Consider the following 72,089-nt stretch of genomic DNA (forward strand, 5'->3'; position numbering starts at 1 on the left):
CAAGGATTCTCTTGTTCTGCTTTTTGCCATATTGCAGGCTTTCTTCATTGATTTTTTGCTGTAGCCTCTCGCTGTTAATTTGTTGTTTAACTCGATTGCCCTGGTTTAAAAAAATCTTATCTTCTGAACAATTACGTCTAGTCCTTAGATATTCTCCCTTAGGGATACCCATTATGACTGGCTGAGGATGTGAGCTTGTTGCATGTAGTATGTTAATCGAGGCGTTTGCTTACCTGTAAATGTCAGAAGTCAAACGTCCATCTTCTGTAATTGATATTGATAAATCAAGAAAAGTAATGGTTTTTTGACTCATCTCCATAGTTAATTTCAAATTGAATTGATTGAAGTTCAGGAGAGCAATGAATTCCTGGAACAGTTCCTTTTCTCCTTCCCAAATGATAAATAGATCGTCTATAAACCTGAGCCAAACTAGGATGTACTGTGTGTATTGTTCATTTGCTTCTGTAAAAAGTTGTTCTTTCACCCACCAACCCATGTATATGTTTGCAAATATTTTTTTTTAAATTAGAATAATATTTCACCTCAATCTTGGAACTAATTTGTTTTACTTAAAACTAATAAAAGTTATATTTTATGAACTTATATTGATATGATTTGTGCACCATGTGACTATCTTTTTTCTTTCTATATTGGACATTTACACAAGGCCAGTGACTGTCACCTGTTCTTGTTCTATACAAGGAGATTATATAATGTGACAAGAATCACATAGACTGGGTAAAATCCATTAGCATCTTTATTTCTCACCACAGGAAGGTATACAGGTTATGGCAGTTTCACAGGCAAGATGTTACACAGTCTTCCAAACAGCAATATTTTCTTCAGTGGACTCGCAGGTCCAGGATCCCTAACACTAAGCTGGCCGACTATCTCACCATCAGGCTCAGTTTCCCCAGTGTCTCTGCAGTTCTTAATCCAGCCTCACACAGGTGTCTGTAATCAGCTGTCTTCTAGATTCTGATTGAGGCAACACCTGAACTGGACATTACACATTCCTAATGCCTTTGCTCTGCCAAACCTGGGAGATATTCCACATTTACCGCATGTGAACTTATGCTGACCCTGTCACTATATATATATATATATATATATGTATATATATATATATATATATATATATATGTTTTTCTGATTCTGCCTCTTCACTACCACTATGAGTTGGAGTACCGCAAGGCTCAGTCTTAGGTCATCTGCTTTTTTCAATCTATACCACCTCTCTAGGCAAACTAATCAGCTATTTTGGATTTCAGTATCTTCTGTATGTGGATGATACTCAAATCTACATATCCTGCTCAGATTTGCCACCATCTGTATTGGTCCGTGTCACTAAAGGTCTTTCTGCCATTTCATCTTGGATGTCATCTCACCACCTCAAACTTAATATATCCAAAACAGAATTAATTATATTTCCACCGGCCAATAGTAGTTAACAACCTGATATCTCTATCACTGTTGATAACTCGACAATCCACCCCACCCCTCAAGCTCGCTGCCTAGGTATCATCCTTGACTCAGAACTGTCCCTTGTTCCCCACATTCAATCTGTCTCAACATCTACATCTAAAAAACATATCCAAAATTTGTCCATATCTTACACAAGATACTGCAAAAACTCTAATCCATTCACTCATTATTTCTCGCATTGACTATTGCAATAGTTTCTTTACTGTTCTTCCCAAAAACAGACTCTCACCACTACAATCCATTATGAATGCAGCTGCGAGGCTGATCTTCCTCGCCTAATGTTTATCTGCTGCTCCGCTCTGTCAGTCCCTCCATTGGTTAACAATTTTCTACCGTATTCAATACAAAATACTTTTACTTACATGTAAGGCTATTAACCATACCACACCAACATACATTTCTTCACTCATCTCAAAACATCTCCTAACCCGACCTCTCTGCTCAGCACAAGTTCTGCATCTCTCATCCACATGCATTACCTGGAGCAAATTATTTCACTGTTACAACTTTTTTTGGGCTGCACCCACTCTGTGAAATGCCCTCCCACGCACAATAAGATTTTCCTCTAGTCTCCAAACCTTCAAACGTTCCATGAAAACTCACCTCTTCAGACAAGCTTATCAAATTCCAGAACCGCCACAACCTTCATAGCTTCCATAACCTCACATATATTCTTTCTTTCACATCCTCCTGACCTTTGGCCAAAGTTCCTGTGTGACTGGATCATACAGCCCACCAAGACCTGTACAATCTGGCTGGACCAAAATGCAATATATAGCACCTTTCCTTGTGTATCAATGTCTTTTTCCCTATAGATTGCAAGCCTGCGAGCAGGGCCCTCTTACCTCTATGTCTGTCTGTTATTACCCAGTTTTGTTCTGTTAATGGGGGTCATTCAGACCCGCTCGCGAGCAGCAGTACACTCGCAAGCGGGTCGATGTTCCCCACTGCGCATGCGCACGATGGAGGGAGCTCCGTCGTGCGCATGCGCGAGACCCGGGGAGCGACGGGCTTTCCATCGCTCCGGGTCTCGCACCAAAGGGGGCGTGCTGTCGATGTTGATTGACAGCACGCCCCCTTTGGTGGGCGTGCCGGGGGCGTGCCTGCCAGACGGAGGTGTTCCCATGGGAACGCCTACCGTCTGAAGCCGGCCCCACTGACATCACTAGTGATGTCATTGGGAGTGATTTTGGCTCTGATAGAGCCAAAATCACTCCAGGGCTTGTGGCAGCGAGACCCTACCGCAGGGTCTCCGTCGCAAGTCCGATGGTCGTGATGGTCTAGACCATCGCGACCATCTTTTTGGCCGCTCGCATATGCTGTGGGTGGTCACCCACAGCTATACGAGCGGCCAGGAGGCCGCTCCATTTTCATGGAAGAGGGCCCTGATTCAGAGCGAGCGCTCTGGTCAGAGCGTCCGGCTCTGAATCAGGCCCTATGTTTCCATTTGTGAATCGCAACAGAATATGTTGCACTATATAAGAAACTGTTAATAAAAAAAATGAAATCCAAGAAGAGAACTCATTTTCCTCAGAAGTTCTCCTGTTTATACAGAACTGGTACAATGCCTCCACACACCGGAGAGAATGGACAGGGCTTGCACAATGTCTGGCACTCTGCAGACCGCTCTATGACAGGGTTGTGGTCATGCACAACCAGGGGGAACATGGAACAAGCTGGGAAACCTCTTGACAATTTCATATGGATGCATAAGATAAAGTGATCTCAGGAAGTACACTGCTAATTACTCAGCTAAATAAATAATCCTGGTGAACTTCCAAGGAAACATTAGTCACAATAGTGTATGTAACTAATTCTCCCAAACACTGATAATGTATAATTGCACCCACATGTTATTTTATAACCAACATCACTCCCACAGTCTGTAAGGACTTCTGTCTCTTGTTGTGTGTGTGTGTATATACAGTATATATATATATATATATATATATATATATATATATACAGTCAGGTCCATAAATATTGGGACATTGAAAGAATTTTCATATTTCGGCCTCTATTCACCACCACAATGATTTTGAAATGAAACAAACAAAATGTGATTTAACTGCAGACTTTCAGATTTAATTTGAGGGTAAATACATCAAATCAGGTGAACGGTGTAGGAATTACAACGGTTTCTAAATGTGCCTCCCACTTTTTAAGGGGCCAAAAGTAATGGGACAAACTAAACAATCCTAAATCTAACTTTCACTTTTTAATACTTTATTGCAAATCCTTTGCAGGAAATTATAGCCTGAAGTCTGGAATGCATAGACATCACCAGACGCTGGGTTTCATCCCTGGTGATGCTCTGCCAGGCCTCTACTGCAAATGTCTTCAGTTCCTGCTTGTTCTTGGGGCATTTTCCCTTCAGTTTTGTCTTCATCAAGTGAAATGCATGTTCAATCGGATTCAGGTTAGGGGATTGACTTGGCCATTGCATAGCATTCCACTTTCTAGCCTTAAAAAACTCTTTGGTTGCTTTTGCAGTATGCTTCGGGTCATTGTCCATCTGCACTGTGAAGCGCCGTCTAATGAGTTCTGAAGCATTTGACTGAATATGAGCATATAATATTGCCCAAAACACTTCAGAATTCATTCTGCTGCTTTTGCCAGCAGTCACATCATCAATAAATACAAAGGAACCAGTTCCATTGGCAGCCATACATGCCCACGCCATGACGCTACCACCACCATGCTTCACTGATGAGGTGGTATGTTTAGGATCAGTTCCTTTCCTTCTCTTCTCTTCCCATCACTCTGGTACAAGTTGATCTTTGTCTCATCTGTCCATAGGATGTTGTTCCAGAACTGTAATGGCTTTTTTAGATGTTGTTTGGCAAACTCTAATCTGGTCTTCTTGTTTTTGTGGCTCACCAATTGTTTACATCTTGTGGTGAACCTTCTATATTCACTCTTGTGAAGTCTTCTCTTGATTGTTGACTTTGACACATATACATCTACCTCCTGGAGAGTGTTCTTGATTTGGCCAACGTTGTGAAGGGGTTTTTCTTCACCAGGGAAATAATTATTTTGTCATCCACCACAGTTGTTTTCCGTAGTCTTCCGGGTTTTTTGGTGTTGCTGAGCTCTCCGGTGTGTTCTTTCTTTTTAAGCATGTTCCAAACAGTTGATTTGGCCACCACTAATGTTTTTGCTATCTCTCTGATGGGTTTGTTTTGATTTTTCAGCCTAATGATGGCTTGCTTCACTGATAGTGACAGCTCTTTGGATCTCATATTGAGAGTGACAGCAACTGATTCCAAATGCAAATGTCTCACCTAGAATCAACTCCAGACCTTTTACCTGCTTAATTGATAGTGAAATAACGAGGGAATAGCCCACACCTGTCCATGAAATAGCTTATGAGTTGATAGTCCCATTACTTTTGGCCCCTTAAAAAGTGGGAGGCACATATTGAAACTGTTGTAATTCCTACACCGTTCACCCGATTTGGATGTAATTATCCTCAAATTAAATCTGAAAGTCTGCAGTTAAAGCACATCTTGTTTGTTTCATTTCAAAACCATTGTGGTGGAGAATAGAGGCCAAAATCTGAAAATTCTGTCAATGTCCCAATATTTATGCACCTGACTGTATAATATATATATATATATATATATTTTTTTTTTTTATTATTGTTATTATTATTATTATTTATTTATTTATAATATAACTATATCTCATATGTATTTTGCCTAGGCGAAAACTCCATAGGCAAAAACAGGCGAAAAAGTGCAAAATCCATATTTTGGGGTACAAATGTGGGTACTTGATTCAGAACCCTTTGGACACCACCCCTAATGACTAATAAAGCAAAAAAAAAACTTAACACCCCAAAAAATGACTTGTCATTTTTGGGGTGAATATTTAAAAGGTGTTGGAAAATGGGGTGTGGTATTTTGGGGGCTATTAGGGTGACACAGGTGTTTTTAAGATTGCAGGAAGCTGCAGCAGGTGTATTTTTGAGATTTTTTAAATCTTAATTTTAGAGACACCAAAATATACTAGAACCCATTTACATGTACCCCAAATTTAACTGCGGTACTTAATTTTTCTCAAAAAACATTGTATTATATAATTTTTTCACACTTATGCAAACATGCACATAACAGCCCATTGACTCATTTTAAGATCACTAAATACTTTTATTAGGGCTATTAATACTCTTCTATATTGATTTCCAGGGTCAGTGACGCTTTTGTGGGGGTACAGACTGATTTCCCCAAAATATGCTGTACTTTTCGCTAGTTTCGTTATTATATACATTCGCCTATCTGCGTTTTCACCTATTTTGGAATTGAATAGGGAGAAAAGCGGGGGCGTGCATGGCGAAAACATTCCGTCCAAATAGGCGAATGAGGCGAAACGACCTCGGCTTTTTGCCTCTAACTCAATTTGGCCCTGTGTTTGAAAAATGACAGTTAGGAGCTGATTGGATGGCACTTTATCTCTCACCAAAACAGAAAAAAGCACCAACTAATGCAATGCAGGCGCTGATATGAGTATGTTGTCCAAGCAGCTACTAAAAGCGGGATAGTCACTCCCTACCAATACATATACACACAATAAACAAAAAGTAGCACTAGAATTGTTAGAACATAAAAATTATAAAAACAAGGTATAGCAATCGTCTAGACATCAAAAATATACAATTTATTCATATACATAAATAATTGTGCCAAAGAATTAAAAATACAGAAAATTACTTTCTGTTCAGTAGAATGGACTGATCTCACCAACAACTATGAATCCATACTTTGCTTGAGTATGCCCAGCTCCTGAAGGAAAAACACTTGGGAGGCCAAAATAAACAGCATAGGACAGTCCACTGTATATAGATGGTAATATTCACAATTGGAGGGATGTCCCTTTTAGATGCTGATCATCCGGTAATAGTCTGGGTCCTCAAAAGATACAGTGTTCATATGTGGTAATGTCCCAAATTGTAGTATGCCGGCTTACTCCCAGTGTGCTGGTCCTTTAAGGCTCCATATGATTAGGATTGTGCAATAGTCCTTTAAGGTTCCTCCAAAGTGTAGTATAGAAAAATTGGGGTGATAATCCTTGGTGGCCTTAACGCGTTTCCCTGACCTAAAGTGTAGCTTTTTCAAAGGTATGCCCCATATGTCCCCAGAAAGGGTTTTTATACCCATCTTAAAATGGCTACTAATTAGCACCTGATGGCAATTGTGTATCCAGATTTGCTATACCAAGGCAACAGTGGCGTAACTATAAATTTTGCTCCCCCATGCCAAAAAAGTTTCAGGCGCTCCCCTCCCGCCCAACTCCCCCCCTGCCCAAAGATCAAACACACCCAAAGACGACGTTTAAGGTGTGTGGTTACATGATACAGCAACGTGCCTTACACATTATGACGCACTAAGTAATGCCACTTACAACACAGTGTGCCACACCGGAATGCCTCTTACAACACATTATGCCACACAGCAATGCCCCTTACACATGCCACCCTGTAATAGTGCCCCTTATGCAATGCCCCCTGTAGTAGTGCCCATTATGCAGGGCCCCCTGTAATTGTGCCCATATGCAGTGCCCCTTGTAGTTGTGCCCCTTCAAGTAGTGCCCCCTGTAGTTGTGCCCCTTCTGATAGTGCCCCCTGTAGTTGTGCCCATTTTAGTAGTGCCCCCTGTAGTTGTGCCCAGTAGTTGCCCCCTGTAGTGAGCCCCCTGTAGTTGCCCCCAGTAGTGAGTCCCCTGTGGTTGCCCCCAGTGGTGAGCCCCCAGTAGTTGCCCCAGTAGTGAGCCCCCTGTAGTTGCAACCAGTAGTCAGCCCACTGTAGTTGCACCTAGTTGATCCCAATAGTGAGCCCCCTGTAGTTGCCCCTAGTGAGCCCCCTGTAGTTGCCCCCAGTAGTGAGCCCCCTGTAGTTGCCCCCAGTAGTGAACCCCCTGTAGTTGCCCCCAGTAGTTAGCCCTCTGTAGTTGCTCTCCCCCCCCCGGGCACACAAACACACAAAAAAACAAAAGAAAACAAAAAACACAAACACTTACCTTTATACCCGCTCCAGTGCTGCTGCCGCCCATACCCCGGCGTCCGCTCCTCGGCACTATGGGAGTGACGTCATGACGTCACTCCCATAGTGCCCTGCAGGACCCGGAAGTCGGAGGGAGCTCCGTCCTCCGGCTGCCGCCGGGGGTTTCAATAGGAGCCGGGTGCCCGCTGGTAACACACTCAGCGGGCGCCCGGCAGATGGAGGGAGTCACGGGAGTTTCTCCACTGAGTGGCGTAACTACTGCCCCCGTCGCCCCCAAGCTATCCAGCGCCTCCAAGCCACCGCGGGGGCTGCGGGGGCAGTAGTTACGCCACTGCAAGGCAATATAATACAATAAACATACTCACATTTATTACTAAAACATTATTTAAAATAATAGGAGGCAGACCTATTCAGAAAGTATCTACTTCTTATTTAAACAAAGAAACTTCCAATAATTCAGTGTTTGGTCACATGACCTATCATTAAAATCAGTACTGGAACTGTACTTTAGAAACATCAGATCCTCACTGTATAGTATGTCTCCATCTAAGATGAAGATATAGACACCATAAGCAGTGTCGGACTGGGACATGAAGGGCCCATCGGGGGAATACAGTGGTAGGGGCCCATGCTTAAAGGGTGTGGTCATCCAACAGAGGGGGTGTGGCCAGCCACCACAGATGCTTGGCTAACCAATGGGCAAATTTTGGTGTAGTTTCTATAGAAGAGAACCAAGTCCCCATGCTGATCAGAGTTCCTGGTAACTGAGTATCTAATAGAGTAACAATCTATAATTTGAGATCTGGAATCTGACACCTAGAGGAGGGGTGGGCCCACAGGCAGTGGGGCCCACCGGGGATTTCCCCTGTTCCCCTGTGTGCCAGTCCAACCCTGACCATAAGACAGACACATCTTGTCTGTTGTAGCTCTGATGACACTGTACTGCGGGGGACATCGGTGTGTCGTTTTTCATATGTAAATAAATAAAATAAGAGTTAATTATAGATCTGGATAATGTAGAACGATAATGGAGATAAATGTAAATTATATGTGCTGTATCACCATATGAAAAACGACACACCGATGTAATATGTATGTTAGTTAAATCAAATATGCTAAACTTTAAATTAAACATCAGTATTGAAACTCTAGCTTTAGTTAAATATATATGTGACCTTCTGGTATTTTGAATCATTATATTTATCACGGAACTAACTATAAGAATAATTAACATGACTACATTTCCCAAGAGTCTTGCAACAGCACCAGATGACTTTTCTGACTGTTGATTGGACAGACCCCGGTCACGTGACGTGATCGGAGCCGTGATTGATATTAAAATAAACAAATTAAAGTACAATGTAGGGATGGGCAGAACGATTCACTGCACTGAGTTGAGCAACATGGCTCAACTCAGTGAAGTGTCTCGGGACACGGCTCTTTAGAGCTGTAGGAAGCAGAGGTGCCAGCGACTCTGAGTGAGTCGCTGACAGCTCTGGCCCACGCAGCCCAGCACTACAGCTCAAGGTTCTGCACTGACTCTACTGAGTTTAGTGCACTCCCCCAAGCCCTGGCAGCAGGGCCGTATTAAGGGGGGGCAACAGGGGCGATCGTCCCTGAGCCCCCACACCTGAAAGGTCCCCACACCCATTGGGGTTAATGTGAACCAGAGGAGACGGAACCAGTTCCGCCTCCTCCGGCCAACCTAACTCCGGCGCCGCGTGGAGGCTCTATTTGCCAGACTCCCACTGATTGTAACCAGCAGGCACCCGGCTCCCTCCCCACAGTGTCAGCTGGAGCCGGAGACTGGAGCTCATTTGTGAGCTCCGGCTTCCGGCTCACGCAGTGCACTATGGGAGAGACGTCATGACGTGTCTCCCATAGTGCAGAGGAGCAGACGGGTGAAATGGACGTGGACGGCAGCGGGAGCGGGGCTTAAGGTAAGTATTAGCTGGTTTTTTTTTTCAAGTGCAATTGGCTTTTCTACTGGGGGCATTACTCGGGGGGGATTACTACTGGGGACATTACTCGGGGGGGATTACTACTGGGGGCATTACTCGGGGGGGATTACTACTGGGGGCATTACTAAAGGGGCATTAATATTGGGGCCTCTACTCTCGGGGGCTTTACTACTTGAAGGCGGGGCATTACTACTGGGGCACTACTACTGGGGCCTCTACAACAGGGGGCATTACTACTGGGGGCACAACTACAGGGGTATTACTACTGAGGGAATTTATACAGGGGCATTACTACTGGGGGACATTACTATTGGGGGCACAACTACAGGGGTATTACTACTGGGGGTAGCTATACAGGGGGCATTACTATTGGGGACACAACCACAGGGGGCATTACTACAGGATGCATAACTACAGGGGGCACTACTAATGGGAGTATTGCATAGGGGGCACTGCATAAGGGGCACCACTCCTGGGGGCACTGCATAAAGGGCACCACTACTGTGGGCTTTGCATTGAGCACTCCCACTGTGGGCACTGACACTACTGGGGTCCCCATTGCGCATACCCCCAGTTTGTCACATTTAATAGGGGCCCCCACATGTTTGTTGTCCAGGGGCCCCCATAGTCCTTAATCCGGCCCTGCCTGGCAGTAGCAGCGAGACTCAGCGAGTCGCTGACAGCTCCCGCAGCCCAGCTCAAGGTTCTGCACTGATTCTCCTGAGTCAGTGCACTGCCCCAAGCCCTGGCAGTAGCTGCGCGACTCAGAGTGAGTTGCTGACAGCTCCGCCCCCTACACTGCTAATCTGACACAGTGCAGAAGTATAAATCAGGTCGGATCAGCAGTGTAGGGGGCGGAGCTGCCATTCACTAGCTCCCACTGACAGAGAGGCTAGGGGAGGTGACAGAGGCTAGGGGAGGTGACAGAGAGGCTAGGGGAGGTGACAGAGAGACTAGGGGAGGTGACAGAGAGGCTAGGGGAGGTGACAGAGAGGCTAGGGAGGTGACAGAGAGACTAGGGGAGGTGACAGAGAGGCTAGGGAGGTGACAGAGAGGCTAGGGGAGGTGACAGAGAGGCTAGGGGAGGTGACAGAGAGACTAGGGGAGGTGACAGAGGCTAGGGGAGGTGACAGAGAGGCTAGGGGAGGTGGGTGTCTTGACTCACCAAACACTGAGTGACTCGAATCATTCGAACATCTGAATGATTCGAGTCAGTGTGTTGAGACACTCACTCACTAGCCATCTCTAGTACAGTGCCATCTGAGCGACAACAGACAAGATGTGTCTGTCTTATGGTGTCTATATCTTCATCTTAGATGGAGACATACTATACAGCGAGGATCTTCTGTTTGTAAAGTACAGTTCCAGTACTGATTTTAATGATAGGTCATGTGTTTAAATAAGAAGTAGATACTTTCTGAATAGGTCTGCTCCTATTATTTTAAATAATGTTTTAGTAATAAATGTGAGTAGGTTTATTGTATTATATTGCCTTGGTATAGCAAATCTGGATACACAATTGCCATCAGGTGCTAATTAGTAGCCATTTTAAGATGGGTATAAAAACCCTTTCAGGGGACATATGGGGCATACCTTTGAAAAAGCTGCAATTTGGGTCAGGGAAACGCGTTAGTGCCACCAAGGATTATCACCCCAATTTTTCTATACTACACATTGGAGGAACCTTAAAGGACTATTGCACAATCCTAATCATATTGCAGACCCTCCAACATGACCCCTTCCATCAGGTACACCATGGACTTCCTGGACTTCCCTCTTAATTTATGATTGCAGCCACCTGTGTTGAAACCAGTTAATTAGCTCAACACAGGTGTCTGCAATCATAAATTAAGAGGGAAGTACAGGAGTAGAGCATTGTGTACCTGATGGAAGGGGTCATGTTGGAGGGTCTGATATTGAGCCTTAAAGGACCAGCACACTGGGAGTAAGCCTGCATACTACAATTTGGGACATTGGGGTAGATGTATGAAGCCCAGAAGCGATATCAGCGCACGTTATGTGCGCTGATACCGCTTCTCCCCGATGTATGATCGGGGGTCTATGCGCCCCTGTCATTATCGGCGCTGCTATCTACAAGATAGCAGCGCCGACGGCAGGGCTATGTATGAACGGTCATAACGTATGACCGTTCGGCTGGCTGTAGCTGTCGTTATCGACAGCTACAACCTGGCGCTGCCCTATCTCCACAGCAGGGACAGCGCTGTCCCTGCTGTCGGCTCCAGGCTGCACGCGGGGATCTCGCGATACTTGCGAGATCCCGCGCATGCTCAGTGGAGCCGGCCGGGAAGAGACACAGCGCTTCAGCACTAGGCTGATGCGCTGCTGTCTCTAGCGGGTAGCGCCGGATGGGGGAGTTAACGCTCCCCCTCTCCGGCCGATGAGATGTTTATACATCTCATCGGTAGTGCTTCCTGCTTCGCCTTGGTAAAGAGGCGAAGCGGGAAGCGTTATATCGGCACGGTAAGTGCCGTTATAATACATCTACCCCATTACCACATATGAACACTGTATCTTTACAGGACCCAGACTATTACCGGATGATCAACATCTAAAAGGGACATCCCTCTATCGGTGAATATTACCATCTATATACAGTGGACTGTCCTATTCTGTTTAGTTTGGCCTCCCAAGTGTTTTTCCTTCAGGAGCTGTGCATACTAAAGTAAAGTATGGATTAATAGTTGTGGGTGAGATCAGTGTCCTTTCTAATGAACAGAAATTAATTTTCTGTATTTTTAATTCTTTGGCACAATTATTTATGTATATGAATAAATTGTATATTTTTGATATCTAAACAATTGCTATACCTTGTTTTTATCATTTTTATGTTCTAACAATTCTAGTGCTACTTTTTGTTTATTATCTCTCACCAAGGCTTAGAACATAAACCCCACTGTGTTACAGTATGTGTGTGCACTGTGTCACACTCTCCCAACTTTCACCACCTCAGCCAGCACATGACATGCTGAGAGCTGTCACCCGGTGTCTGTGTTAGGTTTGGCAGGGGCTGGCTGGCAACTTTTGGCCTGGGGGGCAGACACAAGTAAGTGGCCCGATTTCTCCACCAGCGCATTGCAATGGAGAAAAGACACATTATAATAGCCTAATTAGGTGTGCCTAATGTGGGTGTGCTTTAAATAATGTAGAGAGGTTTGCAGTGACAGCCAGATTAGGGAGCATCGCAGTGACTGCCATATAATGCAGAGAGGTTCGCAAGGACCACCAGATCAGGGAGTGTCGCAGTGACTGCCATATAATGCAGAAAGGTTCACAAGGACCATCAGATCAGGGAGTGTCGCAGTGACTGCCATATAATGCAGAGAGGTTCCCAAGGACCATCAGATCAGGGAGTGTCTCAGTGACTGCCATATAATGCAGAGAGGTTCGCAAGGACCATCAGATCAGGGAGCATCGCAGTGACTGCCATATAATGCAGAGAGGTTCGCAAGGACCATCAGATCAGGGAGTGTCGCAGTGACTGCCATATAATGCAGAGAGGTTCACAAGGACCATCATATCAGGGAGCGTCGCAGTGACTGCCATATAATGCAGAGAGGTTCGCAAGGACCATCATATCAGGGAGCGTCGCAGTGACTGCCATATAATGCAGAGAGGTTTGCAGTAACCATCAGATCAGGGAGCATCGCAGTGACTGCCATATAATGCAGAGAGGTTCGCAGGGACCATCAGATCAGGGAGTGTCTCAGTGACTGCCATATAATGCAGAGAGGTTCGCCGGGACCATCATATCAGGGAGTGTCGCAGTGACTGCCATATAATGCAGAGAGGTTCGCAAGGACCATCAGATCAGGGAGTGTCTCAGTGACTGCCATATGATGCAGAGAGGTTCGCAAGGACCATCAGATCAGGGAGTGTCGCAGTGACTGCCATATAATGCAGAGAGGTTCGCCGGGACCATCATATCAGGGAGCGTCGCAGTGACTGCCATATAATGCAGAGAGGTTCGCAAGAACCACCAGATCAGGGAGTGTCGCAGTGACTGCCATATAATGCAGAGAGGTTCGCAAGGACCACCAGATCAGGGAGTGTCGCAGTGACTGCCATATAATGCAGAGAGGTTCACAAGGACCATCAGATCAGGGAGTGTCGCAGTGACTGCCATATAATGCAGGGACGTTCTCAGTGACCACCTGATCAGGGAGCGTTGTAATGGCTGCCAGATAACGCAGTAATCACCAGATCATGCAGAAATCATCAGTGACCCACATATAACACAGGTATTCTGAGTATACAGTAGCCCTCACACACAATAATAATACCCCCCCCACATTCACACACCGACAGTATTAAAACACCCCATCCCCCCAAAGATGAAAATAACTACAGCCCCCCATTGCATAAGTATTCCAACACCCCCCCCCCTTCCCTCTCAAATATCATGTAAACATGTAATCCTCCACTGGCACTTACCTGCCTGGAAGGCTGCTCTGTCTCTGGTCCCTGCAGAGCTCCAGGGTACAGGAAGAGATGACACAGACAGGATAGACTAAAGAAAGGGCGGAGACTCGGGGTGAGGGGGCGGGGTCTTCAGCAGGGACAGGAGGAGATAGATTAATATAGTCAGACAGGGTAAGAGAGGGGGCGGGTCCTCCCGGAGAGGGGGCGGAGCCTTAGCCGGGGAGAGGAAGGAGCCCGGGGAAGGGACAGAGGACACAGAAGTAGGTGCACAGCCCCTGCAGCAGAAGGAGCGCTGCTCAGTGTGCAGCCACAAGCTACATAGGGTGACAGACAGCCCGGTAACAGGCAGAGAGCGCTGCCCAGCCGCTCTGATGCTGCTATAGTCGGAGCGACTGAGAGCACTTTCTGCCTGTCACCCGGCCGTCAGTCATGCCTGTGCACTAGTGATACCGGCCCTCACTGTGGCAAAAGTCTACCAGCCCGGGGGGCATATGGCACCCTGCACCCCGGTCCAGCCCGCCACTGAGGTTTGGCCACCGACCATCAATAGTTAGAAACTATCAATGGTTAACTACTACTGATGGCCAATGGTTTTGCCATTGATGGCAGACATGAATAGTTCTCTGCCAATGATGGTAGACTGGGAATCCATTTTTTTCTGGTTTCCGACTTCACAGGGCTTAGATCAGCCCCCGGTGGGGCGCTAAGCCCCACCCCTGGGGCTGACTGACCTGCAGAATTCCGTGCCCCCTGGCATGCGCTGGTCATCAGGGGTGCAAACCATCGATGGTTCACCATATGCTATCGACAGTAGTCACTAATGGAACCATCAATGGTGACCATTAATGGGCAGCCCACCAATGGTCATCGCTAGTCTATGTCTGGTAGCTAGACATTGTGTTACAGTATGTGTGTGCACTGTGACACCCTCCCTCTCCTTCCACCCCCTCACAAGACATGCTGAGAGCTGTCACCCTGTGACAGTCATCATTTTTTGACCTTGAAAGAAATATTAAAATGGAGATAATGAATTTAGGAAGAAAGCTAACTATATGTTAAAAGTAATTGACTTGCTTTAAGGTTAAAAAAAAAGCACAGTATGTGGAATTGCTGCTTTAAGAAATTAGAAATAATATTTTCATCAGGAGGAGACACTTTTGCTATACAGTAATTATCAGTGCTTAAAGTGGTCCTAGAGAAGTGATGGAAATCACCCTCCCCCCCCCCGGCACTAATTAATAAAAAAAGGGCGTGGTTTCCAAAAAGGGGCATGGTCTCAAAAATAATAAATAATACTATCCCCAATTCAAATTACAATAACAATCTTATTCACATAACACCGCACATGGTGCCCCGGATTCACATCACACCACATAGTACTGTCCCTTATTCATGTTATGACATACAGTAGTGCCCCTTTTACACAATGCCCATATTAGAGCCCCTTATACACGATTCCCAGAGTAGTAGTGCCTCCAATACACATAATGCCCACAGCAGTAGTGCCCCTTATGCAATGCCCACTGTAGTGGCAGTGCCCCTTTTGCAGTGCCCACAGTAGAAGTACCCCTTATACAGAGCCAACAGTAGTGGTAGTGCCCCTTATGCAGTGCTCCCACTAGTAGTGCCCCTTATGCAGTGCCCTCAGGAGTGGTGCCCCTTATGCAGTGCCACCTATGCAATGCCACCAGTAGTAATGCCCCCAGTGGTAATACGCCCATTACTAGTGCCCTCTGTAGTAGTGCCCCCAGTAGTAATGCCCCCAGTAGTAGTGGCCCCAGTAGTAATGCCCCCAGTAGTATTGCCCCCAGTAGTAATGGCCCCAGTGGTAGTGCCCACATTAGTAGTGTCCCCTATAGTAGTGCTCCTACGTCCGCAGCCATCCAACTGGCGGCTCCATGGAACTATGGGAGAGACGTCATGACATCTCTCCCATAGTGCACACTGCGGGAGCCGGAAACCAGAGCTCAGGAGTGAACTCTAGCCTCTGATCAGGGCCGTAGAGAGCCTGGCCGGGCCCGGGTAAGGGGGGGGTGGCCTAGTCGCGGGAGGCATGGCCACGCCCACTTGAAAAAACAAACAAAAAATATTATCTTTCCAGAGCCACGTAGCAGCACTGCGCGCCAGGTAGGGGAGCGCTGTAAACCCCCAGCCCGGTGCTAAGAAGGGGGGTGCGATCAGTGTGATGCTCTGTCCCACAGCCGCGAGCAGTCTCACACAGCAACCCAGCACAAGCTGTGTGCTGAGCTGCTGTGAGGGAAGGGGGGACGACGCCGGACCCGGGCCCCGCCCGGCCCCACTAGCAAGGTGGGCCTGGGTAAACTGTACCCGCCCCCCCCTCTCTGCGCCCATGCCTCTGATTGCCACTATAGGGAAGGAGACGGGTGTCCGCTGGTAACAAAAACTCAGCGGACTCCCGGCAAATGTAGCCTCCCTGCAGTGCCGGGCTGACTGGCCGGGTAAGGTGGGCCGGAGGAGGTGGAACTGGTTGCGTCTCCAAATAGAAATGATGGAACGCAGTTCTGCCACGTTCTGGCCCACTTTAACCACTGGTAATTACGTTCCAGTAAGACAATTGATGGGCATTTCCATCAGACTTTCTGTGCCCTTTACTGCTGATAATAAAGGATGCTCCAGGCATGCACCCTGCTGGCCCCTGACCATTAATGGTTTTCAATATGGGGTGCCCGATTTGAGCAAACATCGGCAGATCCAGTCTGATTGCCAAGGTCTGCACATGCTAAACCATCAATGGTTTTCTTTCGATGGGTTTAAACCATCGACCATTGATGGTACAGCCTTTGATGGTCATCACTAGCCTATAGAGCCACCCAGAGGGCTTCCATCAGGGTTCTACTTCCTGGTGTTAATGACCTGTCCCCTCTGTCTGATGTTGTGGTGACAAAAGCCCCTATTATGGTGCTGGGCGTGGTAACACAATTTGCCCCTCCCCTCCACTGTGCCACAATTTGTGGCATTTTGCTGAGCATGGGATGGTGCCATGATGACACAATTCATAGTCCTCACTCACCTCACTAGGGAAGTGGGTGGAGTGTGGGAGACTTTTTTTTATAATGACCCTTTACATTGCGCTTTATAAGCTAAAATATTGTCTGGAAATGTAAAATAGACAACATTGATTCAATGTCAATGAACAAAGAAAAACATCTTCCCGCTGCAGTACTTTTTATCGCCTGTAAGTGGCAATATAGAACATTTTAATTCTTCTTTTAACTATGCATTGATTATAAATCTCTTTGGTAAGGCCTTATATAGTGTGCACTCTCCTTGCTCCTGATAATACAAACTTTTATTTTTTAAACTAAACTTTCAGTAATGGATGGAATTAGTTTTCAAATTATAAATTATTACATTGTTTTTTTTTCTGCCTTCCTCTCATGCTTTTCAGCCATTTATTTAAATCTATAGGCAGATTTAAAAAAAAATATTATTATTATTATTCTCAGTAACGACACAAGGGCTGCATTTTGGATAACATTATTACAACCCAAAGCAGAGGGGAACCAATAAGGTATATTTACTATGCTGCATTTTCTTCAAAGCCACCGATTTTTCGATTCTAAGCCTTGTAGAATAATAAAGGGGAATGAGATAAAGTACCAACCAATCAGCTGCTTACAGGCTGTGTTTGCAAAATTACAGCTTGGATCCGGCATTTGTATCCCCTGTGTCGGAATACTTAGCCCATAACTACAATAGAGATTAGTGTCAGCTAACAAGCGTGCATGTTTCATTTTTTAATTAACATAATTAGGGGTCTATTTACTAAGCAGTGTTAGGAGACAGAGTGAAAAGTGATAAGAAAGTGATAAGATGCAAGCCAATCAGCTCCCAACTGTCATCTCACAGGTTGTGTTTGAAAAATGACAATTGGGAGCTGATTGGCTGGCACCTTATCACTTTCTTATCACTTTTCACTCTGTCTCCTAACACTGCTTAGTAAAAAGACTTATTAGAGTTGTAATTTCTCTGTTTAAATTAAACATTTCGACTTTAAACTAAACATTGCGACTTTATGCAAATGCCACTGCAATGTCCTTCCCTTGTGTACATCCATGCGGCCAAATGTACAAGGACCGAGGCGCCCACTTTTAGCGTCTGTGCACGTTGTAATGCCACTTGGTGTGTCCTTAGAAGCCACCATCGGTCGCTCCATCTAAACTTTTACCAGCCCAATAGCAGGTGCAGTCTCTCCATCTGGCAATGGCCTCCTATGTCAGTGGTCAAGAGTCTGTGTACACAACCAGTTACGCAAAAAAATCGCTCAACTACACGATCTGCGGAATTGCGCCCAGGTCTCAGAATCAGGCCCAAAAACCAAACCAGAAATGATTGGTATTTACTATCATTGCTCTTTTCAATCTCGTGGCCAGAACTACGGCTTTGAAAACCCGCTGCTTAGTAAATATACCCAAACCCTTTGGAAGCGCTGGACATGCCCCGACATCATGTGACCACGCCCCTTGACCGCGGAGGACCACATAAAGTGTATTTAACAAATATTTTTGGCGTATGTCAGATATACCTAAATAATGTACAGTCCTAATGCAGGGGATAACTACGGGATGGGTACAGGATAGGCGCTCAGGATCCCGCGGTCAAAATTGTCATGCCGGCATCCCGACAGTGTTAGGATACCAACATCTCTCAGTAGGTATCCTAACCTTCCCCCTACCCTAACCCACCCTCACCAGTGCCTGAACCTAACCTCCCCCTCCCCACACCCCAAACCTAACCTTCCCCCCCTAGTACCTAACCCAAAACCTCCCCCTAGTGCCAAACCCTGCTCCCAAACCCGCTACTTACCTTCAGGATGCCGGCGGTCGCAATGCCGGACCCAAAATTCTGTCGGTATTCTCAGCGTCGGCATTCCCTGTGTCGGAATTCTGAACGTATCCCGTAACTACAATAGAGATTAGTGTCAGCAGTCACGCTTGTTTTGTGCATGTTTCATTTATTTAATAACATAATTAGAGTTGTCGTTATTCTGTTTAAATTAAACATTTCCAAGGAACAAATGGTGGCAAATTAGTCATCATGAGATTGTTGGCAGAATATATAGTTTTGTTGCCTAGCAAGATAAGCTGTAATGGCCCAAAATACATCAGCTAAGGGGAAGACTTCATAACACACTTCACCGATCCAATGACGGTTATGATCTCTGCATGAGACTGAGCACAAGTTGTCAGAGGGTTATTTGGCCTAAAGTGGCGCTCGGCTTGTTATGAGCCAATTCTTGTACAAAAGGTCAGCGACAGTCACAGTTCTTACTCACTCCGGTGTAATAACATTCTTTTTCCATGTAGTTGCCGCGTTTCATAAGGTTATAAAACTGTTATTTATTTTAGGGGGGAATAAGAAGTGCATTACCAGCTCAATAAAACCGTTTGATAATGTTTCAAATTTCTGTGTTGATGTATTGTGGTTTTATATAAATTCCCGTGACACTATTATTTTATTTATTAACAGTTATTTATATAGTGCACATATATTCCGCAGTGCTTTACAGAGAATAATCAGTCATTCGCATCAGTCCCTGGCCCAGTGGAGCTTATTATCTATACTCCCTATTGGATTGAGGGATGTAACCTGAGCACCTTAAGAAAACCACTGCAAACATGAGGAGAACATAAAAACTCCCCACGATTAGGGCCTTGGTGGGAGTCAAACCGACAACCACAGTAGTGTGAGACAGAAATGCTAACCACTACACCAGCCGAGCTGCCAAATGGGGCTGCTTGAATTCAGCGCAGTAAGGGGAACTTTTTGCTCATGTGAAAATAGCGCACACTTTCACACCTGAAGAATCACCAAAGTCGGGGGTGAAAGTGCCCGCTCACTGGTTTAGTGTTGTTTGATGAGGGAAGTTGGATAGAAGTTGAAAATTAAACTAAAAGTTTTACTTGCAACTTCGAACAGCATCACTTATTGGAGAACCACATATTCCAGTATGCACTGGCAGCCACTGACTAGAAGGGCATCATGGTACTTTGGTTCAATTCTATGTCTGCCAAACACGGGCCACCATTAGTCTGGCCCTGGTAGAAAGGTGTCGTAGTGACACCCCTAGTGGTGGGTGATGAGTGTGGTGTGGATGGTACCTGGTCTCAGAAGGCCCTTCTTACTCTTCTTTCTGTCACAGCAGGGCAGAGGAACATAGAGCCCCCAATCCCAGATATAAGGCAGACACAAAGAAATAAAGAACATGATATTTATTAAGCTAGAACACTACGTCATTGTATATCTGTTTAAATTAAAAGGCTCAGCAACAGGTGTAATATAAAATTATAAAATGAGCTTTCAATTACTGTAAGCGATATTAACATCAATTACCTTAAAGATATAGCACACTGAATCTTGACCGTTGCTATTGGCAACTCTATAGGGCCTTAACTTCAATTTAAACTGTGCAATAGCAAAAATGCAGTTTCAAACGTGCAATATGCAAATATTTCAGGAGTAATAAATAATCTTAATACTGTACACTTCCCGTGAGTAATCTTGATACTGAACACTTCTAATAATTGCCACATGACTGAAAGGTCCTACAGCAACACACAATGTGGCCGTAATACACTTAAGACTATAATATAGGCAATCACATAAAAGTCCTGATAATGCAGTAAGGGCCTGATTCAGACCCACTCGCGAGCGGCTGTTCGCTCGCAAGTGGGTCGATGTTATGGACTGAGCATGCGCACGACGGAGGGAGCTCCGTCGTGCGCATGCGCCAGACGCGACGAGCGAAGGAAAGTCCTTCGCTCGTTGTGTCCGATCAAAGGGGGCGTGTTGTCAATGTTGATTGACAGCACGCCCCCTTTGGTGGGCGTGCCTCCCTGACGGGGGCGTTCCCACGGGAACGCCTCCCGTCAGAAGCCGGCCCACTGACAGCACTAGTGATGTCAGTGGGAGTGATTTTGGCTCTGACAGAGCCAAAATCACTCCGGAGCTTGCGGTTGCAAACCTCAACCGCAGGCTCCGGCTCGCAATTGCGATGGTCACGACCATCGCGGCCATCAAAATGCACGCTCGTATAGCCTGTGGGTGGTGACCCACAGCTATACGAGCGTCCAGGAGGACGCTCCATTTTCATGGAGCCCGGCCCTCATTCAGAGCGTGCGCTCTGCTCAGAGCGTACGGCTCTGAATGAGGGCCTAATTCGGGTGCATTCAATAAACAGCATAAATTACATTCAGTATTAATGAGGTAATGGAAGGCAACAAACGTCTCAATAATTCTATAAGTGTAATAAATCCCATAATGATACCTATCCTGATAATCTTCACTGGCCAGCTCTTTTGTTGGTGCACATGAAAGGAGACAATTGAATTTTAGTGGTGCTCAGTGTTGACTGAGTGTCTGTCACTATGAGACTACTCACTGACTGGTGTGCTGCATATGCACTTAACACAGAAAGTACTTAGTTAAAGTGTAGTCCCTATTAACTGTAGCAACAAGAATACTGTCCTTTTCCACTTAGACTTTCAGCATTATAGTAAGGGTGAACTTAGGACTGTACAACAGCTGGGTTAATGGCTTGTGCTTGATCCACAATCAGAAATCAAATAAGCATAAGTTTTCAAGGTGACTCCAAATCTGTAAATTCTGCACTGTATATTATACCCCTTTTACACCGGAGCTAAAACCCGGGTCTTTGAAGGGTTAACCCGGGCAGCTCTCTGGTGTAAAAGGGCAGAGGGTTGGATCGCCGGGTCGTAGCCCGTGAAACCCTGCTATGGGAACAGCGCACTCCGGGTCACGATGACCTGGAGTGCGCTGCTAGCCGGCCGATTGGTCCGGCTTCAGTGGCGCTTGGAGATGACGTCATCTCCAAGCGTCCACTTTCACTCCGCAAAAGCCAGATCTATGCAGACCCGACTGCGGTGTGAGCGGCGCTGACTCGGGAATATCCCGAGTCAGCGCCGGCAAAATTCCGGGTCTGATCCGGATAGGAACTTTGTTCCAACTCCGGGTCAGACCCGGAATTTAGGTGGAAAAGGGGTATTATAGTGTTACAAAATGTCCCTCTTCTAGGTAGATACCAACTTGCCTTATACCTCTTTTCCACCAAAAACCCGGGTCCGACCCCGTTTACACAGCACCATCGATCTGGGTTACTCCCAGGTCAGCTCTGTTCACACTGAACCCAGGTCTGCCCTGCTAAACCTGTGAGGTCATAAAAAGTGGGAGGTGACTGCTCCACAACCACCAGTCAGCTAATTTTAGGCATAACCCAGGTCAGATAACCCGGGTCGCGCTGTTTACACTGCACCATTACCCTGGTCCATCCTGGGTCCACAGCACTGGTAGCTACTTGGGTTGGATTCCCGGGTCACTTGATCCAGGTTATTTTTCAGGGACCTTTTTCCACTGAGCTGCTACCCGGGTAGACTCAGCAATAACCTGTGTTTTTCCAGCAGTGTAAAAGGGGTATTAGTGAGCAGGGGTAAGGTAGTGAAGGTACAAGGCACCTGTGCATGTCTCTGGGTTTTTGGTCTCAGTGGACACCTGTGTGAATCAGTTTAGTCACTGTGTAAATGGTCACTGAGGATGTATGACAGACCTGTCCCATGTCACACTGCATGATCTATATTGTTTCCCTGCCGCATCCAGAAGTATGTTGTTAACGCACAGGAGAGCGCAATAGTGCACGCACACTGGACGATATAGACGATTTGTCATTCTGATTCGCCTCAAAATGACAAATCGTCCAATATATAATCTAGTGTGTACCCAGCTTATGGAGCTGATTGGTTGGTACTTTATCTCTGTCCACTTTATCTCTCTTCAAGGCTTGAAACATCTCCCCCACAGTAATTAAATCTGTGTCGCAAGACGCAGACACTGGCCTCAGCACTGCCAGAAAATGGGGCAGACATTCCAGCGTTCTAGAAATGCAGGAGGCGCCGCGCCATCCCTGCCCCCAAAAGGGCTTGAGGGCACTGAATGCGACGGCGCAGGCCCTGTTCTGCACATGCACAGCCCAACCGTCATCAGAGATGTACGCAAACCATCGGGTTTACATACATTACTGCATGAGGCCCATAAGTAGGACTAACAAAATTACTGCACCCAGTCCCAGCAGCCAGCTGGATAACTTTACGTGGAAGCAAATTAACCACTTTGTAAACTTTCAGCCTAACATTTACCATGGTTTCCGTCTGTGGCCCATATTCAATTAGAAGCGAAAAGCCGAGATCTGCGAAAAAGTATCGCCGATTGCGACTTTTCGCCAGACGAAAACTTACCTCCGTATTCAATTCCATCCGCTTTTCGTGTACGAGGAAAGTCAATGCAATGTAATAAGCGACAATGATTTGCCTATGAATAGGTGGAGAAAAAAAGTGCAACATTTTTTGTTTTGGGGTGCAAAGGTGGGGAAACCACTCAGCATCCTTAGGACAGCCCCCCAGAGGACAACTACGTCAAAAAATCCCTAAAAAAAAGTGAGGAACACCCTAAAAAAAGTACTTTGAATATGGAGGTGAAAAAAATTCAGAGTGGGCGTACAAACATAAAAAGTAGTGAAATAGACTTTTGGGGGTCTGCAAGTAGGGGTGAGATGCTTTTTTGATTGCAGGTGTTTGCTGAAGGTGCGTTTTTTATAACTTCACGTTAGCGACTTTTAAATATGCTTGCACCCATTTTCAAGTACCCCAAATGTGTCAGGACTACTTATTTTCTCCCAAAAATACTGCTTTATGCTATTCTTCACCACTTGTGCAAAGACGCTATAGAGGCAATTGTACCAACTTAAGTGCCCCAAACAGTTTAATTAGGACTAATCGGGCATTACTACATTGATCCCCAATGTTTCTGCATCTTTTTTGGGGGTTCAGGCTGATTTCCCCGATTCTGACACCACTTTTCGCCTGTTCTGACTTCTCGCGTCTCCATTTTCGCGTCTTTTGGAATTGAATAGGGCAAATCGCGGGGGCACGCACGATAAGTTTCCACGGCTAACATACGCGATGTAGGAGAAAAGTCCGGCAGACGAAACTTTAGCACGTACGCAAAACTAATTGTTTGTCATATTTACTGGCACTGAGAAATAAAAGGAGGCAAATAATGGAGTATTATTCATCCGAAATCAAACTATTAACGTACAAATAATATCACGTGGACCTTTAAACAAATGTGATTTCTTTATTATTTTGATTTCAAGATTTTGCTGATAAAAATCTTATAAAACATATGTATCTAAAGTGGCCTTTAATGTGTTATATGTTACATACACTTAGCACTTGATACTAAAGTGTAATGGCAGATTTGTACATTATAACCTTCTGAAAGGACGAAGAGCTCTCTTGTCGGCGAAAATTATAGTTAGGGCTCATCATCACATCATCAGAATGGTCTGAATGTCGACATTTAGTATATCGACATGATGTTGACATTGTGAGCGTTGACATTTGGCATGTCGACATTGCGGTTTCCCATAGAGCCCTTAATTAACTCTAACCGCAGCTTAATCCTAACATTGTGGATGTCAACATTCAGACAATGTCGACAATCTGAACGTATACCACCGCTATATATTGCATCTAAAAAGGGTTACTGCTGTCGACGGCTTACCCGTGAATTCTCACAGTATTACCATGGTACCAGTGAACTTCGCAATGTTTTATTCTTAGTATAAATACAGTACTGTTTATATACTGGTAATATGAATGTAATCATTAAAGCGAAATAAATCATTATTGTTTACTTAGCACCAGCAATGTATGCAGCGCTGTACAGAGAATATGTGTCATGTATTTCAGTCCCTGCGGATCCGGTCACTCAGTTGACGGTGACCATGACCATGGTCGATGGTTCAACATGTCGACAGCCACCATGTCGACTCCCACCGAATGGCGACATGTTCACAATTTGAAATGTCGACTTTCTCATAGTGCCGGCAGTCAGTGTTAGGCGCCGCCGGAAGTGTTAGGGTTATGCCGCGGTGGGGGAGGTGGGAGATTAGGTTTGTGCTGTTTGTGTGTGTAAGAGTCAGGCACTAGTGGGAGGCCCATTGGAGACGACAGTCTAAATTCCCTAGCACACAAGCAGACACTAGTGTTACTTTTGTCAGCAGCCAATTAATCTGCCAGTACGTTTTTGAAGAGCGGGAGGAAGCCAGATCTCCTAGAGGAAAACCCACACATATATGGGGAGAACATACAAACTCCACACAGAAATGCCATGACCAGGAATTGAACTCATGACCTCATTGCTTTGAGGCAGCAATGTCAACCACTACGCCACCGCATATCATGTTGATAATTACGTATTATGTGCCTAAAGGTCAAGCTTTAAGGAGATCACGGCCAGCGTGTTGTTGAACACAGCACAGGAAATCCTTGAACAGTACAGTATGAAACAAGATAGAAAATAGCAACAACCCGGCGTTTCTAAGGAACACTTGTTTTTCTCTGTTACTTTGATTTTCTGAACAATCCGCTGAAAGACATAGATACAGAACAATCCAGCTGACTGTACGCATCACTCTGACAGCCAAACATCAGAGACCTTGTACGGCACAAATGTCCTGCGCCTGGAATGCGCTGAGAAATACTTCCCTCAAGCGAGCTGGAAAAATCTCAGTTCTTTTGTGTATTATTCTAACAAATATCCTAAACGTCTGCATATAATAGTGATAGAAGAAAGACATGTTCCTGACTAGAAGGATAGGAGGGTAAACCGCTGGCAGAGCCATAGGCAAATACAGTATGAGGGTGGCAGTAATAGCGGGGATGTCATTGCCCAGCGCAGATATTACAAATGGTGGGGATAATTCATGGTAAGACGCAAGTGTGCTGCAATTGTATCCGCACTGCGTGCGCGGAACTATACATGGATATCCATCCATAAGCAGATTAGATGCGGCAGTAGGACCATCCTGCCTGAGCTGAATGTTTTTATTTCAGATGTCGGCACCATTCCAGGGCATGGGAGCAAATCCGGGAGATTGGGGGAGCAGCAGAAGAACCTAGCACTGCCCTGGACATATATGTACATGTTGGTTTCCTTGTACACTGGACAGTGTATGTTATTCAGTATTATTAATTAACCCTATAGAAGCAGGTCTTTAGTAGTGCACCCCTAACACCCTAACAGTGCATGTCTTCCAGATCTCCTAGTTGGTGCACAGGTGTAATCCATACTTGCCGACTGTCCTGCACTAGTCGGGAGGTTCCCGAAAATCGGATGGCACATCGGGCCTCCCCCAGGAGAGGGCAAGTCTACCAGACTGGCCGCCACCCACCGCACCCACACAACTTACCCCCCCCCTCTTCCCCCTGCATCGCCCCCACACTTATCTGACGAAAGTGGGCAGTCCGGAGGGGGTCAGATGACGTAATTAGAAAATGTTGGCATTGCATAGCGGGTGGCGGGGCTGCGATGATGCAATCATGCCACCAGATCACCACACCGCCCACCATTGCGTCGCCACACCCGCTGAAGCACCGCCATGGCTTCCCCCTCCCGGACGGGGCAGCCAAAAAGTCAGCAAGCCTGGTGTAATCATTCCTGCTTGTGGTAAATATTTAATTTGTGATACTAAGATCTTTAAAACATGCAGCTCTAGTAAAATGTAATTATATACTGTTATTGTGGTCACGGTGTGGGCTGGGAAGGGGGGGTATCCAGGCAACCGGACACCCAGTCTGCGTTTGCTTTTGCGCCCCCTTAGACTTCCAACATCCTTCAATGGCTGGTAATTGCAATGCTTAGTCCAGAGGTTCTCAAACATGGTCCTTAAGGCTCCCCAACAGTTCAGATTTTAGAGATATCCATGGTTGAGCACAGGTGACTTAATTAGTGCCTCAATCAATTAGATTTAAACACCTGTGTTCAACCATGTATATCTCTAAAACCTGAACTGTTGGGGAGCCTAGAGGACCGCGTTTGGGAACCTCTGGCTTATGGTGCGTACACACAAACCGATTTTAAAGAGCGATTTGAACGATATCGTTATCGTTATCGATTAAATCACTCTTTAAAAATGACCCTACCAACTGACCATCGACCAGCGCTGTGCTGCCACGTATTGACGATAGCGATATCGTCCATCGGCCGTGCATGCCGGTCATTTTGCTCGATATCGAGCAAGTTACATTAGGGACCTGCGATCACTGATCGCGGGTCGCTATAGTTGCTGGCAAGTTGGTGGTGTGTTGGATGATCTATATAGATCATCCAACACACCAGGGAGGGTGCAGTACAATCTACAGGCGATATCAAATCGCTGGCGCATCGCTACGTGTGTATGCACCATTAGTCACTGCTTGTAGTGGCCCTCTGAACTTTTGAATGCTTTGATTGGCTACAGATTGGTGTTGTCCATTGAATGCCTTAATAATACTACAGGCTGATTTGACCCTGGAATTGTTGTAACACTCTGATTGACTACAGGTTGGTAAAACCAGAGAAAGTGAGACTACTATTGTTTTGCTAGACAGAAACACAAGCATAACAAAAAAAAAAGTTGAGGGAAAATAATTACCGATTCTTAATTGTTGGAAGGCAGCAATCAATATGAATAAATAATCTGTAATTAAGTGGGTATTTTCTAACATTTTAGAGGAAATAGAACAGAAGACTAGTCCTATAGTCAGAGCAGACCCATAGTAGAGTTTTTGCAATGATTTGTGACATTGCATTGAAATTTAAGGTAAATTTGTTTTTGTAGTGGAACGGGCTTTTTTTGCAGAGCGACTTTGTGACAAAACAATTTGGGAATTATAGTTTTGCTTCACCACATATCCGAATCCCATTACTTTCAAATATGCTTATTGTGGAATTCACAGTCTATGAATAGAACTGATATTATAGCAATCATTGTGCAACAATCTGCCTGCAAAACGTACCAAATTTTATGGCAAAATGCACAATGAGTTCAATATTTAACGGAGCATTTTTCAAAAATTACATTAAACTGTACTCTGAGGGTTTTCTATTGTCTGGGTAGGCAGAAACAAAGCACAGCTGATTCTCAGGATTCCTAAGATTCCTGTTGCTCCAGCCACTATGAAATCCATATTATATAATTGAACACAACAGCATTGGGTGTACAGGATCAACAGGGGAAGTGATAGTAGCAATAGATAACGTTATCGGCGATAAATTATTGCCGATTCCGACATTTTGCTCCAAATTGAATATGGCCCATTGTCTACATTTAAATGTATCCCATTGTCTACATTTAAATGTATATACTGATATATGATCAATTATTAAATGTAGACAATGGGCCATATTCAGTATGGAGCAAAATGTCAGAATTGGCAATAATAGATCATATATCAGTATATACATTTAAATGTAGACAATGGGCCATATTCAATTTGGAGCAAAATGTCAGAATCGGCAATAATTTATCGCCGATAACGTCATTTTTGCCTATTTCAATTATCCCTGTATTCAATTTCAAAGACTTTTCGCAGGTTCGAAAAGTCTTTGAAAAAAAACGAGGATAACTTTTCACCACTGAAATAGGTGGCAAAAAAAAGTGCAAAATTGGGGTTTAGGGGTGCAGGCTTAAAAAAAATAGCCTGCACCCCTGGGAATGTCATTTAAAAATAAACTGTTTCAAAAAAAGTAAAAAATCGGGACACCCCAAAAATTGAACTTTAATTTTAGGGGTAAAATAAAAAAATAGGGAACACACTTCTAAAATAGTCAAATTAAATTTAGAGGGGTTCCCAAGTATGCGGCAGGTGTTTTCTTCATTGCGGGACTAGCAGCAGGTGCATTTTTGCAGAATTTTTAAAAATCATTTTAGGGACTTAAAAAAATGCTTACCCCCATTTTCATGTACCCCAAATTTGATAGCAATAGTTAATAAAAAAAAAATCTAAGTGCTATTCTTCACCCCTTCTGCATAGCCGCAAATATGCACCTGCCGCGGCTATTAGAAACCCCGACTTCCTTCAGCAGGTAAAAATGGGGGTACCCATAGTGATCCCCCATGTCTAGACATCTTTAGGGAGGGGGTCCCTGGAATATTTCCTGAAAATTCCCGTTTTTTGATGATACCTATCTGCCCGCTCCCATTTTCGTTGATTTCTAATTGAATACGGGGATAAAGCAGGCACGCACCCGATACTTTATCCCCGGAAAACCTCCGATGTGACAGCACAGACTTTTCGCTCCAAATTGAATGTGTAATTATTCCCTCCCTGCACGCTAATGCCAATAAATAGTTAGTTATAATTGCGATAATTAATATTGAACAGTTTGCAGTTGATAATGTTTATGTATACAGTTTAACAATGTTGTGTGGAAAGTGACAGCTAGGTGGCAGCATCAGGTAAGGAGGCTGTGTGTTACCCTGCTGTCACAGTGTTCTGGTTGGGGGCAGGGTGAGAAAATAATGACTATTTTGTGAACTGAAGTATATTTGGTACACAAGCCCCAAGAGAATAACTATACTGCATTTATTCCATTTTTCTCCATAGGGATACTTTTCCTCTTGGCTGGAAACTGTTATGTTAGCAAAACTGGCAAAACAAAGCAATTTCTGTGACTAGATTTTATCTATAACTAAATACTGTTTCACATCCCATTTTGGGTTGCAAATATTTACATAGTCTCCAATCAACCGTGCTAGTCTTATGATCTCCCCAAAGTCTGATCATAACTAAGTAATGACTCAATCTTTTAACACTAACGCTGTCTCTTCTGTGCAAATTTATGCATCATGTGACCTGCAAATGTAAAATATACAGAAGTGTTTAATGATATTTATTATAATTTAACTGAATAGCATATCTTGTAAGTAATGCAGATGCCATCTTGGAAACTGTCCAGATAGATTTCTTTTACAGTATGGCAAATACATCTAGGCAAGTTTACCTAACCAGAGAGTTCGATCTTCTAGCATATTTGCATATAAGCTATCATATATGTATAAGGTTGCCACCAAGGGTGTATCTCTATAATGGATACACATAGGTCCCTGAATTAAGGGAGGACCAGAGACCAGACAAAGATACCCTGCACCCATAGACCAGGGTTGGATTAAGGGCCACATGGGCCTAAAAATTATCAAGGCCCTATTGTGAGAAGTGGAGGAGGTGTGGCCAGTGCTGTGTGGGTGTGGCCAGTGCCATGTGGGCGTGTCCATCTCTCCCACTATCAGTAGAAAATTTTGTCATTTTGTGAAGAAAATAGAAATAGAATTTTGCTGCCTTTGATTTTTGGCCGATCGTGTTATCAGCTGGGCGGCAGGTCATCATCATGCTGTCACGATGATGGGCCTATTTTTATGTGGAGGCCCCGATGTTAATCTGGCCCTGCCAGAGATATACGCATGTCCAGTAGAGAAAATGGCAGAATTCATAGACACCAGTACAATGGCGCTCACAGTAGTCTCATTATTTAAGTGCGCCCAGAAATGTACCTGACATCAAGTGAGGTTATAACTAGAGATGTGCGCTGACCCCCGTGTTTTGGTTTTGGATCTGGATTTATCATTGCATTTTGGTTTTGGTTTTGCAAATCCACCCTCAAGTGTTTTGATTTTAGTTTTGGATTTAAAAAAAAAAAAAATCAAATGATAAAAAGTTTTTTTAAAACAGCTAAAATCATGTACATTTTGCAATCCAAAACCGGAAATGTGGGAACCGCGACTCGGATTTATCCGGATCTCCTCAGGAGATTAGAACTGGAGACTCGGATCTGTCCAGATTCACGATTAGATCCGCGATTCGGATTTCTGGAGAACCGAACCGCACATCTCTAGTTATAACTGGTAAAATTAGGAAGCCGGGGACAAGTCAATATGTATATTTAGCACTTTAAGGTTTTTTTATCAAAACAAAAAAGATAACATCTTATAAACGACCACTTTCCGTGATGGAACCATCTCTGGAGATACGGTAAGTCCATGCAAGCTGGCACTCGCCTGCACAATGAATTGAAAGACCAGACTGTCCACCAGCAATAGGGCTTGTCAACTACTAATAAATTAGCCCCTAAGTCAGGCAAAACACTTGCCCCATATGGCACCCGCCCATGTGTGATAAAGGAACTAGGCCACTATTTCATGGATTGCCTCATAACCGGCTGAGTGCCACAAGATTGTAATGTGAACACAATTGTGAGCAGGAAATCACCGTCCTGTCAGTCTGACCTCTTATAAGAGTAAATTATTTGAAGAAATTTTATAGAAAATTCTGAACTGTATGGTAGAAATAAATGTAATCAGACATTGTCGGCAAGCATTCGTGAATTGAGTATATATAATGGTGTGGTGCACTACTGGGGGTTAGGACATACTGTACTTGCCTACATTCAGCTCCCTCCCTGATGCCGTTTTAGGGGTGGGGCCGGGGGCGTGACCGCACAATCGCGTCATCGTGGCCCCGCCCCCTCTGCACAATGCCAGAAAAAAGGCATTGTGAAGCAGGGGGCGGAGCCACGATGACGCGATTCAGCGTGAATCGCGTCATCGGGCCCCCCGCCAGCGGGGGTTTTTACTATTAGTCTGGGGGGGTAGGCGGCAGCCGGGAGGCTTGCCTGCATTTCCGGGGGGTCGGGAGCGGCACCCGATATTCGGGAGGCTCCCGACCAAATCGGGGGGTAGGCAAGCCTGGGTTAGGATGTGGGAAAAATATGGGGAGGGAATATGCTGCAGCTATAGACACAGGTGACTAATCCCGTTGTCACCAGAGTAGAGATATGTAATTTAATTTAGGTAGCTTGTATCTAGTTAACTGCACAGCAAGAAGTGAAGTATATGCAATTGTTTAATAATATAGTTTAAAAGCAATAATATATGATGTAATAAGGGCATAGTACAGTGCACATATTAAGTAATAATCGTAACAAACATATTATGTATACACATATATAAACAAGGGTGCACTAATTAAAAAGTAAGTAGTCCAGTTCCTGGCATGTAGTGTAAAGATGGTAAACAAATAGTATACTAATATGTGCACTGTACTATGCCCTTATTACATCATATATTATTGCTTTGAAATTACATTATTAAACAATTGCATATACTTCACTTCTTGCTGCACTGTTAACCAGACACAAGCTACCTAAATTAAGCATTCGTGAATGCCTAACAAGTGGGTCAATTTTAAACAAATAATGTGATATATTTGTCTATTTCAACATCGTTCAATACTGTTATGGTGCATTCACACGGGACGACCGTCAGCGATAACGATATCGCGAACGATCTCCCGGGTGATCTATATCATTCATATCACTCATTTTAATCGGACCGTGTGTATGCACTGTTAACAGCACCATTACACAGAAGTCTGATAAATGAGAGTACTACAGTAGGTCTAGTCAAAGGTTAGTTATATATAGAGCATATTAATTCCTGGCTATAGTTATTACTGGTTTACCACAGGGACCACCCGAGCAATATTCTTGTAAAGTGGCAAATTTACATTTAAACTACATATACTCTAAATCAGTGGGTTCAAACTTGGGCCCTCCAGCTGCAGTGGAACTACACATCCCAGTATGCAGTGCCACAGTTTTGCTACTAGGGCATGCTAAAATTTTGGCAGGGCATGCTGGGATATGTAGTCCCACAAAAGCTGAAGGGCCCGAGTTTGACACCACTGCTCTAAATGTAGCATCTCTGCAGCACTAAGGGCCTCAATTAGTAACGAGTTTTATCACCAAAATGAATGATAAACTTCACTGTGTATGATAATTGGTGCTCCAGCCAATCAGCTCCCAACTGTCAACTGTTAGAAATACGACAGTTGGAAGCTGATTGGCTGGAGCACCATTTATCATACACAGGGACATTTATCACTCGCTTTGGTGATAAAACTCATTACTAAATGGGGGCCTGTGGATGAACTGGCAACAGAACTCAGCTGTGGTGATAATGGTGGTGGTTATCTGAATGAGTGATAAATGTCAGTTGAAATCTCCAGTTCACAAGTAGATGGGGTAGGTTACAAAGAATATCATGCTTAATAACAGTTGTGGACATAGATTAAGACAAACTGCGCTGGGTTAAAAGGGAACCCACTGCATTTTTTTATTTTAATTCATATTCGATTGATAATAAACTGATTTGCAAATTACTGTTATCAAGGTTTCTGTTGCATCCTGGCATGTAGTACAGCAATTATTAACCTTGATGTGTGATTTTATAGCCTAAGGCACGGATAAAATAATATAAAAGAATGAATCAGTGTGCACGTATTTTTTTTTGGCTTTGCTCAGTGTCACTTTCAAGGTTGCCTGCGACATTCAGAAGCATTAACGCTCAGGAAAATACAATGGAGTTCTATTGGAACATTAATACATGGTGCACTAGGCTGCTGGGGAGTCTCATTACTGAGCAGGCTTCTAACAATCTGCTGGGTACAAGGTTTCTCTACACCTTTAACTAGAGTTATTATTCAGCACCTGTTTATGTAATAACTCCAATTATTAATTCAGCTCTAGAGATGCTCAAACAACCGATTGTCATTTCTTGTTTTTTTGTACCGCTTTGTTGAATTGGTATAAAGAAAAAAAATATGAAAACTGTGTAATTTTAATCGATTAAAGAAATTAAGCTACAGTAAAGTTGGGCAGGTTCGGCCATGTGCGAGTCAGCATTGCCATGTTCGAGCCTGTTGGATTCACCAGTGTGACCAGACTTCAATATGTTTGATCTGTAATGGATACATTTTACGTTTTTAATAGCGAACAAGGAATGGGAACAGCGAATTTGATCAGGGATGTCGTTATGAGACCGGCGGCTGCGATGCCTCCGGACTAAATACTGATGGGCGAGGCCCGACAAAGGACTTGTGATAGGTGTTAAAATACCAACTCTTCTCTTAATCCCGATGCTGGAATGCAGAGGGACGGCTGCTCGATCGAGATAAGTCCGGGGTGCCCTTACTGTTAGCCAAGGGGGGGGAGGGGGGGGAGGTTTAGGCAGTGTTGCTGGGTGAGGGTTTGGTTTGTGGGGAGAGGCAGGGGTGCCGGGAGGGGGGGAGTGGGTACAAATTGCCCGGGCCTGCTGGAGGGTCCCGGCGGGGGCCCGGGTCCAGCACCATTCCCCCCCTCTTACATCACAGCTGCCCAGAAGCAGCCACAGCAGTCTCCTATGCCTGTGGGGGGAGTGATCAAGCTGATCGCACCACCCACTGGTTATGCGCCAGGCTGAGGGGGCTCACTGCGCCCCCTCACCAGCACACAGTGCCACTTTGCGGAGCTGCAAAATGGTTGTTTTTTTTTATCTAAGGGGGCGTGGCCTTGACTCCAGCGATTAGGCCACGCCCCCTTTTACTGGGGTGTGGCTCTTGACGGGCCTGGGGGGAGGTTAGGGTTAGGCACCCCTAGGGGGGAGGGTTAGGCACCATTGGGGGGTTAGGGTTGGGCACTAAGGGGGGTGAGTTAGCGTTAGGCATGAAGGGAGAGACTTTTAGGTTTAGGCAATAACGGTTAGGGTTAGGGTGCGGGGTGGGGAGGGTTAGGCTACAAAAGGGAGGGTTAGGGTTAGAGGGAGAAGGGTGAGGGTAAATATGCTTATCCGACCCCTCTCGGGATACCAACCATTGGGATGCCGCTCTTGGTATTGTGACAGGAGGCATCCCGACAGCCGCCATTACATACCCATTCCATTTGAACATTCTAGTGCTCAAAATTCCAAATGAAAAAAAGTGTTCATATACTTTTTAACTATTACAAAATTGTGTTAAATAGTGCATGGGATTAAAACTCTTGTATTCAAACAGTGAGGTATTTATGTACTAACGGTCAACTTTTTAATAGATTTAAAATCATTGAAAATCTATTAACATCAATGTTGTGTTTCTGTGGCTAAATCAAACATTTTCTAACAGACAATTTATGATTTGTATTAGTCAATGTGTGTTAGCCCCAGAAACACAACATCGATGTTGATCGATTTTCATCAAATTTAAATTGATTACAAGCAATTAAAATCGACCCTTAGCAAATATGTCCCTGAATCTCTAATGCGATCATCAAACATGGACTAATAGCAGTGAGCAGGAGACACGAATTGTGAACCACAAGTCAAATCAGGGTCCATTGCATAATTACCAACTTTTCTTGAGACCTTTTCTGGGAGCAGCCGGAGAGGAGCTCCTGCTCTTAGCGTCGGGGGCGGGGCCAGACTACATATGTCAGTAGGCCCCACCTCTTTATAAGGAAATCTCGCGATTTGCAGGTCCATGAGGAGGGATCGAGACTAAATGACGCAATTCCTGGCATTTAGCTCCGCCCCTCCTTATGGACCCGCAAATTTCTTGGAAAATCTCCCCATCCTGCCCACGCGGGATGCGGAAGATCTGCCTACTCTTTTGGGGGTGCGGGTGGTTACCCGGAAAATCGTGAGCCTCCCGCGACTCTTGGGAGAGTAGGCATTGGCAATTGTACTGCAAACCTGCTTGTGGCCGTCGAACCTGTGAAATTTGACCAAATTTGGAACTTTTTCAAACATTTATAATTTGCTTAAAGATCAGACTAAGGGCCTGATTCAGACCCACTCGCGAGCGGCTGTCCGCTCGCAAGTGGGTCGATGTTATGCACTGAGCATGCGCACGACGGAGGGAGCTCCGTCGTGCGCATGCGCCAGACGCGACGAGCGAAGGAAAGTCCTTCGCTCGTTGTGTCCGATCAAAGGGGGCGTGCTGTCAATGTTGATTGACAGCACGCCCCCTTTGGTGGGCGTGCCGGGGGCGTGCCTCCCTGACGGGGGCGTTCCCACGGGAACGCCTCCCGTCAGAAGCCGGCCCACTGACATCACTAGTGATGTCAGTGGGAGTGATTTTGGCTCTGATTGAGCCAAAATCACTCCGGAGCTTGCGGTTGAAAACCTCAACCGCAGGCTCCGGCTCGCAATTTCGATGGTCGCGATGGTCTCGACCATCGCGGCCATCACAAAGCACGCTCGTATAGCCTGTGGGTGGTGACCCACAGCTATATGAGCGTCCAGGAGGACGCTCCATGAAAATGGAGCCCGGCCCTCATTCAGAGCGTGCGCTCTGCTCAGAGCGTACGGCTCTGAATGAGGGCCTAAGATACTAGTATTCTGGAGCCATCATATGCCGAGTAACTAGTTATTATGCCCAGCATTGCAGTCCCACCTATTTGTCATCTCTGCCCCCCCATCTCCGTCTCTCATTTCTGACTCCCAAAACCCCCATCTCCCTGTCTCTCATTTTTGCCCCCTCCCCAACCATCTTCCTGTATCTCATTTCTATCCAACTCATTTCCCTGTCTCTCCTTTCTGTCCCCCTCGCTCTCTTCATATTCTCGTGTTACATCTCTGTCCCATTCCCCTCCCCCATCCCTTTCCCTCTATCAGTCTCTCACATATCTGTTCCCAATCCCCCCTTCCCTGGATATGGGGGAGGGTGGTCCAGGGGAGGATGCTATTAGGATAGGACCTTCCTGTCAGCACCTGCAGCCAGTTCCCCCCATAGTCAGACACGGGGAGGAATTGGGGATAGACATGAGAGAGACAGGGGTAAGAGGGGGGAGTAGACAGAGATAAGAGAGAGTCTGAAGGTGGGGGGAAGTGATGGCTACAAGTACTGACGGGAGGAAGCAGTCCTGTCCTAACAATGCTGGGGAGAAGAGTAGAGATGTCCATCGGCCATTGATAGTTAACAACCAGGATGGCTGCCACCAATGGTCAGTGGTTTTCCCATCCATAGCGGATGACTGTGAGTCGGAAATGTTTTCTTTTCCCCCCGGCTGAACTCTAAAACCCACCACCTCCACTGATTGGCCCGCTGCCATAAAGGTCATAAAGCTAATTCTAAATATGAGCAGTGACATCACTGTGTATGAACCAACCAATGCAGACTTCTAGCATTTCTGCACAACAAGTCTACCTAGCTGTCAGTAACTGTCTTCATATTTAAATGTCTATGGGGTCTATTCACTACGCCTTGGAGAGAGATACAATGGAGAAAGATAAGTCCCAGCCAATCAGCTCCTAACTCTCAGTTTACAGATTGTGTTTGAAAAATTACAGGAGCTGATTGGCTGGAACTTATCTTTCTCCATGTTATCTCTCTCCAAGGCTGAATAAACCCCTATGTACTGTACCTTGGAGAGAGAGAAAGTGGATTGAGATAAAGTACCAACCAATCAGCTCCTAACTGTCACTTTACAGGCTGTGCTTGAGAAAATTACAGTTAGGAGCTGATTGGTTGGTACTTTATCTCCATCTCTTTTACCTCCCTTCCAAGGCTTAGTACATAGACCCCTTAGCTGCAGAAGCTCCTCCCTCCTAACATGACAGCCTGCTGCAGAGGAGGGATAGATAGCATGGTGGACATATTTAGTTAAGTATTAACACTTCATATATTTAATGTATATTACTTTGCATAGTAATTCACAGCCGTTGATATATCTTCATGTCAAATAGTGGTTTAACTTGTCTTTAACTTGACACACATTATTAGTCAGTGGAGAATTGGCCAAATTAATCCCAGGCTCCACGCTGTCTGGTTACTGTATGTTATTCGGGGAGTTTTATGTTTCACGTTTGACAGCCGATCCCCTTTTACTTTAATCCCTTTCATCAAGCAGAGCAAATTAAACGCACTTATTTCTCCAGAACATTTGCTTGTCATGAAATACTTCTGGCCCATTGTGCAGATGACACAGCTTAAATAAATAAATGTATCGGCTTTTGCGCCCATCTTCAGATAATGTTATGTAAGCGCCACCATATCACAGAATATTCATTATTCCTTCCCAACGCAAAAGTTTCTTTGTGAAGGTTCCGTGCTGTGCAAAATATGGTTACAGTTACTTGGTTGGGTTATGGTGACACTTTTATTGAGGATCATCAATGTAATGCAAAACAAATACTCAATATACTTAAAACACAGTAGAAAATGCACCAGCGCTTCACATACACTATAAAGGCTGCAAAAAAACTACATAGGAGAAGTCTCTATTCCTCCAAATAAAAGTCACACGAATATATAGAGATATAGTTCTTGCACCACTAGAAAAAGTCACCAAATATTCCTCTGTAAGATATAAGGAATAGGTCCGATGATATCAGTCACCAACGTTTCTTGCACAATATTACTGTCTCAAATCTTCTTATGGCCCAGGATAACACTTTAATGAATATTCCAAAGATCATGTAAACGAGAAGAAAATAAAAATTTCTGTATGGTGAAGTACGTTTAGAATATTCATTAAAGTGTTATCCTGGGCCATAAGAAGATTTGAGACAGTAATATTGTGCAAGAAACGTTGGTGACTGATATCATCGGACCTATTCCTTATATTTTACAGAGGAATACTTGGTGACTTTTTCTAGTGGCGCAAGAACTATATCTCTATATATTCAAATACTCAATATGTTCAGTGAGCAGCAGGGGAATATAGAGAAAGGGTACTAAGAGTGTCCTCATTGTAGGAAAACCAGGGAACTATTCTATTTGTGGAAATAAGAATGTGCTAACATCTATATGCTCTTGTTTAATTAAATGATATCAATATTGGAAGCCAGGGCCGTATCTAGGGGTTTGCTGCTCCATGGCCCCTGCATTTGGTTGTTGTTGGTTTTCTGAGATGGAACCGCACATCTCTAGTTCCTGCTTAAGTGCACCGAGAACCGGAACTTTTGTAAGCCGCCGCTTTGTAAATTTATTCCCAAACCTCTTATTCATATATCATTATCATTTGTAGAAATGCATAATAGAGATGTGTGTGGACCCCTGTGTTATGGTTTTGGCAAAACCACTCTCAAGTGTTTTGGTTCGGATTTGGATTTTGATTTCTTTAACATTTATAAAATCATGTCATTTGGATGCAGGGACTTAATTAGGTATTTGAAGGCCCCGTAGCAAAAGTTTGTAAGGTCCCTGTGTACCACCCAATGGTGAAAAATATACTGTATATATCACATGTAACGTGGACAAAGAAGATGGGTCCCCCTTAGCTCTGGGCTCCATAGCAGCTACACCCCTTGCACCTATGGTAGTTATGCCCATGCTGGCTACATGATCAATGTACTGTGCTAGATACCAGCTCATCATAGATATTACATTACAGTGATTACTTTATAACGATCAATATATCTCCCGATAACTGCTTTATTTTGTTCCTGGCCGCCATGCGGAATTCAGGCCCTGGGTCAAACAAGGTCTGGCCATGCCACTTTGTGAACAAATGTACAGTATATCGTTGATTCCTGGAGCTTCGCCACTTCCTATTGGTAGGAAGTCCGGGGTTGTGAAGAAGGATTTTGAGCAGACTGATGGCAGTTTGCATGCATGACCTCAGGGCATGCACAGAAGGCCTTTTCCGGAGGGGTAAGTAACACTGCTACTTCGGTAGCAGTACTGATCGTGGGGAAAGCTGCTACTGATCGTGGGGAAAGCTGCTAGGGGCCTATTCATCATCTGGCCCCCGATGATGAATAGGCCCCTTAATCTTAGTGCCTTTGGAGACATTGGGGGAGTGGTATCAAACCTTCAAAACACTGGAGAAATGGACAAGTGGAGAGGATGCCCCAGCAACCAGCCAGCTTTTATAGAATGTATATAAATTCTAGCCAGAAGCTGATTGGTTGATATGGACAACTTCTCCACTCTTTAGAAGGGTTGATACAGTTCCCCCATTATTCTAAAGCTATCCAAAGATTGCACAATCACAAACAGTCATGCAGACAGTCAGGAGAAACAGACGTGGGGCAGATCAATGGGATGACAATGGGCGTGCGTTGTACCCTGCCAGAAGTACAGTATAGAGGTGATCTTCACTTCACAGCTGAACAACGGGCAGGATGATCAAACTGATTTGATAAACAATCCCGACAATCTCAAGATGAAGATAAGATGAAGATAACAGAGTACAGTAGGTTATTTAAAAAGAAAAATTAAATGCTTTTTCTGTATATAAATGAAGGTGTCAATATATATATTTTTTAAATAAATGTAATAGATTTATTAGCCTTTTTGATATTGCTTGAACTGAAATGCCAAATATTGCACAGCCAGCAAACACATGTGCAGAGCTCAGCCTGGTAAAACAGTAAGATCACCCTCTGCCACCACCCAGGAACGCCTCATACATTTCCAATACACTTTTGCTACCGTGCCTCTATATCTGTACTGCGGCTCTGTACGAACAAAATCGGTACACATATGCGATGTGACTCATACCCATACACATGCGAAAAACATGGCTCCACAGCGTCCCACTAAGAGTCAGGTGCTGAATGAGTAATAGCCCAGGCAATGGGCCTGCTTCAGTATCTCTCAGCTGCTCCAACCATTCACTTTTGTTAAAATGTGGAAATACACAATTTATTTTTGCTTTGATAAATGGTAATAAAAAATGTTGTTTAACTCGTAAGCTGGGTCTTGGTACGCACATTTTCCTCGGACGCTTGTATTTGCAAAGCAGCAGGCGGGCGCCTCAATACATCTCCTGGCAGCTGCGATTTGGATACTTTCGCATTGCGGATGCAATCATAGACGCACAGCGGCGGCATTAGCGTACATCTCTGAATCAGTATCGTAGTTAGTTGTGTCGTTCCACCAGTGAGTTAAATAGATGTCACTCTCAGATTATAGAGATCATGAGTTTATTAAATGACTCATTCCGAGGCCTCCGGAGGGCAGAGAAGCAAGGTCAGCGCTATAGCTACAATATGAGTGTGGGAATCATTTTTATTTCAATAAAAGATCCTTGAAGAGTAAACATAATAATATGAGGTTTTATGCCAGAAGTAAAGCAACACATTTATAGGATATAAGGATTACAATGTACATGGAAGTATAGATTGATATATTTATTAAGATGTATCGATTCCTACCTGTCTATACCTTCTAACAATCGATTCCTGCCTATACCTTCTAAAATTGTCGCTATTCAGCGTTATGAGACGCACACGAAATAAATGCTTTCAGACTTTGAGTGTGGTTCCAAAGCACAAAAAGATATTATTCAATATAAAAACAGATGGTTACACGCTGTGATCTAAATACAAATAGCGCAAGTAAATCATACAGACCCAAGGTACAGTTGTTACATACGCACGCTCTCTGGACCCAGATACCGTCATCAGCAATAGAAACCTCCGTCAACAGCACAGCAAGAAGACTGAGGTCCGAGTTCAGAGAGCCCACATATATACTCTTTACAGGGATAGGCAATACAATAGACAAGTTTGGCATGATTCCATTGGTTCTTCATAAAGGTGCTTCTGTTACAGGATAGTTCATAGGTTAATTCGAATGGACACAAACAGCCTCCAACAACCCTTTGTGTCCTTTTTCCTGCTGCATGCTAATCTAAGCTGATAACATTACACAGTACATTTTAATGTTTTAACTCTCTATAGTCCATAGTTTGCAGACGCATGTTGCGATCTTCTCACTGATGATACCGGAAATCTGTTGAGACACAGCGGATCAGTACAATACCAAACACGTTCTGCTTACCATGTACTAAACCTTAGATATCAAATAACCTTTATTACGCAACATTAATAATTACTGAATAAACCTTGAATATTACACTTTAATGTTAGGGAACCTTTTATGTAAGTGTGCAGTGTGTAAGTATTGGGGAATTGAGAAAAGACGTTAGTTAGCGCTGTGCGACTATCTGTTTTGTGGAGTGCACCATGGTACGTGTTTTGCAGGGTTAATCATTTTATATGTTTTAATGACTGTCTGTATTTGTATGGTGAGGGCTTTTACCTTCTTTCTATTGCGTATGAATCGCACAACGCTAAATAATAGCATCGCTGTATGTGACGAGTTTCACTAAAATGGCGCTGGGCAGCCAGTCGCAAAATGGCGTCTCATTGCCATTCGCAAAATGGCGTCGCCCCGACCTAATTTTTACACCGATCCTGTCTCAGCCAATTATCCAGCTTCGACAGATGGTTGGATAATCACTGGTTATTATACATTCATGCTTACATACAGAGTAGAAGGTTATTTGTCAGCCTTCCGGGTACAATAGCTATTTTGCAGGCTAGACCAATACTGATGAGAATGAGGCCTATCAACTCAATAGGAACTAGCACTATTACAGCGTCTGCTTCGCTGTTTGTTATTGCGACGTAAGAAGCTTTAGCGCCGGAATGTACAAATAAATCAGTTGCCACAGTGGGGGAGAGATCAGTATGGGATGTAGTTAATATGCTGGCGGACGGGATGCCGGCCGCCAAAATACCGCCGCCGGAATCCCGCTGTCTGGCAAAATGCCAACGCCGCTATCCAGAAGGAGATCAGGATACCGGCGTCGGCATCCCAAACACCGGAATCCCGAATGTTAGCATTCCAGTTTCCATGGGGTTGGGGGTTTAGGGTTAGGCATCCCCTGGGGGGAGATCAGGGTTAGGCACACCCTGGGATGGTTAGGGTTAGGCTAGGAGGAGGGGTGGGTTAGGCACCACCTGGGGGGAGGTTAGGGTTAGGCACCCCTACCAGGGAGGGTTAGGTTTACGGTGCTGGAAGGGGGGGGTTGATGTTACTGGTGTTTATGCTGCAGCGTGACATCGGATGGATATGAGAAGGCAGCAGTGGGCGTCCCTATACTCGGCTATGCTTTAGACGCATTAGCATATTTTTGCAATCGCTAACCGTGCAAAATCGCAGCTTCGATTGCGGTAGGGTTCCTCTCTGAATCAGGATCGCTGTTCGCATAGGGGCCAGTATGTACGTATGCATTTAAAACAAACACAAGCAAGCGATGCAGGAAGAAATCATGACAGAACTAAAATGTCAGAGCGTTTTGTGTTTTTGTACCATGGGGGACACAGATCTGTCATCGGATCAGTATTGGTGTCACAGTGACATGAGGGACAGTGTCTGCTGAGCTTTCCTGACAGACTCTCACACTGAGAATGATGAAACCGATTGCTTCCTTTTTTAGGAGAGGTCCAGATATGGAAATCAGTCAGACAGGACACACTGTATGACTCACGCTGTCTTTTGACACCCTCCCCAAATCTGCAGCACAAAGGCAACCAGTGTTTAATTAGACAATGATCTAATCCGCTTCCTACTGAACTGGGCCAGTCTTTCAACGAGAGCGTCTCACACAAATAGTGCCCCTCTCATTGGACAGGCTTGATAATCTCTCATGCCCTTCAGGCCACAAAAAAACATCCTTTCTAATGGGGAACTTTCTGTGATACTTCACCCTTTGTAAGGCAAGTGCAGGATTTTGTCAAGGGAGCCTACTATTAGCCTACACCATATGAAAAAAAAAGTTTATAAACAACGTATTTGCAATCTGCAAATATTACATAGTTATACAGTAAATAGGGATGTGCGCCGACCCCTGTGTTTTGGTTTTGGATCTGTATCTCCTTCAAGGATTTGCCTCTGGATTTGATTTTGCAAACCACCCTCAAGTGTTTTGGTTTTGGTTTTGGATCTGGATTTTTAAAATAAAAAATAGATAAAAAGTTTTAAATACAGCTAAAATCATGTAATTTATGCAATCCAAAACCCAAAATTCGGATTTAATATCTGAATGCCGAACCACAAAAAATATCAGAACCGCGACCCGGATTTACCCAGATCTCCTCAGGAGATTAGAACTGCGACTCAGATTTACCCGGATTAACGATTCGGGTGGCTTCGGATTTCTGGAGAACCGAATCGCACATCTCTAGTTATATAAATATCAATCATTATATACCTGGATCTTTTGCACCAGTGAAAAGTCTGGTGCAAGTATGCATTGGTAATGAGCCCAGATAGGGGCAGTCCAGTGGCAAAGATGCATTCAAATCTGCATACAAGTGAAAATGCGCATTTAGTTCTGTGTATGCAGTGCAGGCGCAATTACGGCCGACTTACGTACAGCTGGGCTGCAGTCCTTTAGTGTTTTACTTCTCACTGCAGCACTCCCATGCTGAATGCCCACTGCTGCCCAACATTTTGGTGATGGACTGGGAGCAGGGTGCTGGAGTTTGATGATACTCCGCAGTGCCAGCTTCTCTGTCTGACAGAGATGCAGAAGATGCTACGGACTGTTGGGTGTGGGTGAAGGTGTCCAAGGCACATGCACGGGTCCTTAAAGCCTGCTCTTAGATATTATTATTAATACCAGTTAGTTATATAGTGCACACATATTCCGCAGCGCTTTACAGAGATTATCTTACCATTCACATATAGTTTGAATGTGTACGGTACTCTTGCAGAAGCTGGTTAGACAATACATGACTGTGTAGGGTACTCTCGCAGGAACTGCTTAGATCGTATGTGGCTGTATATAGCACTATAGCCAGGAACTGGTTACATAGTATGTCACTGTGTGCAGTACTCTCGCAGGAACTGGTTAGATAGTATGTGGCTGTGTACAGTAGCGGTACTCTCGCAGGAACTGATTAGATAGTATGTGGCTGTGTACAGTAGCGGTACTCTCGCAGGAACAGATTAGATAGCATGTGGCTGTGTACAGTAGCGGTACTCTCGCAGGAACTGGTTAGATAGTATGTGGCTGTGTACAGTAGCGGTACTCTCGCAGGAACTGATTAGATAGTATGTGGCTGTGTACAGTAGCGGTACTCTCGCAGGAACAGATTAGATAGTATGTGGCTGTGTACAGTAGCAGTACTCTCGCAGGAACTGATTAGATAGTATGTGGCTGTGTACAGTAGCGGTACTCTCGCAGGAACTGGTTAGATAGTATGTGGCTGTGTACAGTAGCGGTACTCTCGCAGGAACTGGTTAGATAGTATGTAGCTGTGTACAGTAGCGGTACTCTCGCTGGAACTGGTTAGATAGTATGTGGCTGTGTACAGTAGCGGTACTCTCGCAGGAACTGATTAGATAGTATGTGGCTGTGTACAGTAGCGGTACTCTCGCAGGAACTGGTTAGATAGTATGTAGCTGTGTACAGTAGCGGTACTCTCGCAGGAACTGGTTAGATAGTATGTAGCTGTGAACAGTAGCGGTACTCTCGCAGGAACTGGTTAGATAGTATGTGGCTGTGTACAGTAGCGGTACTCTTGCAGGAACTGGTTAGATAGTATGTAGCTGTGTACAGTAGCGGTACTCTTGCAGGAACTGGTTAGATAGTATGTAGCTGTGTACAGTAGCGGTACTCTTGCAGGAACTGATTAGATAGTATGTGGCTGTGTACAGTAGCGGTACTCTTGCAGGAACTGGTTAGATCAGTGGTCTCCAACCTATAGCTCGCGAGCTACTGGTAGCTCGCGGTCTTAATTTTGGTAGCTCACCTAGCTGCAGTACTGCAGAGATAAACTAGGAGGAAGTGACCTCTGATGTGTGCTCCCCCATAGCGTCGACGCCCTGATTGCCGCAGCCTCTATAGCAATCATCTGACATGCTTCCCCGTGGTTCCTCCAACAGCATCTACGCTACAGTGGAGCAAGTGACTCCCGCCTAGCCCTGACAGAAAATCACACAGCAGCCCTGTCTATATCTTTTGCTCTTCTACTAGTTTATTTACAGTTTTTTTTTTTCTTAAATGAATAACAATTGTTCAGTTATTAGCCAGAATTTTTTTTCTACAATTTTAGTAGCTCTTCGGGAGGTTTCATTTCTCTAAAGTAGCTCACACCTCAATTAAGTTTGGCGACCACTGGATTAGATAGTATGTGGCTGTGTACAGTAGCTGTACTCTTTCAGGAAGTGGTTAGATAGTTTGTGGCTGTGTACAGTAGTGGTACTCTCGCAGGAACTGGTTAGATAGTATGTGGCTGTGTACAGTAGTGGTACTCTCGCAGGAACTGGTTAGATAGTATGTGGCTGTGTACAGTAGTGGTACTCTCGCAGGAACTGGTTAGATAATATATGGCTGTGTATGGTACTCTCGTAATAACTGGTTAGATAGTATGTGACTGTGGCCCTGATTCAGAGCCGTCCTTCTTGTTTTTCAGAGTGAACACACACCGCTATAGCGAGCGGCCAGGAAGATGGTCGGGCTTGCGACGAGACCCTTATGGTAGGGTCTCGTTGCCGCAAGCCCCAGAGTGCTTTCAGCTCTAACAGAGCCGACATCTCTCCCACTGACATCACTTGTGATGTCAGTGGGGCCGGCCCCAGATGGTAGGCGTTCCCATGGGACGTGCTGCCACTCAACATCGACAGCACTCCCCATTTGGTACGAGACCCGGAGCGACGGATTGCCCGTCGCTATCCGGGTCTCGCGCATGCGCACGACGGAGCCGGCTCCGTCGTGCGCATGCGCACTGGACCACCATCGACCCGCTTGCGAGCGCATAGCGCTCGCGAGCGGGTCTGAATCAGGCCCTGTGTATGGTAGAAGTACTCTCGCATGAACTGATTCGATAGTGTGTGGCTCTGTACGGTACTCTCGAAGGAACTGGTAAGATAGTGTGTGACTCTGGCCTTCATTCAGAGGCAGCCGTACGGTCTACGACCGCACGGCTGCCTCGATGTTTGTCAAGTGCGCATGCGCACGGGGGAGCCGGCTCCTTCGTGCGCATGCGTGAGACCCGCTACGACCGACAGTGCCGGTCGTAGCGGGTCTCTTTCCAAAGGGGGCGAGCTGTCAATGTTGATTGACAGCTCGCCCCGTTTGGAAGGCGGGCCGGGGGGGTGGCAGCCCAACCGGAGGCATTCCCATGGGAACGCCTACCGTTTGGGGGAGGCCCCACTGACATCACTAGTGATGTCAGTGGAGAGCTTCCGGCTCTGACAGAGCCAGAAGCTCTCCGGGGCTTACGACAAGTGAGACCCTACCCTAGGGTCTCGTCGTAAGCCCCGATGTTCGCGGTTCTATGTCCATCGCGACCATCACCCTAGCAGTCGTTAGAGCTGTGGGTGTAAACCCACAGCCTAACGACCGAAACAGAGGCAGGCGGTCAGGATGCAAGCGGCCGCCCAGTTTCTGAGCGACCGCTTGCATCCTCCGACCACCTCTGAATGAGGCCCTCTGTGTGGTGCACTTGCAGAAACTGGTTAGATAGTATGTGGCTGTGTATGGTAGCGGTACTCTTGCAGGAATTGGTTACATAGTATGTGGCTCTGTGTTGTGCTCTTGCAGGAACTGGTTAGATCTGTGTTGGCTAACCTTGACACTCCAGCTGTTGTGGAACTATATATCCCAGCATGCCCTGCCACAGTTTTAGCATGCCCTAATAGCAAAACTGTAGCAGTGCATGCTGGGTTATGTAGTTCCATAACAGCTGGATTGTCAAGGTTAGCCAACACTGGGTTAGATGGTATGTGGCTCTGTAGGGTACTCTTGTAGGACTGATTAGATAGTATGTGACTGTGGGCCTGATTCAGACCCGGTCGCAAGCGCTGAGCGCTCGCAACCGGGTCGATGGTAGCCCAGAGCGCAATGCCACAACCACCAATTATCTACCACCATGTAGTTTTTCAAATCTTATTGCTGATTTCATTCTGAGTGCTGGGGGAATACTTTTTGTTGTTTCTGGCATCACCACTTAATGCACATAATTACTTTTCACATCACCTTTTTATGTTTGTCTAATATTCATGTAATTTGTCACATATATTTTAACCCCTTAACACTTAGTAATTACTTGCACACTTCTATACTTTACACTGCACTGTCACTCTTTTTCCATTTTTCGTGTGATGCCCTGGGGGGGTCCTGGGCTGGACTTAATTTGGGGTGCTCTGCACCCCGGACGTGAACCGTTTAGTGTAGGGACTGCTAGTGACAGAGAAGCCTTCCCAGCATCCCATGTATTTGCAAATGCATGCAACTAATATCTCTGAAATTCTATTACCATATAGTGTTCATATATTGTTGCTGGTATGGTTCAGTGTGCTGAGGAACAATAGGGGGTTAAACCCCCCTCTCTTTTTCTGTCCAGCTTGAATTACCAGCTATTTATGTGCAATAGACTGGAAACATTGACACCTAGCCATTTTATAAAGTAATTACCTATATATTTAGACCATATCAGTTTGAAACATATTGTTGTATATTTAATTGTACTATTTGCTATATGCCTTTTTTATCATTTAATTTTATATGGTATTAAATATTTGGTTATTAGACTGCACTTCTATATTGCTTATTTGTTTTTGTGTTCTATTTTTGATGCATAGTGTACAGTATAACTCAACAGGGTATCGAAGCTGCAGTCAAATATTGTACTGTAAAACAAATAGAATTTTGAACCAGCACTTTTCATGTGAGTTCAGCGCCAGAATTTTCTCTTGTTATTTTGCTTAAGGTTGCTGGTGCAAGGTGTCATCTTTAATGCAGAACTGTCATTCGGGGGTTGATTGCTGGGTCCAGCATCTGCCATTGATGAGGGGCATTCAAATGACCACTAATGTTATCTAGGCTCCAATTTTGAAATTGATCAGCTTATTTATAACAGTTCAGACTGTGTCAGAAACTCAGAATATTGTCTCACTGTCACGCTCCGGCCCCTTCTTACCTGTTGGTTGTCTGTCCAGGCAAGTGCTAACGTCCACTCGTGCTGTGCATCATTCCCGGATACCAAAGAGGTCCGCTCACGCTGCACATCGCTGCCGGCTGGTGATGAGGTCTGTCTGTGCTGCTCCTACCCAGTCCTCTCAGTGCCCTGTTACTGAGCATGGAAATGGCTCTCTCCAGTCCCTTACTCACAGCGTGTCTCTCAAGCATGATGACACACAACCTGCACACCAGAGTTCAAACCTAAACCACATTATGGGTGCAGCCATGTTGGATTCTGTCACCTGACACTTTTCCTCCATTCAGAGCACTGCTCCCAGGCCAGCTGATCGCAGCATCCAATCCCTGGGGATCCTTCCCTATAAATTCCATTTCCTGACTGGCCTCTGTTGCCAGTACAATGTCGCTTCTGCGGAAGTTACAGCTCTGTGCTGAGCTCCCAGGTACTCTGTATCGGAACGGTCCCTGTCTGTAACATTTCTGTTCCAAGTCTGGTAGTCATGTCTCCAATTCCATCTAGTACTCCAGTCTGGTTTTACCACAGAGACTTATTCATATCAACCTCTATCGCTGCCAGCCGATATCTCCAAACATCGGTCCCTTCCAATATCTCCAAACATTGGTCCCATCCGATATCTTCAAACATCGTTCCTGTCCGATATGTCCAAATATCAATTCCATCCGATATCCTCAAAGATCGATCTCATACGATATATATTCAACATTGGTCTCAAACTGATCAAGTTCTTCAATTCATCAACATCGGCCACAAACCGATCAAGTTCTTCAATGCATCAACATTGGTCTCAAACCAATCAAGTTCTTCAATTCATCAACATCGGTCTCAAACCGATCCAGCTCTTCAATTCAGCATCACCGGTCTCATACCTCCTCTACTCAGTAATCCAGCATCATCGGTCCCAATCTGATTCTGCCCATCTCTACAGTATCATGATCTCCAGTTCTCATTCCAACCTGCTGTTTAATAAAGGCATTTACAATACTGTCCTCGCCTTCGGGCCCACCATCCTCTTCAGTTCATCTACCTGCTCACATTGTACATGAGGAGGTCCTGGCTCGGGCCACCCAGCTTCATCCATACCTCCCAAGTCTCCTCTTCAACCTCCCAAGCCTGTTCCGACCAAATCCAAACCTCAGGCGTGACACTCGCTACATGTATTCCAGCGTTCCTGGTTTCCAGTATTCAGTGTATCTGTATCAATGCATCGGACCCAGTTTTGTCTTCTGTTTTGGTTCTGATTCTGATCCAATTGGTTCTGACCCGACTTGCCTTAGCACTTTCTTCTAGTGATACAATTGACAAAACTGCAGTACACTTTTGTACCAATGATTCCAGGGAGGTCAAACAATCCTTTGTACCTGTTATCAGCCAAATCACACATGGAGGCACAGCAGAGGACCACAACCATCAAAGCCCAAATCCCCTTGCAGGGGCCCATTAAACTGCCTCAGCGTATTCCAGATTGGCATAAAATATTCTGCTAAACCTGCTTGAATCAAATTGACTCTGCAGAAACACTAATTTGTGCACTCATAATGGTGTGCATAGTCTATGGCAATTACCTTCTTACTGGTCTTCCCTTCACATGACATTGACCTGACAATCCATTTTGAAGGCAGCTGCTAGAATTTTTTTTTCCTGAAGTGGCTCATTTAGAGGTGGATGGACATTCGTTTTGTTTTTTTCTTGCACCATTGTACTGCGCTTATGTCCCAAAAATGCATATGATTATGTGATAATGGAAAAAGCTCCAAAATGTCTTCAGGACTGTTTTATTACCCGTATACGATTTGGGAGACTTATTGGTTGTAAATAGGAACTTCTTCACTTAAGTTTAAAGAGCAGTTTTGGCAAAACATTGTGGTCATACCTACACTGCAATGGGATAACTTTAGTTTTTGGATTCACCTCATGAGCACAAAAAAAAGTCTCAAGAAAAGGTAGGATGGGGCCCATTCAGAATCCTTTTTTGTATATAGACACAAAGGGGTTTATTTATGGCAGCTGGCTACACAGCGGGTCTTACCTTGAAATATAAAGCGTCACTAATATTAAGGTCCTGATTCAGAGGCGCTCGCTATTTGCGAGCGCTCGCTCTGAATAAGGGCGGATTTAAAAAAAAAAAAATCCGCCTCCAGGCCTCTCGCCTAGCTGTGGGTGACCACCCACAGCTTGTGCGGGCGGCCTGGCGATTATCGCGACCATCGGGCTTGCGACGAGATCCTTGTGGTAGGGTCTCGTCCACCGTAAGCCCCAGTGAACTTCCTGCTCTAATAGAACAGGAAGTTCGCTACTGACATCACGTGTGATGTCAGTTCCTTAGGGAATGCCTCCGTTTGTGCAGCCACTCCCCCGACCCGCCTACAAAACGGGGCGAGCTGTCGATCAACATCGACAGTCACCCCGTCTTGCTGCGAGCCCCGAGCACGCCGCGCATGCGCACTGCCCAACCATTGAACTGCTTGCAAGCACGTCTGAATCAGGCCCTAAGTACAAAGCCTGGTGTGTCTTACATTTTATATTAGTGCCGTTTTAATTTTCTAAGCCAAACCCGCAAAGGGACCACATGAGAAATCAATCATGTATCAGTGGTAACCCTTTTGATAAATAGCAAAAAGCAGGACGGAAAAGTTATAAGTAGCCGCTTTATAAGTAGACCACTTTGTGAGATATCATGTTTGTTGCAAAGCACTGTGGGAAATGTTACTAAATTCTGAATGTTAGTCTGTTCAAACCAGACATAGGGAATAAAGAGGGGGTGCCACAAAGAGGTTTAAACACCAATGACATCATTAATGAAGAAGTGCTGTGTTCTAGTAAGATTATTGGAACCCAACACAAGGACGTATGTGTGAAACAGTATTTGGATTATCAATCAAACTTTTGTCCCATCCCTGTAGCTATTTCAGAATTAGCTGCAAGCTGTATTGTGGCAAATTATATTTTGGAAACATTCGGAAACCTCCCTTTAGCAATCGATTTGCCCCTGCATTAGTATGTGTATTTCTGGGATAAAACATATAACAGCACTCTGTGCAAGACCAGTCATGTAAAAATTATGCAAATCAGCATTAACAAGCCAATGTGTGACTATAAATCTCCTATATGGAATTTTCAAATTAGTGTTTTGCTCTTTAAGCTCCTTTAGTAACACATCTTGTTCACACCGCACCGATTTAATCAGTGTAATCCTTGAGCATGTTTGCAAGTAAATTAGATATAGTAATTAATTGGTCTAATTGGAGATGAATTGCATGCATGAAATTAGGTTGCATTTTTACTCATTCATCAGACATGGACACGGCCTTTTTATACTCAACGTGCGTCATGGTGGTGTGTTTATCCCATCGGGACTCAGATAAAGCAAACGCCTCTTGCCAGGAAAAACAGCAGATATGTTAAATATTAAGTAAGCAGTAAACTGTCATATAAACTGTGATAAAGGGATAAAATAAAACAAAAACCACACGAGTTTCTACAGCAAAAAAAAGGCAGAAAGTCCTGAACAAATCATTGGGATGGATACCAGATGCCGGTGCTTGGTATCCAGGCAGACAGAATCCTGACGCCGGTATCCCCACAGGGTTAGGATACCGACACCAAATGGTCGGTATCCTTAAAGTGGCCATACACGGGACAATTTTTAACACGATTTGGGCAGTTTCTACAGGTTCGACAGACCAATCATTTGCAAATAGTTGTATTTTGAGTCTTCTGCGACCCTGATGCGCGTCCCCACTATTGTCTAGTTGGATCGCAGATCAGATGGTTTTGCAGAGAGATCTCAACTGATCGTGTACGATGTGATACACTTCTATGCATCTTATCCTATGATCTTTATGATTAATCGTACACCATTTCAACACATCTTATGAAGAATTTCAAGGGAAGAATTTCAAGGAAAATCGTACAACTGAGCTTACCAACTTTGAATCTCACCGTGTATGGGGGCCTGGTGCCTGTACCTAACCACCCCCTAGTACCTAAACCTAACCTCCCCCTCCCCCGCCAGTGGCGTATTTATAATGAGTGCTGTGTCTGCGCTGTAAAAAACGGCTGTAAAATGGCCGCTGCAGCCATTTTCCCAGGGACCTGCGCATGTGCTATAGACTCAGGGCACACTCTAGTGCTTAGAGTCTATAAGTGCGGCGCTGGGCGCGCACCACTCAGTGCGCACCCGGACACCGGACGGAGAGGAGGAGGCCCGTGACGGAGACTGCCCTCGGGCCCCCTCCTCTTCAGAAGCACCCCTGCTCCCCGCACCCAAAACCTAACCCTCCCTCAGTGCCTGACCCTAACCCTCTGCCTAGTGTCAAACCCTAACCCTCCCCCAAACCCCGCTACTTATCTTCGGAATTCCAGCGGTCGGGATATTGACCGCATCCCCAAATCATTTAATTTGCTTTAATATTGTTTTGCATTAATTGTATTTTATTATCTTGTTTTAATCTCCTCTTTTTTTTAGAAAGCTTCTTGGCATTTAAAACCGCAAGAATAGAAGCGTTGGCCAGGTTTAGAAGATATATGACAAATTTAATAACATAAGATACATCTAAGGTAATTAAATAAAACTACACAATCGTCAATAAAAACCCAAAACGGACGGATACAGAGCCGGACGTAATGCCGATGCTCACAGAGTTGAGCTATTGTTTTTGTAACCGCACATGCACAAACATTTCTAAAGACTCGTACTGCGCTTGCGTTACACAATGTGTAAGCACCAAGACGCTGCTGCGATCGAAACGCACCGTATCAGAAATGGTGTGGAAAAGTGATGGGCGTGCCTCGGCGGTGACTGGGAGGTGGCTACTAGCACATGCAAAAATGGTTCCTTCAGTGGTGACGTCGTTCAGACATATCGCATTGGCTGTGCTGCACAGCCGATGGACAGATATATCTGCAGACATATCTGTCTATCAGCAAGTGTGTACGTACACAGATATATCTGTTCAGTGGGCCCGATTCAGACCCGGTCACTCTGACAGAGTGTTCGCTCTGAATCAGGGCCGGGCTTTTTTTTTTTTTACAACGGCCACGACCACCCACAGCTACAGCGAGCGGCCATGATGATGGTTGCGATGGTCAAGACCATCGCGACCATCGGGCTTGCGACGAGACCCTTGTGGTAGGGTCTCGTGGCCGCAAGCCCCAGAGAGCTTTTGGCTCTAACAAGTGATGTCAGTGGGGCCGCCCCCAAACGACAGGCGTTCTCATGGGAACACCTCCGTTTTTGGCAGCCACCCCCCCGGCCCGCCCACCAAAGGGGGCGAGCTGTCACTCAACATCGACAGCTCGCCCCCTTTCTTGCGAGACCCGGAGCGACGGAGTGCCCGTCGCTATCTGGGTCTCGCGCATGCGCACGACGGAGCCGGCTCCGTCGTGCGCATGCGCTGTGGGCCACCATCGACCCGGTTACGAGCGCTCGGCGCTTGCGACCGGGTCTGCATCAGGCCCAGTGTGTGCCCAGCATTAGTTATTGTAACCCAAACTTTCCCATAAGAACACAAAAACAGAAATAAATAGTTGCAATGCTGATTGATAAAAGGAGAGAGAGAGAGAGGAATACATGCAATTTATTTTAAATTCAGTTTTGCATTTATATTTCTTTAGATAAGCTTTGTAACTGTTCCTTGTCAGACACAGGAAATACAGAATTAGACTGTCCTGAGAAAAGGCTAAAATTGGACACTTTCTCTGCAGGCTGATTCCCCCCAAAAAACTGACAATTTATTTAATTGCTTTGTAAACAATTTTCCATCCCTCTGTGACATAGGAGGCAGTTAGCCCTCAGGCTGACCAATCAGACTGACAGGTTTATTTTCCAGGCTTAAAACTTTTATCTATTTATAAATACAAAATATAGTTCAACTTGCTTCCAGAACACAGCAGAAGTCTGTAATGGTGCGTACACACTGGGCGTTACTGAGTGATTGCACGATTACGACATCGTAATCGTGCAATCGTTCAGTAAACGTGCACAAATCGTGCCCTATAATGTCGGAAACGACCAGCGATGCGCGCTCCCGCTGGCCGTTCCCGACATTGTCCATCGCCTGAACGTGCAAACCAATCTGTTGATAACGACAGATTGGCCGTGTTCAGGAATGATGGAGGGTGCCTACATTGATCGACTGAGCGTTCAGTGTAGGCACTACAGGGGATCAGGAACGACGGTACGATTACGATGTCGTAATCATACAGTCTTTCCTAATCGCCCAGTGTGTACGCACCTTAAGTGGCAGCTATGTGTTTGGTGGCAATGATGGGGACGAGATGGTCTCGGGCTTCCAGTGGGGTCCTGGCAGTGGCGGAATATAAAGGAACCACCACAGGGCTACGATATGGGGTCCTATCTAAACCAGATTATAGGCAGGGAAAATGTGAGCACATGACTGTATGGGCCAATAGCTCCCCCTCCAGGCTGCATGCGCTGTTTGTGTCTAATATAGGGCAGCCATGCTCCCAGTCTTTTGAAGGTGTTTAGAATCAGACTCATTACCCATTGGCTCTTGCCTGTTCCAGAGAGGAGGGGATCCCTGTTTGAACCTATGGTAGTTAAGGCCATGGGCATGACTTAGATATAGGGTACACAGACTAATCAATACAGGACAATGAGCAGCAATTATTTGCCTTTTGGAAAAATTTTGCCTTAAAATATTTGTCCTCTCTGCTAAAGATATCAGCCTCCCACAAACAAGCAAAGGGTTGAAGAGGTTATTCTGAGCACAACACCTCAGCTCTGTGTGCTTAAGCTTATCCAGCCCTTGGCTGCAGCTCCTTATCTTGTAGTTTTCCACCTCAGAAGAGATTATATTACAGAGGAAGAGAGGTTGACTATGGGTCTGACGATTTCCCATTGAGCATTTGGATGTAATTCAGAAAATTGTGTCTGACAAGTATTAGCACTGATTACCGCCTGAGACACTCTGTACATAATGTGCTCTATCACCCTCTATTAGAGTCCTGCAAGTCACATTCCTCTACGATTTTTATGATATAAATTGGCCATTTTTACCTCAGTAACATTACATGTATCACATTTCTGTTCTTTTCTATAAAACATATATTCCTATAGCCTAGCTGACTTCTATGTACAGGGATTATACCGTTGCTGTTTTTCTGCTTTTCCTACTTTAAATCCGGAGTCACTTTGTCTACTCAGAGGTGACTGATGCAGTAAGTACATCCTGCCCAGTGGGGGCTGATTACTCCTCTGCTCTCTCCCTCCATAAATGAGGGGGTCTATTAATCCTGTTACATATGAGGCAATTATTAAAGGGGACATCATTACAGGGGGAAGGGGTGATTAAAGTGGGCATGATTATAGGGGGTGATTAAAATAAGCATCATTACAGGGGGGATTAAAGTGGGCCTGATGAAAGTGGTTAATACTAATTGAGGAAATTATGAAAAAGGGAAGGTGTCAGAGATTAGAGATATTTATTATCATTACCAGTTACTTATATAGCGCACACATATTCCGCAGCTCTTTACAGAGAATATTTGGCCAACCACGTCAGTCCCTGCCCCAGTGGAGCTTACACTCTATATTCCCTATCACATGTGCACGCATACACTGACTTGCACACTAGGATTCATTTTTTGTCAGGAGCGTGACTTCCTCCAGAGGTGCTCAGCAGAGCGAGAGCACTTTTGGAGAAAGCGGATCAGAGTAGAGTGCCAGGATTGAGGAGGTCCCATCGAAGTTTGGTAGTAACAGCAGGAGCAGCATTAGGGCATTAGTAAGGGCATGTTCATAGAAGGAGATAACTTGGTCACAGCGGCTGAGGCAGTAATAGGGTTATGAAGGGAGTCTAGAGAGGTGGAAAAAATGGCAAGATCAAGGGCCTCAAGATTCCACCTAGTAAGAGTGGTTATAGTGGAGGGGGGTGGAGAGGGGGAAGGGTACTGCTGAAGGTATGTAGGTAGGGGTCAGGGGAAGAGAGAATAGAGTACAGAAATGAGAGAAGATCAGGTCAAGGGAGTGACCGTGGATGTGATAGGGGGCCTGATTCATTATGGATCGCAATATTGCGTACGCACGCAGTTCAACTGCGATAGCAAGTTAATCCATTGTCCTTGATTGTGGTTTCTCATTGGTCCTTTTGCTCATACTGCCCCCCCCTGCACACATCTTACCCATTGTGGGGACCGAGTGGTGCAAAAGTTACCCCTTAGTATGATCCACTGAATCCCTTGCACATACCTCAGCCATACCTACATTTTAGCAAGATTAGTCAATTACTAAAACAGCGCTTTGGGGACCAAAAATGGGGACAGTTGGGAGTATTTGATAAGGTGGAGAAGGAAATTATGTCAGCAGTATAAAGTATTTTTTTTTATAAAGTTTGCATTTTGTTTTGATAGTTTGCTAAAAACTGGAAAAATAGTGGTAAAGGATGAGACCAAGTCATGTATAGGGCTATAGTAAGTTTGATCATTTATCAGAAATAAAGAGCCGTTCCTAGCAGGTTCCCGGCACAGAGGACTGTCTCTTCTCTCATGGGTAATTGCCGAGGGAGTGGCTGCATTGAGATGGATGCTGTTGGTGTGGACAAAACGACTTTAGCAAAAAGTGTGCTGAGTAAGGAAAATAATGTCCAATCCACACTGGTAAGCAGGGGCAGAACTAAGGGAGACAATGGAGGCGCCTGCCACCGGGCTCCAGCTCAGAAGAGGCACCTCCTCCATTGTCCACAACATATTCACCCCACTTAGGGCTGTAACTGTGTACCGTCACGGTGGCCCAAAACATGGCACCACTTCCCGGGCACCTGAGAAGCCACCATACACTAGTGGAGAGCTCCATGTCAGACCACCAGCTGCTGCCTTAGTCTATCTATAGCCTGTCTGCATGTGAATTTGCTACATTACAGTGTCAGCGGCTGTGGGGGGGGGCACCAAATTATAACTTGCCTCCGGGCATCTGGGATGAACTTACGCCACTGCTGGTAAGTAATGGGATGGTTACATAATAGTACCTCCTTGACTTTGGGCCTGATTCAGACCCACTCGCGAGCGGCTGTCCGCTCGCAAGTGGGTCGATGGTCTGCACTGAGCATGCGCACGACGGAGGGAGCTCCGTCGTGCGCATGCGCCAGACACGACGAGCGAAGGACTTTCCTTCGCTCGTTGTGTCCGATCAAAGGGGGCGTGCTGTCAATGTTGATTGACAGCACGCCCCCTTTGGTGGGCGTGCCGGGGGCGTGCCTCCCTGACGGGGGCGTTCCCACGGGAACGCCTCCCGTCAGAAGCCGGCCCACTGACATCACTAGTGATGTCAGTGGGAGTGATTTTGGCTCTGATAGAGCCAAAATCACTCCGGAGCTTGGGGTTGAAAACCTCAACCGCAGGCTCCGGCTCGCAATTTCGATGGTCGCGATGGTCACGACCATCGCGGCCATCAAAATGCACGCTCGTATAGCCTGTGGGTGGTGACCCACAGCTATACGAGCGTCCAGGAGGACGCTCCATGAAAATGGAGCCCGGCCCTCATTCAGAGCGTGCGCTCTGCTCAGAGCGTACGGCTCTGAATGAGGGCCTTTGTGTCTCCTCTCTCTCCTTGCCATCTAGCATTTTGCTATTGACCCTACTAAGACCTCCATCGGTGCCTCATATACACTTTGCGTGACCATTGGGAGAGCATAGAGCTTTCCAGTTTGAACAGAAGACTGGGAGTACCCTACAATACACTGATGAGCCCCAATCATAGTGAAACAGTTGTTTCGGGATGGTATTCAGATTCTTGCCTGTGTCGTGCTATAAAAATCCAGCTGTAAATAATCAACTTAAAGGGTTACAATGAGAAGTACTGAGAGATGCTTACTGACAGACAGCACCATTGATTGAAACTCTGGATGTCAGGTTCCTTGATGCAAAAGATTTCTTAACTTAATTGCTGGAGGGATGTTTCCCCTTCACTGAATCGAGGCACCACACAGTCAATGGGTAGAGCTAAGCTGGCCCATTACATTTACTTTCCAGTTTGTTACACTTCTATCATAGTTCTTTTTTTGTGAACTACGTGGACCATAACCTTAGTAAATTGCAAAATATTCATAATATATTTATAATATTTTTGCTGTTCTATTTTGCAGAACTGAATACGAGCTAGCTGTGGGTGGCTGGTGGCACGCTGGTGCAGCGCTCTGTGGGTGGCACCGCCGATCATCCATGGTCCCTGTATCTGGCTAGCATAGTGCCTGGAACAGCACCCTGCAGCCAGAATCGCAGATGCAGTGATGCCCGGAGCGTCCATGGCATAACTTGAAGTTACGGCGCTGCTAAGTAACATCTCTGCCCATATATACATATCTGCACCCACCTACATACTGTACACATGGTTTAATGATAAAAGTGCCACTGAGAAGAGGAAATGTCTCTTTATTATACCTGCCCTGGTGCTGGGGTTACTCAAAAATGTAATCATATGAAAGTAGTTGCTATACGTCTATTAGAAAACAATAATAAATTACAATAACTATGAGTCTAAATTCAGATGTGGACGGTATGGCACAGCCGCAGGTGCGCCAGCGCCTGAAAAGGGGGTATGACCTCAAGTAAAGGGGGCGTGACCTCGTGGGGATCCTGATTACATCACTCCTGGGGCATCTACGGCAATGCTGGGCTGCCCCCAGTGACTGGGCTGTTGGCTCCTCTTCTATAATAGGAGCCGGGTGCTGCAGGAGAATGTCATGCTGCAGTACCCAGCTTCTGCAACTGCAGAGGAGCCGGCAATTTTGGTGTCACCCACCTGGGTGCGGCCCGCACTCCCTGCACCCCACTCATTACGCCACTGAGCCAAGGCTTACTAAAGCCTGGCAAGGTCTTGGCTGCTTGCGAGGCCAGTAAATCTACGTCCTACAACGCAGACCCTAACACCAGCACTCCCAGGAAATGGGGGCGATATGACCGTTTCCAGGAATACAGCACAGCGCTGCCCCTTCCCATACCCAAACGGCCGCAGCATGTCAATCATACTGCAGCTTGGGGGCAGTGCGTGCTGACATGCAGGACCCGTTCTGCACATGAGGATATTGCGCAGACCCACAAACATTGCATATGTACATAAGCCATCATTCCTTCATTGAGTTATATGGTTTCTTCAAACACTATATTCTGCTAGACCCCACAATCCTCAACATTAATAAAAAATCCACTGCATTATATTATTCTGTTGTCGTTTACTCGCTCCAATATCTCTCAAATCCATCTGTACTGTAATATGTGGTTTTCCCTCCAGCAGGGTACTAAGACTGACTGACTATAATCTCATGCCTTCCAAAGGTTCTTTTGACAGTGTTTCTCTCCTGGTATGTTTTATTGCTGTTTATTTCCCATAGTTTGTTTCTTGTCTATGCTAAGCTGTTCTTGATTACTCCTGCAGTGTTCTATAAAGAAAATAATGTGAAAACACTAATTAAAAAAAAGCATTAATTTTACAAATCTCCCTGAGCACTTGGGTTTAGAGTCATGGCTTGGAATGGTCATTACGTTGCGTAGACAATCAGAATGGTTTCCCATCCTAGGAGCTTTTTGATTGGTCAGCAGATATTACCACCCTGTTACATTGAGGACATCTCTAAGAGGAGCATTTATCGTTGAATCCTAAGGTTTTTTATTTTATTTCCATTGAGTTACATAATGCAAACTGAATTATGCTGATGTTGTTAAAAGATGGATGGAAAAGAGATTTGCGTATATATGTAAGAACCGTTACTTTCAATGGGGGGATAAACCAGGTAAATTATTGGCAAGGCCTTGCGAGCACAGAGAGCGTTGTCCTTTATAGAGGTGGTTAGGGATGGGACTTCTAGAGACTGTAAATTGACCTCCATTATTGCCTCAGCATTTCACTCTTATAATTCAAAGCTGTATAACCTTTCATCCCTGGACTTGCTCCAGAAGTTGTTGCTTTTCAGGAGAAGGTATCTAATTATCTCCAGAAAGTCGGTTTCCCTGTTATCTCTATTGAGGACAGGGACTGGCTAGACAGCCCGTTTACGTTGGAGGAATAAAACGCCTACTGGTAAGAGTCCAGGATGGGTATACATTTTCTTATTATAAAACGTTAAAGACCATTCTTCTACCCAGGATGTTGTCGGCATGCAATTCCATATCCGATAAGGTTGACTTTTTGTCTCAGTCTCTTGAAGCCCATGTTGTGGTTATCCAAAAGGAACAGTCATATTAAAAAGTTGCCAAGCTAATTGCCAACAGACTTAAAATTCTCCTTTTTGCGTTAGTCCATTCAGGCCAAGTTGGTTTTCTCCCAGGCCGTGAAGCACGAGACAACACACTAAGGTAATTGATTTGCTACATCTCGCTGTGACGGAGCAGTCCCCAGATCTTCTGATCTCCACTGATGCAGAGGCCTTTGACAGGATAAACTGGTTGTTCATGAAGGGGTTGTTGACACACATGGGGCCTCCTTGCAAAGGATCCTGGCCTTACTATACCTACGGCGCGTATTAAGATCTAAATTGCCCTTTCTGACCCGGTTTGGATTACAAATGGTACTAGTTAGGGTTGCCCCTAATCCCCACTTATTTTTGTTTTGTGCATGGAGGAGTTGGCTAAGATGATCAGGTTGAAGCCCGACATATCTGGGCTGTCTGCAGATGGTCGTGAATATAAGATGGCTTTATTTTCAGATGACCTCCTGGCCATCCTGACCAACCCCTCTATTTCAATACCCAACCACGTTTTTGAATTTCAGGAATTTGGTTTTCTCTCATTTCAAAATAAATTATTCTAAATCTATAACTGTTAATCTTACTGTCCCACAGTAGTTGATGGTCTGAAGGCCTCCTTCCCCTTCTCCTGGCATCCCCCGAGACTTAAATATTTGGCGGATTTTGTTAAATCGTGATCTACCAAGGTTATATTCTAATAATTTTTTGCTCCTCCTGGCAAAGATTAGAGGTGAACTTCAGGACTCGCGCCGGGGCACGTTCTCGTGGCTGGGCAGGGCAAGTATAATTAAAATGAATATACTTCCCAGAATACTTTTCTTTCTGCAGACCCTCCAGATATGCGTCCCTAGTACCTGGTTTCTGAACATTCACCATTTGGTGAGTGGTTTTGCTTGGTGAGGGCGATGACCCCACTTCAGGCATGACGTGCTCTTTAGACGCAGACATTTGGGAGGGTTTCAGTTGATCCACTTTTTTACTTACTATGAAGCAGTGTCTCTCAGTAGAGTCTTAGAATGGACAGACAGTGGGTGATGCTTTAGAATCACAGACTCCCAGTATGTCTTGGACTGTCAGCATGGTTACCTACTCTTCCCTCTATTACCGATCCCATGATAGGCCCATCCCTTTGGAATTCTTTAAGGAAAAGACTGTGTGTTTCTTCTTCACTCTCGCCTGTAACTCTGCTTTTTGTAACCCCGATTTCCCTCTGGGGATGACCTCCTCCTCTTTCCGCCTTTGGATTAAGGCTGGGGTGGTGCGAGTCGGCCAGCTGGCCTTCTCATCTGGTGTACACTCCTTTAATCAAGTTCGAGAGAGTTGGGATCTGCCAGTCTCCAAGATTTGGAGATATCTCCCTAAGATATCTCCCTAATCAACATTTTTTGTCTAGTAATCCAATCCGTGAGGCTGCCAGCAGACTCCAGACTTCTTTTCGTTTCGTCCCAAACATTTTCTATCCTCTGGCTACAAACTTCTCATAGAGGACATTTTTACCACGTTGCCGCACTTCACGGCTGACTGGGAAAAGGATCTGGGTATACAATTAGAACCTAAAGATTGGGACAAGATCTTTCAGACCGCAATGTCCTGCTCTGTTATTCGGTAGTGGAGACTCAGTTTAAGGTTCTTGACAGATGTCCCTCAGTGCTTGCTAAAATGTACCCTGGGGTTTCCGCTACATATTGGAGAGTCGCTTCAGCAGTTGGGTCCCTTTTCCATATCTGGTGGGAATGTGTTGCTCTACACCTCTTCTGTAATTTAATGATTTGTTTATCTAAAGAGATCATAGGCCAGGAAGTTAGCTCAGAACCTGCTTTCTGGCTCCTTAATAAGATTGATGGTCCTGTGTCATCCTATAAAAAATCGATCTTGAAACATCTCAATAGTGCAGCCAACGCTGTAATTCCAGTCCAACTGGAGATCTCGACTCCTCCACCCATAGCGGAATGATTCTCCAGATTGGAATTCTATTTATCTATGGATGATCTTATGATGTCTGGAGCCACTAAATTTAGGAAGTTCAGTGGTATCTATACTATTTAAAGACTCTCCCTCCTATTCACGCCACATTAGTGGGGTTTCATAATTAGTTTCATTGTTCAACCAGTTCTTTTGATATTATATCGGGTGGCGTTCTCTCTTCCCCTCCCTCCCCTTCACTCGTCATTTTTATTCTCAGTTTCTTTTCTGTTCTATTTTATTTTGTTATTCTCTGGCCTGATTGTTATTTTTTTGTGTGCACTGGTTTTTATATTGAATTTTGATTTGTTTTTCTATTTGTGATAGGTTCTCTGCTGTATGTTATTCTGAATTTGTTGGAATTTTTGTTGCTATACTTTGATTAGGTGTTTTGCGCCTTCTGTTATAGTTTTTAATTATCTTAATAAAAAACTTTAATGCAAAAAAAAATGATGGATGGAGGGAGATGAGTGAGGCACAAGTATGAGAGAGAAAAGGAAGAGCTTGATCGTGGAGGGCGGATGATGATGATGATGACAATTTTGAATGGGAAAGGGGGTGGAGATGTGGATAAAGGAAGGAATTGAAGATAGAGATGTCCAATGCACTTACAGTCAACGGTGGCCAGTACTTGCTGTGACACGATGTGCCACAAGAGCTGGCGTCACTTCATTGGCATATTGCCGGTTACTCTGATTCTCACAGCCCAGGAGTTTTTGGAAGGGAATCGGTATGATTTACAGCCAGACCCATGCCCGGTGGTTGGAATCCTGACAGCGGCATCCCGGCAGAGGAGGAAATCCTGATCGTCCTAAGGTAAGTATATACTAACCTATTTCTACCCCCTAACCCTCCCTTAGGGTGCCTAACCCTAACCTTCCTCCCCAAGTGACTAATCCTAATCCCCACTCTAAGTGCCTAAACCTAACCCCCCCTTCCCCGCTGCCTAAACCTAAGTCCCTCGGGGGGGGTGCCTAACCCTAAGTCCCCCCCGGAGGTGCCTAACGCTAAACCTCCCTTCCTCTAGCCTAAACCTAACCTCCCGGGGGGGTGCCTAACCCTAAGTCACCCCCGGGAACCCTAAACCTAACCCTCTCCCCCCCTGCGGCTATCCGTGCTCGGCGCCCCGCGTCCCTTCGATCGGGATGCCGGGGGCTGAGCTCCTGGCGTATGTCTAGTGACAGGCGTCGGCATATCGACGCCTGTCTTTACACCCTTGCCGGGATATGGCAGTCGGGAAGCCGGCTGTTGGGATTAGGTCCGCCGGCTTCCCGACTGTCTACCCTTGGAAGAGTGCCAGTGATGTTCACCCCTAAAATTGCATCAGTTTTATGGACACAGAACATACAAGTCTCAGTACCAGTGTATCTTCAGATAATGTAATGTAACCCTAACCACAACACTCTGTAACAATCTGTTACTTTGGAGTTCACACTTACTATGCCTGCACGCCCGATCTGCTGCAGGAGGCTGCCAGTACGCCAAGCATAGCATTACTTGGCACAAATGGACTCGCGCTTAACTCTAAAGGAGGCATGTGCAGCCTTCTTTTTTCCCTAGCTCCCATATTTGTTACAGGGTCAGCATTTAGCCCTATTCTACTGAAGATTTGGCTCTCACAAACAACCTGCGTGATTATATTGTGTGTGTGGTGTGACTGACTACTGGCTGACTTACTCACAGCAAGTTACACAGCACTCCAATAGGGTGTCAAGGGGATGTGGGATAAATTGTGTTTGAACTTCCTCACTTCTTAATAAATGGGCATGTTGTTACCAGAACCTTCTTCAGTACAATAATATTTAGTTTTGCTTCTCAAATCAGCTTCCCTCTGCTGTCTGGTATAACGGTAAAACGTGTTTTTGTTCGCCCTTATTGTTGTTTACAGTGTTCTGTACATACAGTATCTTAATGGGCTGATGGACGTCATGCGGATTTCCTTAGTAGAAAACATGTACTTTCCAGGGCAGCTGAATACACAGCCGGCTCACTCCAGCTTCTGTTCTTTCTCCAGCAATCCCAGTGTCTCAGGTCTGTGGTTTTCCCTTCGTCCTTGGCAGAGATAGCGTCTAGTTCACCTACCAATGAATAAAAGTCAGTCTGCCAAGCAAGGAAGTAATTTAGAACATGGCTCACCTCAGATCTGCACACCATACTGTTTCATTTACAGAATCGTTTGATATTTTGTTACTGACATTAGCAGCTCAATGGATGTTTTAAACTTCTGATTTCTGATGGTTTTCTGACAGATGAGCAAATCTTCTGCAGTTTGGCTCTCGGAAAGATTATCAGTTATACATCTACATTTTTCAATATCGCACCTAAATTACAGCGTATTTGTGATTTAAAAATCTTTTATTGCTGGATGACAGTAAAAAAATGTGCTTTAAAACTTTTTAAGATTTCAAATATTCTTTATATTGGCATTTGTTACTTTGACTTATTTTTAATTTGTTGTAAAAGACAAACAGAGGCTCGTTAAACTGATTTCACTAATTTCCTATTGATATACTAGATGTTGCTCCTAGCACTGCCTAGGTTTTTTTGCCTATAGGGCATATTTTTTAAACATATTTTTTAGGAAATCCCCATAAAATTTAAGCATACCCTGAAGTAGATATCCCCCCGTTTCCAATTGTAAAGGTAGGTTTACCAAGCCGGTGAATGCAAAGCATTCCATAGCTAACATCAGATTTAGATGGTGTCAGCCCAGAGGCGTTTCTAGAGAGGATGGGGCCCGTGTGCAGTCTCCAACACGGGCCACCTCCTCTCTCTCCGGCGGCCGGCAGCGCACTGAGCTGTGCGTTGCCAGCGCCGGAGTTATAGACTCTGGGCACTAGAGTGTGCCCAGAGTCTATAGAGTATGCACAGGTCTGCGGCCATTTTCCATTCGCTTTTACAGCGCCGGACCCCCACCGATGTGGGACTCCGGAGAGATAAGTAATATTATGGGTGCAGGGTGTGCGGAGCGGGGCCCCCCTGGACCCAGGGGCCTGTGTGCCCCGCACACCCTGCACCCATTATAGATGCGCCCCTGTGTCAGCCATTGCAGCTTATAGGCTACAGATCACAGAATTTACCGGGAGAGGGATCCGTAGGATCCCATCCCAGTAATAGCCACTTGTGCATGTGTGGTCTGTTGAATCACTTCTTTTCACATTTTTGGATCCCTCCCAGAAGAAAATGCAGAAAAAAGTCATAGGCTTCTATTGGGTGATGGCATCTAAAGATGGCGTTATCTACCACGTCCAAGTCCCAGAATGTATCACTTTCCGGAGCTTGGTACATATGGCCAAAACTCAGAAAACTGCATTTTCTGAATTTTGGACGCATTTTTGCCCTTAGTACATCCCGCCCACAGTGTGAGCTATCCTGACAACTTAATAACTTGGTATCGAAAAGTCTTCACGGACAATGCTGGCGGGTTATCGCCAGAGGGAAAATTGTAACATATGAGCTGTAACATGCTTTTTCTTCAGTAATGGAGTCTTGCGTGGTGAGCGTGCATACAGGCCATGGCGGTTAAGTGCATTACTTATTGTTTTCTTTGAAACAATTGTACCTGCTAATTCCAGATCTTTCTGAAGATCTCCACAAGTGGCCCTTGGCTCTTGGACAAATCTTCTGATAATTGTTTTCACTCCTGTAAGAAATCTTGTGAGGAGCACTTGGTCGTGGCCGGTTTATGGTGAAATGATTTTCTTTCCACTTCTGGATTATGGCCCCAACAGTGCACACTGGAACATTCAGAAGTTTAGAAATCCTTCTGTAACTAATGCCATCAGGATGTTTTCCAACAATAAGGTTGCGAAGGTCTTGAGAGAGCTCTTTGCTTTTACCCATCATGAGATGTTTCATGTGTGACACCTTGGTAATGAGACATATTTTTATAGGCCATCAGTTGGGACTGAACCAGTTTATATTAATTTGCACTGACAAGGGGCAGGATTGCTTTCTAATTACTGATAGATTTCAGCTGGTGTCTTGGCTTTCCATGCCTTCTTGCACCTCCTTTTCTTCATGTGTTCAATACTTTTTCCCTGTGTCATTTCACATTACTACACATAACTTAATTTATGGACATCTATGGTTTGATTTCTGTGCATGTGTGGATTGCATGGGTTGTTGCTGACATATGGTCATTACAATAGCCCCATTACAGATATATTTAGTGAGAAAAATGTTGATGTGTTCAATACTTATTTTACCTGCTGTATATGGAGCAATACAATAAATCTGGTCCTTAGATTTAGAAACAATTAGTGTCTTGATTGTGCTCTGATTAAACATTAATATATTTGTGCATATATTTATAAAGGGAATAATTGGAACCAGGATTATTTTATTTGTGCACAAAATAGGTGCTGCTAAATTTGGCATCCCCTTACATATCTTGCTTGTTCCCAATCTTTATGTTGCCTAAACTTAACAATACCACCTTGTACAGCCCATGCATAGTTGTAGGGCGTTAGTGCTATGAATGTGTAAGATACTTAACTCTCCGGTGTCTTCTTAGTAGTGGGGTGACCTTGGTTTCTTATAGTCAACAGTGAGACGTACACATGCTCAATCACATATGTACAACTAATAAAACCACAGTGCCTAGACCCCTGTCATAGGTTTTGCTTTGTGAGCTGGGTGCCATTGTTTTATTGTTTCTCTGTTGCTGTAATTTCTCTTACCTGTTTGCCTATGACTTGAACTGCAAGACCTCGTGCTTTTGTTGTTTGTTAGTTGTAGCCATACTGGTCAGCGACTATAAGTACATGTACAACTCATTGGTGCAGCCTAGTAATGGGCAGCATGGACAATGGGAAAAAGACTTCCTAAAGGCACAGATCACAACAAGCCTGGTTGCGGAGGTAACTCTATTGATGACTATTATGGGATATTGTATGAACATAGAATGCACATCAGAGGGCAGTTTGAGTTGAAAGTATCCTTAATCCAAGTAAGCATTTGAAACTATATTTAAGTTTTCATTGTGAGATAAAGGTTGTCATAACTGTACTACTTCTAGCTCTACAGAACCTTATTTAATCTATTGTTTTAATTGGATGCTTAAGCTAGTGTCACATGAGCATTTTAGATTGCTGTATTGGTGCAGGTGTTCCAAAACGCTTGTGTGACAATAACTTAATAATGTTTGTTTTCTTTACCACCACTTTTTTTTACCTATGTTGGAATTTTAATTGGTGGTCTACAAAACTTTATTATTTAATTAACATTTATCTATACAGCACACACACTTCGGGAGCGCTTTACAGAGAATATTTTGTCATTCACATCAGTCCCGACTAGGGTTAACATTTTATTTTATCAGAATATAATTCCCTACCAGTATGTTTTCTGATTGTGGGGGGAAGCCAGTACACCCGGAGGAAACCCACGCAAACTGGAGTGAACATACAAACTCCACATTTATAGGACCTTGAAACCTAGAACCTCAATGCTGTGAGGCAGTAACGCTAACCACTACGCCAACCATGTACTTTTCCATGTACTTCTGAAAACGAATGACATGTAGGATTATGCTATAGGAATGTAACAATTTCACAGGAAACCTTTGAAATTTTAAATTGACATAAAGAAATAGGTCAGAGGTCAAGAGATGTTTTCTATACTACCCTTGTTCCTGGCCAATTGTTCCAAACAATGTATATAGCCAAAATATATGTTTGAATAGTAGTTGGAATTTCTCACAAAAAAAACAACTGATAATTGTTGAAGCTTTTCAAACATTCCAGAAATTCCTCATGTTTTCTTTGTCTTTTATTTCAGGTATCTCTAGAGAAAGGAAATCTGCTATGCCGAGGCAGAGGCAAGGAATGAGCGAACTGACAGCAGAACCTATTGTTGTCCTAATGGGCACATAGAAAATATCCCTGTTATGTAGACACTTCCGTAAAAACATTCTGCAAAATTCTCCAGGTGCATGTCTACCTGTCTGTTACTTCTGTGAATAAAGACCTGAACGCCATTTACAAGGCTCACTCGATGCTCAGCTCCAGATTCTGGGGGATTAGGTCCAAGATCCTGGCGGTCGGTATCTTGACCGGTGGAATCCTGATACGAGTACGTAAGTATACTAACACTAAACTCTAACCCTCCCCCTAACCCTCCCCTCTCATAGCCTAACCCCCCCCCCACGCATCCTAACCCTAACACCCCCACTGCGGACTAATCCTAACCCTTCCCCTAGAGCAGTGATTCCCAACCTCGGTCCTCAAGGCACATTAACAGTCCTGGTTTTGGTGAAATCCATGCTAAAGCACAGATGGTTTAATCAAAATAATTGAGGTGCTAATTAAGTTGCTGGTGCTCAAGTATGGCTATCCTTAAAACCTGGACTGTTAGTGTGCCTTGAGGACCGTGGTTGGGAACCCCTGCCCTAGAGTCTAACCCTATACCTAACCCTCCCCTTAACCCTAATAATTAACTTCAGGATGACATCGGTCGGGATTCTGGAGCCAGGATTCTGACTACTGGGCGCGGGCATCACGACCGCCGGGATGGTGACTAGATCCCATCCTGGGTTCTATAGACGTCCTGAGGAGACAACTAAGTAAATTAGAAGTGTGTGTAGGTACAATACAGTTAAGCACCCTGAAGCTGCAGAAGAGTGGTAAGTCCCGCAGCTAATTGAATCTGCCCCTAAAAGACCTACTTCCTCGCACTGCTTCAGGGTGCGAGCACTGTACAGAGACAAGCTCCCCCCACCACTTCAATGGTTCAGCCTTTGCACTGTGCTGATGTCAGCCTGAAGATGGAGGATCCGTGGTGACAACGTAACAACAGTTTATTTTTAAATCAAATTCTTATTAAAGGGCCTATTCAAGATGTTAATTATCGAGGTCCGATAATTAACACACTGAATCGCCGCGGACGCTGGAGCAATTCATCATTGCTCCGGCACTAAGGCAGCTGATTCGAAAATCAGCTGCCCCCAGCGAGCGGCTTTTCACAGGTCATGCATGCGCACAGAAGCCCCGACATCTGGTGGAAGGAGCCGGACAGGGGTTGAGGGATCCCAAAGGATCCCTCTTCACGACCCGGTACTTCTTACCATAGGGAAGGAGCGGGTAGCAGTAGCAGATGGTGAATGGTATCGCAATCAAGCTCCGAAAAAATAATATTTTTGGAGCTTGATGAATTCTGTCCCAAGCGGGCCATTCCACAAGAGGAAGGTAAGCAGGAGATATCTGTGATACTAGTGTATGAGGACAGCGGGCCATTCCGCAAGAGGAAGGTAAGCAGGAGATATCTGTGATACTAGTGTATGAGGACAGCGGGCCATTCCGCCAGAGGAAGGTAAGTAGGAGATATCTGTGCTACTAGTGTATGGGGACAGCGGGCCATTCCGCAAGAGGAAGGTAAGTAGGAGATATCTGTGCTACTAGTGTATGAGGACAGCAGGCCATTCCGCCAGAGAACGGTAAGCAGGAGATATCTGTGATACTAGTGTATGGGGACAGCAGGCCATTCCGCCAGAGGAAGGTAAGTAGGAGATATCTGTGATACCAGTGTATGGGGACAGCAGACCAGTCCGCCAGAGGAAGGTAAGCAGGAGATATCTGTGATACCAGTGTATGGGGACAGCAGGCCATTCCGGCAGAGGAAGGTAAGCAGGAGATATCTGTGATACTAGTGTATGGGGACAGCAGGCCATTCCGCCAGAGAAAGGTAAGCAGGAGATATCTGTGATACTAGTTTATGGGGACAGCAGGCCATTCCGCCAGAGGAAGGTAAGCAGGAGATATCTGTGATACCAGTGTATGCGGACAACGGCCCATTCCGCCAGAGGAAGGTAAGCAGGAGATATCTGTGATACTAGTGTATAGGGACAGAGGGCCATTCCGCAAGAGGAAGGTAAGCAGGAGATATCTGTGATACTAGTGTATGGGGACAATGGGCCATTCCGCCAGAGGAAGGTAAGCAGGAGATATCTGTGATACTAGTGTGTAGGGACAGCGGGCCATTCCGCAAGAGGAAGGTAAGCAGGAGATATCTGTGATACTAGTGTATGGGGACAGCGGGCCATTCCGCCAGAGGAAGGTAAGCAGGAGATATCTGTGATACTAGTGTATAGGGAGAGCGGGCCATTCCGCAAGAGGAAGGTAAGCAGGAGATATCTGTGATACTAGTGTATAGGGACAGCGGGCCATTCCGCAAGAGGAAGGTAAGCAGGAGATATCTGTGATACTAGTGTATAGGGACAGAGGGCCATTCCGCAAGAGGAAGGTAAGCAGGAGATATCTGTAATACTAGTGTATGGGGACAACGGGCCATTCCGCCAGAGGAAGGTAAGCAGGAGATATCTGTGATACTAGTGTGTAGGGACAGCGGGCCATTCCGCAAGAGGAAGGTAAGCAGGAGATATCTGTGATACTAGTGTATAGGGACAGAGGGCCATTCCGCAAGAGGAAGGTAAGCAGGAGATATCTGTAATACTAGTGTATGGGGACAACGGGCCATTCCGCCAGAGGAAGGTAAGCAGGAGATATCTGTGATACTAGTGTGTAGGGACAGCGGGCCATTCCGCAAGAGGAAGGTAAGCAGGAGATATCTGTGATACTAGTGTATGGGGACAGCGGGCCATTCCGCCAGAGGAAGGTAAGCAGGAGATATCTGTGATACTAGTGTATAGGGAGAGCGGGCCATTCCGCAAGAGGAAGGTAAGCAGGAGATATCTGTGATACTAGTGTATAGGGACAGCGGGCCATTCCGCAAGAGGAAGGTAAGCAGGAGATATCTGTGATACTAGTGTATAGGGACAGAGGGCCATTCCGCAAGAGGAAGGTAAGCAGGAGATATCTGTGATACTAGTGTATGGGGACAACGGGCCATTCCGCCAGAGGAAGGTAAGCAGGAGATATCTGTGATACTAGCATATAGGGACAGCAGGCCATACCGCAAGAGGAAGGTAAGCAGGAGATATCTGTGATACTAGTGTATGGGGACAGCGGGCCATTCCGCAAGAGGAAGGTAAGCAGGAGATATCTGTGATACTAGTGTATAGGGACAGAGGGCCATTCCGCAAGAGGAAGGTAAGCAGGAGATATCTGTGATACTAGTGTATGGGGACAACGGGCCATTCCACCAGAGGAAGGTAAGCAGGAGATATCTGTGATACTAGCATATAGGGACAGCAGGCCATTCCGCCAGAGGAAGGTAAGCAGGAGATATCTGTGATACTAGTGTATAGGGAGAGCGGGCCATTCCGCAAGAGGAAGGTAAGCAGGAGATATCTGTGATACTAGTGTATAGGGACAGCGGGCCATTCCGCAAGAGGAAGGTAAGCAGGAGATATCTGTGATACTAGTGTATAGGGACAGAGGGCCATTCCGCAAGAGGAAGGTAAGCAGGAGATATCTGTGATACTAGTGTATGGAGACAACGGGCCATTCCGCCAGAGGAAGGTAAGCAGGAGATATCTGTGATACTAGCATATAGGGACAGCAGGCCATACCGCAAGAGGAAGGTAAGCAGGAGATATCTGTGATACTAGTGTATGGGGACAGCGGGCCATTCCGCCAGAGGAAGGTAAGCAGGAGATATCTGTGATACTAGCATATAGGGACAGCAGGCCATTCCGCCAGAGGAAGGTAAGCAGGAGATATCTGTGATACTAGTGTATAGGGAGAGCGGGC

The sequence above is a fragment of the Taudactylus pleione genome, unplaced genomic scaffold (assembly GCF_031769625.1).
Source record: "Taudactylus pleione unplaced genomic scaffold, aTauple2 ptg000252l, whole genome shotgun sequence".
NCBI classification, from domain to species: domain Eukaryota; kingdom Metazoa; phylum Chordata; class Amphibia; order Anura; family Myobatrachidae; genus Taudactylus; species Taudactylus pleione.